The 72089-nt window shown below is 39.9% G+C and overlaps 2 protein-coding genes, 1 long non-coding RNA gene and 1 other non-coding gene across 4 annotated transcripts; 1 reads left to right on the top strand and 3 right to left on the bottom strand.

Moving 5' to 3' along the window:
- Positions 1 to 29161: 29161 nt before the first annotated feature.
- On the bottom strand, positions 29162 to 32207 carry hmx2 (H6 family homeobox 2). Its single transcript, XM_023287674.3, has 2 exons — positions 31702 to 32207; positions 29162 to 31028 (listed from the first exon to the last, which is right to left on the bottom strand). Exons 1-2 carry the CDS (start codon positions 31973 to 31975, stop codon positions 30481 to 30483), a joined length of 822 nt encoding a protein of 273 aa, XP_023143442.2. The 5' UTR covers positions 31976 to 32207; the 3' UTR covers positions 29162 to 30480.
- A 5428-nt stretch (positions 32208 to 37635) lies between these two features.
- Positions 37636 to 40753, bottom strand: hmx3a (H6 family homeobox 3a). The gene is made up of 2 exons (XM_023287675.3): positions 40055 to 40753; positions 37636 to 39284 (listed from the first exon to the last, which is right to left on the bottom strand). Exons 1-2 carry the CDS (start codon positions 40341 to 40343, stop codon positions 38662 to 38664), a joined length of 912 nt encoding a protein of 303 aa, XP_023143443.1. The 5' UTR covers positions 40344 to 40753; the 3' UTR covers positions 37636 to 38661.
- A 20955-nt stretch (positions 40754 to 61708) lies between these two features.
- On the bottom strand, positions 61709 to 61836 carry LOC111580099 (U6atac minor spliceosomal RNA). The gene has a single exon (XR_002747150.2). It is a non-coding gene; the product is annotated as a U6atac minor spliceosomal RNA (small nuclear RNA).
- A 1387-nt stretch (positions 61837 to 63223) lies between these two features.
- LOC129350869 (uncharacterized) lies at positions 63224 to 66631 on the top strand. The gene is made up of 3 exons (XR_008604430.1): positions 63224 to 63551; positions 65038 to 65186; positions 66133 to 66631. It is a non-coding gene; the product is annotated as an uncharacterized LOC129350869 (long non-coding RNA).
- The last annotated feature ends 5458 nt before the right edge of the window (positions 66632 to 72089 follow it).

The following is a 72089-nucleotide window of genomic DNA, read 5'->3' as shown; positions in this document are numbered from 1 at the left end:
ATATTTCCAGCTTTATCCCCTAATTAGTTAGTTTGACACAGTATTTATTCAACCATTATTAAAGCAACAAGGGAGCTTGTCCGCATTAAAACATCGGTTTTGTAGCGAGAGACAATTCAGCAGGATGGACAAAGAAAAGCAGCAGAGTCATAAAGGATAACAAAATGTGACACATCTATGCAGGAAAGCTACAGGATGCCAAAAAATTACCAAAGAAAAAGTCCTATCATGGGGCAAAGTCTTTTAACAGACCAAAACGGAGGAAACTTGACTCCACATTGTGCATACATCTGTCTGCGACTAGACCATGGTCTGTGATGAAGAAGCAGATGTTACTCTCTAACTAACGCCTGTGCCATTAGTCGGCCATTGCCACAGAATGTGCTTTTTCACCTTTTACACAATGCAACACAAAAAATCTCGCTCAGGTGGCTCATGCTTCACAAACACCTTATTCAGTAACAGCAGCCTGACCTGTGATTGAAGGCATGGGGAAATCCACAGGTAAGAGTAGTCAGCCATCTAGTTCACGTCCCTTGGAACCAACCCAGACAATGTTTAGGCACACAGTCAACAATTCCTGTCCTTGCTTATCTTAAGAATGTAAACCTCTATAAGCAAGCGCTTCATCTGTAATTCTATTGTGAGTTGGCCGGTTGTCTCAAAGTGTCTGAATAATCTAATGTAATGTAAAACCAGCTTTGTCTGCGACACCAAATACTTGCTTTAGCACAGGCGTCTCCACTGTTGGCCTGTACTGTACGGAATTCACTGGCAGACAGGATGACTAGACCACACCAAAACCTGCCAGTTACATTCTTTGCGTGATTCAGACGTATCTCTTTCCCCCACTGGGACTGAATTGAGAGGTCTGATCAAAAGACCCGTCATCTCGAGGAGCTGGAGATTTGGATGCGAGGTTTTAGAGAAAAGGAGGGTACGGAGAAACTGTTGGTTGTTGTGTTGTTGTGTGTTATTATTTCCATTTGTTGGGGGAAAGAGAGATGAATGGAAGAATAAATGGATGATGGGTGGGTAGGGTGGGGGTCGTGGGGGGAGGAAATTCCCTTGTCTGGATGGAATTGGATGGCGAGCTTGGGGATGGATGGAGGGAGGGATGGGGGGCACCTGATGTAGAGGGTGCTGTCAGACTTGAGACAGCGGGGTCTTTGTCTTCTCAATAATCACTTGCTGTACCTCTTCTTTCCATTCCTTTTCTTCCCCGCTGCCATTCTACCTTTACTTTTCCAATTCTCATTGCAACTTTGGCCCATAGCTCAACTGTCTTCAGTCCACAAAAATGAGGAAGAATTAAAAAGTAAAGCTGGAAATGTCACCTGAAGCCGTGTCTGTAAATCCAAACATGCAAAAAAAAACAAAGAAGCTCCTTGCACTCCTTTAGATTAATCTGATGGCAATTAAACATGCTGCTCTCATGTCTGACCGAACACTTTGGCATAAAAGTCGTGACAGCAGTCTTGCATATCGCTTACAACACAGCACATGTCTGAACTGAAAGCTGTCAGATCAAGAGACGTGCAGAGAGAAACAGATTAAATGTCCCAGTGGTGCCACCTTCTAAGGTCACATGTATTATCGTAGTCTGCAACTCTTCAAAATCTGTTTATTAAACTGGAAAACGAGTCAAATTCATTCATTAGGACGATTCTCACATCAAAACAGGCTACTCTGAGAACAAGCAAGAACTCCTCATCGTAATAAACTCACCAACTGTCTCTCTATATACTTTTAACTTAGATTTTAATAAGTTGTATGGATAAATAAATATATATCCAGGAAAATAATTAGCATTCAGGATATGAGGTTATATGAATTAAGTCATTTGATGCTGGTTCACTGTTAAACTGCTGCTAAATCAAACCTCTCAGTTCAGATATGATTTTAAATCTTTTATTAAAAAAAAGTCCCCTTGGGTGTTTGACGGTAAACACTATACATCCTGTATCAGATTACTGTATCCAGGTGAGGTAGAAGTTACCTTATAGTGAACTTTGCATCCCAGACATGCCCTGTAATATCAGAAACAGCAGAAAACATCCTTTGATTAACCAGTCAGATGTCATGATGCACATATGCCTTTGGTTGTTTGATGCAATTTTAGTTTCTTCTACTCATTCTGACCAAAGAATAAATGGCTTTAAAGGACAATGAATATTATATATCATGTAATGTCACAGCGTTTTTCTAAACTATTCAAGAAAATTGTAGCACATTTCTGGTATGCGAGTTTATCCTCTTCGGGTGAGGTGTTCGCAGTAGTTAAAATAATCAGACTGCCATTATCGCACAACCCACAGGAGCCTAGAGACATAGTTTATAACCCACAAGAGCCGTGCAGATGACAGGTGTGTCTCCTTCATCAGTGCAAATACTTGTATTTAATTGAGGATTTTTGGGGGGTTTTGTTTGCCAAATACCAAGACGTTTATTTCTGAGGCAGCTTTTTCCTCTGTGTAATGACAGTTGTGGTGAGGTGTTCTTGTAAAAGCATTCATATTCATGTTCAGTTAGGTGTTGCAGTCTTTACTTTCAAAGTAATACCTGAGATAATAACATGCATTTTTTCTTTTGTTTATTGTATCCTCGTGCTACAATCACATTTTGTCATCATGATGAAAGTTCTCTCTCTCTCTCTCGCTCTGCCTCTCTCTCGTATGCTTTTGTATATTCTACTTCTTTCTAAAAGCTGCTTCCAGGACCAGGGCCAATTCACCTGACCCAATCAATTCACCTCAAGCCTCTCTCCGAGTCAATCGTAAATCATGAAAAAAACGGCTGCAAAAATGACAACAGTGACAGTAAATAAATGTTTGTTGTTTCTTTCCCTTCCTTGTTTCCCACCTTCTTTCTTTCTCTACTCTTTGTAATGGATGGGATATTGTTGGTGCTGCCCTCTGGGCAGGGAGAGTTGTTTACTTGGGTGTAAAGTCTCCATCCACCAAGGGTCTCTGTAGGGGATGTTCCTGTAGCAGCCTCCCTCCTAACCTCCCTATAGCTCCAAAAGTTAATAGCATGGAGGAAACGTGATTTATATCAGCCTTGGCACCACCACCAACAGACTGACTTCTTTGTGCTCGTGGCCTGTTCAACCAGCTACGTTCATCAATAAAGATCACATTTAGAATTCACTCCAAACTCGGTAGATGGTGATTTAATTTCTGGAGAGTTTTTCTAAATAAATAGTCGCCCTCATTTTGGAAGTGGCTTTGGGCAGTGTGACAGAATTTTCACTGTTCCTGGTGTAAACTTTTGCAAGAGAGGAGGTATAAAATATCAATATGTTAATATAAAACTCCTTTCTATCTATTCTGGCTTCATGTTTTGGGAAATTCATGCAGGAAATGAGAGCATGATTATATGTTGCATACTTTTAGAGGAAGTTTCTATTTGTTTTGAAGCCCTGTGACCAACAATACAGTGAGCCATTTTCAACTGCCCATTAACACAAAAGGTCATTTTCACGTGGACTTTCACATAATGCCATTCAGCTGAAGTATCGCCTGCCTGTTTCACCTTTAAAAGGCCTCTAATTCAAAGCTTTGTGAATATTTAACTCTTTCAATTCCATTCAGAATACAAATGCAAATTACATATTTTCCGAGAAATTGCTCTTTAACTGAAAACCAAGGACACATTTCTGTAAAAATCTGCAAAATATTATACTCACAACAATCAGAAAGCACGTGTTATTACCTCTGCATTGTAGTGGTAGCATTTTTTTTTACCATATTATTGCATACTGACAGTAATGTTAAGTGTGCGTATGAACAATGACACATTTTTTCATCCGTCATATAAACGTTGCCCCTGAATAAACAAATTAGCACATCATAAGCTGCTCACATAAAGGTGTCATTTGCTTATCTATTATGACTGTACTCCACTTGTTCCAACAGGCCTTTTAACTGGATATCCCGAGTTGAGATTACAAGGTGTCTTGTTTTGGAGTGAAAAATGAGGAGTTCATGCTTCTTGGCAGTAATAGTTTTCATATTAGTTTTTTTTTTTTTTTTTTTTTGGAAAGAAAGATCTCGGCACTGATACTAATCCCTGTTGTGTCAGCCTGTGGTTGCCAAATGATAGTATATCATCTCCTTGTTTGTGTGTGTGTGTGTGTGTGTGTGTGTGCCCATGTGTGAGCGCATTCTTTTCATTTTGGAGTATGCCAGCACATTTTGTCACTGTAACATAAGCTTTACCATAGAGAACCATGGCAGGCCTGCAAGATTCGATTTAACCACAACTGTTTACAGCTGTCAATATAGGGACCAACACCACAATAAATGCATTAAATTGCATCTGGCCTCATGTCACTGAAAATAAGGTGAGTGGACAGGCTGTGTAGGTGATGCCGGCTCTCACTATTATTACACGGCTGTGTCTTAAGGGTTGTCTGGGCTGCTGTCCATTGGATTTAATCAGCCTCTATTACCTGCTACCCTTTTCACAGTTAAAATAATCACCCACAATTACTGACATAAAGGGGAGAGCTGACAGTGGAGTCAGGCAGAGAAATCACACACAAAGTAATTTCTCTCCACCTTGGTTGCTTACGTGGCTTTTGATGTTTCGGGGTGTATAATGAAAGGATTGAGGGGTGTCTGGCACGACTCCCCCCCCACCGCACTCTGTAGTAGCAGATATGGAAATACCCTTTACAACACACACACACACACACACTTAGGCAAGTAAATATACAAGATGCAGAGAGAAAATGCAGTGCGCACTCTCACAAACAAAATCACATATTTACACTATGTACAGTACATTAAGGCACAGAATCACATGTTCAAATACACAAGATGCATGCTGTCACACATACATGCACCACACACACACACACTCACACACACACCGCCACCGCCATTAACTAAAGAGGTCCGTACAATTTATTGTATGTTGCAGATGAAAGAAAAAGTGAAAATAATTTAATAATTGACCACCTCTAAAATGAAGAAAATAGAACCATGAGAAAAGGGGCATTGTGATCTACTGTACTTTAATCCTCAGCACGCCGCTGAAAAATAAGAGACACCATTAAATGTACCTTTGAAATAAATGGACCCAATTACTGAGATGGCTGGGACTCTCTAATGAAGCTTTTGTCAAGGCAGACAAACATGGTGGAGGCACACTCAAAACTGGGCGAGGGAAAAGGAGGTAGAAACACAGGCGACATCATTCAAACATGATCTTTTCCGTGAAAGTTAAATTCACACAAACGTTAATGGCAGTGAAGTTGTGTTGCAGGGTGCAGAGAAAACACAACTGAAATTTGCCTATTGACTAGATAAAGTGTGAATGATAGCAGTCATAGCTGCATAAGAGCAGCGAGTAAAAAAAAAAGACTCACACAATTAAAAAAAAAAAAAAAAAAAAAACATGCTAAATGTAGACAATATGAACATTAGTCGCAATCATTACCAAGAGGGTTGCTCAGTTACATTTAGCTGTTATGTGTTCAGGAAGTAAGTCATGTTAAATGGGTTTAGGAGAGTTGTTTTGATAATGGCGTTTTGTTGAATCTCTCCTTTTTAATTATCAGGTCAGAGGGTAGCAGCTCAAACTCCCTCTCTTTCATCCCTCTTCACAACAGTGAGTGCTGCCGACCCTTCCCACAGCAATACAGAATGCTCTGTACCGCTGGTATAAAACATAGCCTCAATTACTTTCATTGGAGCTCCTTTCTAAGAGCAATTTCAACAAAGAAATGCGGCGATTGCATGGAAAAAAGCATATAAATCAGGTGCTACTAGTTGTGATTGTCTGTTTCTCAATCAACAGCTTGGCTTTTTTGGAATACAAAAACAAGTATTTATCCGAACGGCAATGAAACAGGAAGATAAGATCTGTGATACCACATATCGTCCGTTGACCTCAATATTCCGATGACCTGGTTCTTTCCTCCGAAAAGTTCATTCTTTGATCGATCCAGGAAAGAACCAGACCTTACACATGGATCTCGTAGATGATTTTGGACACAACAGCTTGTCGAAGGGTAAAGGTTAAGGCCATGAGTGTCTGTTGAGGCCCAGACAGAGGTCAGCAGGTCTCAGTCAGGGTCAGGATCCTAGGTGACCCCAAGTCTGCGCTCAGAGTTGTATGTTGCATTCATGTCTCTTTGTATTATGGACCACTTCACTGCTGCTTCCCTTCTTTGTTGCAACAGGAGGGGAGTAAGTAGGACAACTTTTAGCCATATTAACCCTAATACTGACTTGATGAGAATTACTTATAATTCTGATTTGGAGCTGATGATGTGTTTCTAAAGTCTACCACAGAAAATGATGCGTGGCGCTTTCCTTATTCTATATTAAAGCTTATTTATCTCTTTTGATGTTGACAGCCCCTTTGCAAAGTACTTGCAATGCAAAAGTGAATATTTTTGGATTCCTGTTACAGTTTAAGAAGTGTTTTTTCAACATGGAATTTGACCTCCCTGGGCACTAATTAGCATTAATATCATTGAAGTGAACATAGATTTCTTTGTGAATTAACAGACTACTTTCTGACATTTTTGTTCATACATAACCCAAGTCATAAGTCACACATAACACATTAAATATTAAACACAGAAATATAGTGGAAGGCTACCACTTCACCACTTTTTTTATTAAAATTAATTGGGTTTTAATAAGAAGAAAAGAAAAAATATGTGAAGGAATAACTGCTGATGTAACATTTATAATCATTCTTACAAATAAACAGCGAGGATGTGATGCCAGTGTAGCGCTGGCTGAGATAATTTCATAAAATCACCACATTAGCATGAGAAATGTCTTAAAGAGTATCAAACAGTGAAATGTAACTTGAACGCATCATCTGCAAAGCAGCCATTTCAGCCTCAGCTGGTGCGTTAAACATAACAGAGTGTAACGTGTACTGCCACCCTACTGTACTATTCATTTCTTCATTACTATTTTATATATGCGTATGATTAACACTCATTGCATGGCTCAGCTCCCAATCTCTTTGTCGGAGGCCTCCACTAAAGACAGCTCAAGCTTGAGAGATTTTTTTTTCAGTCATTTAAATTTTTACACTTCCATTTACCCGCCTTTTAATTTAGCGTATAATGATGCCATTAGAACAAAATCCATCTGGAAGTTCTGTTGGGAGCGGTTAATGTTCCATGGCTTTTTGCTGCTAATGCCATTGCGCCTGCATTGGCAACAGATGCTGTGAAAGCAACAGATACATTCTCTCCCAACATCATTACAATCATGCCCATGTCCAGGATAAATGTTGCTGCTTGTTCAGGACTATCATACCGGCAATGGGACTGTAAAACACAAAGGATATACAGCAGGCAGTATCGCTGCCAATGGATTCCAATTTTTCAAGCCGTTTATTCAGAAGCTCGGGGTGTAAAAGCGTATCTCTTGTCCCACACAGAGGTGGGAGGCAGTGAAACCAAGGGAAACAAATGAGAAAAGTAGGTCTGCACGTAATTAAAACTTGCAAGTGTTTAACTTTAACAGCACACATACAGTGTTCTGACAGCAAAATCTGAATCTGATCCTTTTGCTTCCATCACAGCAATTTAAGTGACCTCTCTCCCACCCACCAACAAACACTCTTGGACAGTTCATCTTCTGTGATATGAAAGCTGGAGAAAAAGGCAAAAAAATTGTTTTCAGTTGTAATTTAGGTGATTAAGTACAGTGGATAATTAATTGGAATAACAAACAATTTCCTCCACGGAGGATTACTGATTAGTCGTGCTCCCCTACGACGCCATGGCCTTTTTATCCTCTCTGCTTCAATTATGTTAATGCTAACTTTCTCTCCCAGAAATTATTGTGATTAATTTTGTCTTGTTTTGAATTACAATTGCAGTGGCTGCTAGCACTTTAAAGCATTCATTAATTCCCAATTAGATTGGTGGGCTCATTTGCTCCAGTGCTGCTCGGTTCTGTAGCGCTTTGTGTTTAATGTGCTAATTGGGTGAGATTAAAAACAACTAACCTCTTATGAGAGGAGAAAAGTTATTCACGGTTACATTAGCATAATTTATCCCGGGATGTTTAATTAGACATTGCCACAATAATCATGACAGACGACTAACAACTGTTGTCAGCAGGTGGATACTAAAACTGAAGTAAGTTCAGGGTCCAGTTTAATGGATGCAGCGCATGTTGGCTTTCTCCAGTTCTGAGCGTCTTGCTAATGTGTTGTCTGTGCTTATCTCCAATCATCCAACATGTCTAAGAAAGTACGGTGTTTTTTCGATTTCTGCATTTTATGTCTCTTTAGTGCTTTGTTACAACCACTCGAGCAGCATTAACAGCTCACTACTCCATTTACCCAAGACTTGGATTGTCTCTAACTCATTTACCACCATCAGAGCATCAACGCTTCAGGCAAACATGAGTGGGGTTGGATATAAGGAAAAAAGAATGCTTTCATGTGCCGATGTGATCTCTTCAAATGGGACCTGGAACCTGGGAGTGAAATATTGTTTAGCTGTGTGTACCGCACAAGCTTTTTCATCATAAGATGAGAGATACTGGCGTGTGTCAGCCCAGAAACTGGTCTTGAGAGGTTTGGTAAAGAACCGGGGTTGTGCAGATCAAAGGAATATAAACCTTGATCACTGCATCTAACTGAACTCTGTATAGGTTTCTGAAGTCTGAACTTTTTTTTCAGATTTCACCAATACTGCAGTCTGTCATTTCATTGGGACTGAGCGATTTCATCTTAAAAATTTACCCCAAAATTTTAAGTTAAGTGCTTGCCTCCCTGCATATTTCCAACCTTATCCCTCACTCATGGCTTCGTGCCCTCACTTTACCCAGGTTATTTTGGGACCTCATCTTATCCAAGCTTCTAACATGTAATTTTTCTCACAAGTGTGCCATTATACTTAATTTAACCACACGTTTTGGTGCCTAAACTTAACCAAAAAGCAAGTGAAAATCAAAAGTAAACAACGACAAAACTTAATCCTGAGACACATGGTTTGTTGTTCATCACAGGACGCGAACCCTGGGCTTCTGGATGATGGTACAGTTGCTCTTTTATGCCACCATCCACCCATCCTGCCTTCTAACTTAGACTTTGTCACAAATGAAAAAAAATTAAACATGTTTGACATATAGTACAGTTGAATAATACTGTAATTTTGTGGAGACAGGGTTGTATGCATTGCTGTAATTTTAAGGTTTAGTCAATTTTAGGCACATTTACCACCTAGTTGGGTTGGAGAAAGACTACAGTTTAGATTTTAATTACTTGAAATGTTAAAATCAAGGCATCATTGTACTGTTTGATCGGACAAACAACTAGGATTCTGGTCCAACATTTTGTGGACCCCTTCACCTACGTACCTCGACCTCCTCCAGCTGGGGATTGTGAAGCTCTAAAGCAACTGCTACTGCTGCCTCATTTTGGGGTGATTGGCTTAAATTACTTTTCTTTTCTTTCTTGGGGGGACAGCTTCAGTTTGGCAGAGAAATGTACACTAAATAATTTATTTAAAATCCAAGTTTAGAGTTGCTGCATGTGCATCACAGTAGATGGAATTTTTGATGAAATATTGTTTTTTTTTTGCAGTTTCCATCTCTATAAAATGTCATCTTCAGTCTTACAGATGTTTGATTGCTCAGTGGGTATAAGCAATCCATGTATGCTCCATACAGACTCCATTCTAGCTCGCACAAATGTCCCCACGATGCCCAAAAGGAACTAGACACCGTCACAAGTGTGGATAAGTGAGTATAATGACATCTGGTGTAAATAAGAATGGAGAGGGGTACTATCTTCTCGGTTCTCATGTTGCTTTAACCTCTTTCATGTCTCAAGTGCTCGGACACAGGCAAAATCTATTAGTACCCTTTTAGAATTACAATGCAGTGAATATCATCCTATCTAGTGTTTTGTTCAGGTAATTCATGGAGCACTTTGAACAATACTGAAGCATCAAGATGAAAACCATTGTGCCTTGTGTACAAATGGACACTTGCTTATTTCATTGCACACATTTCATCTATATGGAAATGAAATGATGCGCTCTCAAGCCTTGTTTGCTTGTTTGTGTTGTCCAGCAGGGACAATGAAAGGAAAATAAGAATTGCCTGTGTGCTGGGAACTTTTGTAGAGGAAGCTCTCATGGCATTATTTCAGGGCAAGAGGGAAAAGAGGGTTCTACAATAGAGATGTCCAGTGTCACGGGCAGCACAAATTCTTATTTTGGAGAATAGCACACAGTTTTTGAGAGCATGATTGCACTGTTCAGACTCATTTGTACATGCTGCCTTAAAGATAAAATAATAATTAGGCTGTATAACCTTTCTCAGTTGTGGATTTTGCTTGGTATAACTCTCTTTTTGATTTCGTAGGTTTAAAGGAATAGGGGAAGTTAACAGGGCAAATTGTGTATTTTTGCAAAGTAGTAGAATATTTTAAAATTATGTTTGTGTTGTCTTTTTAAAAATGAATATATCTTAACATGTACCAGACAAAAGACCTGCTGTATAAACCAGAATTATATCCCAAACACCATGGCATTATGATTTCAGTACCAAATAGGCCAAAATCAAAACTCACATGTGCTTGCGTGTGGTTGTCTGCACTTATGGGGTGTAGCATAGCACAGTGATGAAACAACCCAAGAAAATGGCAAGAAGGGACACAGAACTTCAAACAAACAGGAAGAGTGGATGGAAATATGGGGACATTATGAAGACATTGCTCATTTCAACAAATGGGGCAATGAATAAGCAATAAAGGAACATCAGAGGGATGTCTTGATTAAAAAAGCAACATATCTCCTGAGATAATTTCAGTTTAATACCTGTTTCATTGAAAATTAGATGCTGTAGATTCCCAGGAGGCTTGTAGAACTTCAATCACAGATGAGTCACATCAATGTGACTTTGGGAAACTGAAGGTGAGCATCTACAAGGGCACGCCTTCATTTACATTTCACGTTATTTTTCATTCTAAAAGTGCATGTTGGTAGCAGACGAAGAGACGCATCTTCAGATCTTTCAGCCGCATCTCTTCCATTCCCAGCTCCATCTCTTCCATTTCCTACCTCAAACAGGGGACAAAGGGACCTTTGTCTGCTGGTTGTGCCCACTGCCATTGGGAAGTTAAGGCGGAGAGAATTACGTAGGGGCAGGAACAGGGCTCCCAACTACAAGGTAACAAGGGAAAACCAATCCCACCTGGAATTATCCTGATACTGGAGACACAGGGTTCACCAGACAGTGGATCAATGGGTCTCTCTGGGAGAAGAAGGAAGGAGGAGGGGTCCAGAGCAGGATATAGCCCAAAAGAAAGTGTGCCACGCTGTGTCCAAATTACCCCCAAAGTTGTTGAGGGATCCAGTTACCTGTTCAGCTGTTTTAGTTTGAATGTTCACTTGTCTGTTTTGGCTTTTTGCCCATGTTACACCTACCAAGGATCTGGCTTTGGGACTAGTATTACAGGTTACAATGACACAGAATTGTCTAACAAGCTTTATTCTGTTGAGGTCTATCACACAACATAAAGTACAAGCAAAGCTGGCATGGGAAAAGCTCCTCTTGACTTAATTTGGTTGTAGTTTGGAGGGGATCTTGCAGCGTAGTTGCAGTTTCTTAAACAGTAAATATTTCGAACACCAAAACCAAATACAGCCATGTAATTGTGCAGGCAAGTTTTAATTTTGGTAAACACTTTTATGAAACAGGTATATTGTGATTAGGGTGAATAAGCAATTAAACATTTATAGATTGGGTTTAGTGGTTTGAAACAATAGTTTGCACAAGGTCTGTAACAGTGTTGATCATTGCTAGTACCTTGAGACATGCCACAAAAAAGGCATGTGATCACATAGACAGAAGACAAAAAACTGTCTGCGCTTATGTCAAGGACTCTATTATGACTGGCAGTGTTTTAAAATGTGTGCAACTAATAGTCTTACACCAAAATGTGCATTTGCTCCATTTCACAATATGTGTTATTTTCACAAAAAAAGGCTGTTAACTTGTGAGATGCTGATGTTTCTTAGGGCAAATTCTTGCGGTAGGACTCTGCAACTTAGCAATCTAGAAAACAAAGAGGGGGCCTTATATTTAGCATTTTGCATGAGTTTGTTTTAAATTAAATCCCAATTTTTTCCAAAATCTAGCCAAGTAGTTTTGAAGGGTGAACCAACCAAACGGCGACTGAAAATGCAGCAAATTTAACCATGATTAATGCCATTACCACCCTCTATTCTCCAAATGAGGATCTGAAAGCATTTATGCATCACATGACATGAAATTTACAAGTTATGTGACATAGATCCAGGCCATCGGAGAAAAAAAAGGCCCAAAACAAAATGCCGGAACGTCACAACTTTACAGGCTTTATTTTTCAAATCATTGCACATAATGTTGTGTCTCAAGTGATGTCTCATTCACTGATGTCACCTAATAGCAGCATTGTGAACAGTTATGCACTAATATTGAGATATTCAGACCGAAACCAAAACAGAATTTGTAACTGGAAAACACAAGTCCGACTATTTACCTCAATCATTGAGATGGAGGATAAAATAATTGTCACTTTGATAAAATACAATCGTAGATCTATAAACCAGTGTATGTTTTGGTACTCATGGAAAACCAGCTTAACTCATCATTTGCTTGATACATGCTGTTGTCTGTCTGCCCAGTAAGAGACATCCTCTGGGATCCATCACTGGTCCCAGTTAACAAGTTTTACTTTCATAAAGCATTTAGGAACCTGCTGCACCTCATAAAAAATAATTATTGTGCTCGGAATCCTCACTAACAAGTTTTCTACAACAGTTTCTCCACCACTTTCCTGTCTGGAGACTACCTGTTTACCTTCCAATACAACCAGCTTCATTAAGACAGAGTCTCTCTTGTTTTCCTTCACCCACCAGCACATATTGCTCTTCCCCTCGCCTGTTGTCTGCCTTTATGAAAGCATTAGGTATCCTCTTTGAGCCAACACGCACTGGAAATGAAAGAGCAGAACACTCTTGGTCCTCACCCTCCCAGTCGCCACTGCAGCCCTACAATGCACTCTTGTGTAGTACCATGTTTCGAGCGAATGTCATCATCCAACATCTATGAATGAGTAGAGCCCGCCGCGTCATATATTGATCCACTCCCTTTTGTGAGGCCTTCCAAGCTTGTGATAATTAGCATCGTCCATTAGCGACTTTGCCGAGCTAACATGCCCATTAAGAGTCAAAGCTTCTGTTCTTCTCTGTGAACATTCATTTGGCATGGATTTTCTTCTTTAAAGAGCATAATAAGGGAATGGTAAAATACGTTGTGGACGGATGAAAAGTGGAAAATATAAAGTGGGTGTTTAAATGCATTAAAAGGCATCTAGATTTAATTAACACCCTGGATAGCTGGCAGCTTTGTTCGTGTGCTGTAAATGATCATCTTAGCAAAGAAGAGAGCTATAATTTTGAGTATGTTTTTAAAAAGTGCTTTGCAAGGGCCTCCTTTTCAAAGCCCAAATGCGTAACTTCTCTTTGCCCACTCTAATGCCAAAAGTAACCTGTTAGAGTCCAACGCAATATGGCACGTCTTTACTCAGCCCCTGTGTTTTTGTAATTTGCCTTTATTAGATGAAGAATATGAGTGAGGGATTGGTTAGCGATGAGTATTCAACTTCCTGGCTCAAGCTGGAGATATTCATTTCATGAAAGTGCACAACAATAAATAAAACGGGAGGCAGGCCGGTTTTCCTGATGGTGCTGTGATACTTTGGCAAGAATAAGGTGTTTGGAGATCCATCTATGCGGAAAATAAAAAGTGTTTTCAAACAGAACATGTTGACACTTCATGGAATTGTTCCTTTGGTGGTCTACATCAGAGTATTGATTGCAGCACAAGAGGTTCACATCTACCTGTTTACTTTCTCTGTTTACTGTTTGCATTCCTCTGGCAGGCAAAGATATTATTTCTCTGTTGAGGACCCTAGAAAAGCGGCCACCCTGCGCTCAGTGTTCGACCCGAGCACCCACTGTAGCACTACTGATATAATGAGAGATTGTGGAGAGAAACTAGCAGTGCCAGTTAGAGGCTCTCGGCTGAGGCATCCAAACAGCAGCTTCTCGCTCTTGCCTGTATGGATGGCATTCGGGGATGCATGCATGTCATGTTGACCTCGCCGGCCGTCAGCTGGCTAACAGGGGAAATGAGCGCAGGGTATGAGAAAGAGGGAGTACCGAAGTAAAGTGCTCACCCTGAGCCATTATGATTAACCATCAGCAGTTTTTGTGTAATCATCGGCAATGTGCACACTGCAGAATCCTGTATGGAAAGAGCTGCAGAGAAAAATCAATCACATTATATTACTGTGGACATGCTTTATTGACCTCTGTTGGTGTTCACACATTTCATACTTGATTTGTATCTACTAGCGGGCATTTAGAACAATGTGGGCAATTTGGGCAATGAGGGAAAACAGGGCAGCATTTTGAAGCCCGGAGCCCATGCTTATAGATTTAGTGGTACTTCACGAAAAAGAGCAACCTATTTAGGTGCACTTTCTGCATACATTTCATAAAATAGCCAGAAGCGTTGGATGGAACTGTGCCCTCATTCAGGCCTACTGGAGAATATCTGAAGTTTGGAATCATATATATATATATATATATATATAGGTATATAGCTGCATAGGGGCCACACACACACAGTACAACGTGTGAAATCTTTTGCTCAGGCAGACAACAGTAAATAAGAGTTGGATGTCCCATTATCTGAACACCAAGCTGTGACAGCTGCATTCATCCAAAATGCATTGTATCTAAAGGTTAAGAGTAGTTATGAGAAAAGTAATGTATTATTAAAATACCTTTCGGAGTGAAGTACCTACTGATATATTTTCCTTGGTAATGAAAGTAGGATTCGGTGGAAATGTAGTAATTTGGAGGCCCATTTCTTTAAGCCTTTATTCCCCCTCTCCAAATTCAACAATTTATCTGGGGAGAGTGAAGAGCTCACAGCTAGCGAACAGACAGTAAACATTTTGTTATAGTCAGAACCATCTCTTATTACTGGTTTTTCATTAAAAAAGAAAGCCTTTCGAAGCATTCAAAGCATTTCGGCGGATGAAGATGCTTCACAATTTTCTCCCTCTCACCCTCTTTCTCTCCTCACTATACCTGAATCCTTTCTCTTTTTGATGCTGTTAAGGGAGTAATTGAGTGCAGAAAATGGCTTGGCTTATTTGGACTGAGCCTGATCCAGAAATGATTAAAGCTAAAGGGGTTTGAGGTATTCAAAGAGAGAGAATGACAGAAAGAATATGGTTAATGCTTTTTTCTTTTTCCATTTTGTGAGGAGAAGGAGACGGGAGGGGTGGTCAGGCTGAGCAGCCAGACAGGTTGGTGTTCGAAGGGAGGGGAGGGGGGGGAGGCACAGAATAGCCCCTACTCATACCCCTATTAAAAGCATCAGGGTTGTCAGAGACGGTAAAAAGACAGGAAATCACTGTAAGAAATGAAGCTTCTTTTACCAATTACTGAATACCGAGTGCACACCTTGGAGCTCTTTGTCCTCTGTAGCACCAGTTCCCTGTCTCTCAACCCCTTTCTCTCTCTTTTTCTTTCTTTTTTCCCCCCTCCCCTTTCTTCCCGCCTTTCTCTCGCTCTCGCTGGCTTACAGCCTTTGAGTCAGATGCATTAGCACCGAGGCCCGAAGAAGAGGCAGCGTTTTCAAAGCCCAGTTGGACTCACTTCTAGCCTGTCGTTGTGGCTCCTTTTCAGGCTTTTATTCACAGACAGCAGGGGCAGGTCTGAAAGAGACGCCCTCAACCTCTCCACTCAAACATTTATCTCTCCCTTTTTCCCTTGCTGCAGCAGAGATGATTAGCAAAGGGAGCCATTTACTGATTCGCAGCGCCTTTCCATACAGCGTGTTAAAAAATAAAAAGGGGAGCGCGTTCGGCGTGTCTGATTAACACACACCCACACAGTTGTGCGCATTCAGACGGCATACTCTCGTACAAACATGCGGCATGCACGGGCGCAGTTAGACACACAAACGGAAACAAATCTGAATCATTCAAATTCTGCAGCTTGGTTTTGGGTGACAGTAGCAGTAGTTTAGAAAAAAAATCTCTTTTATATTATCAATAATTGATATGAGTGTGAGCCTTTAGTGGAGAATCTGTCAGGTCATTGAGTTTGGATAGATGGGCTCCTTCGTGCCCTCTCACCTCAGCCACGACTCCTGGGACCTATAAACACCTCACAGACTGGCTCTCCATCCCACCTATTGACCAAGTCAGTTAATTACTTCCCAGTTAAAACAATACCAGATACCTAATTCAGTCTGTGGAGACCATTTAATGCCTTTGGTTGTGTGGCTTTTGTTGCCTGTCCATGTGTGTAACGGCACAGCGGCACTCCGATCCGAGTCCACGGCGGCAATCTTAATGCGGCTTCACATCGCAGATTTTTGCGAGGATTGTTGCTGTGGATGCGGTTATGGTGATAGCCACCGGTAATGGTGTCGTTAAAGAAGATATAGCTTCCAAATTAGAGGTTCACAGAGCATATTTGCCGTGGATATAGCTGCCTTCAGGATCCATAACGTTGTTAGTGAGTTTTCATAGACCGCGCTGACGGATGCTGTCGGCTTGTTCAGGGTTTGCTCTTATCAAGACACATGAGGATATTATTATGTAAGATTACTCATTTTGAAGGGATTTAACTCAGGGTTTGCTCCCTCGCAGCCACTCCAAACACCCCAACCCCACCCCCTTTGCTCAACACCAATCCCTTTACATCGTCCTCGTCTCATCTGTCATCCCCGCCAGCAGACAGCAAGAGACACTTTCCAAATCACCCGGTGTTTTTTTGCCATGAGCACTGTTGTGATGCTAATACAATTTCCATTCATTTGGAAATGTATGACTTCATTTTAGCTCCCTGCATGAGTACAGGTATTTTTAATGGTTTGAGATTTTTGGCTTTGGTGTTCATGTCAACCATCAGGAAGTTGCCAGAGTTGACAGCAGGAGTGTGTGTGTGTGTGCGGCGTGAGGCATTGCCGCTCGCTGGCAGCCATTTGCAAGGTTAATGTTGTAGAAAACAACATCCATCTCTCTGCTCTCCCCCCCCGTCTCAAAACAGTTTCATTAGTCCTCATGCTCTGACCCCTCTTCTTATAGCGTTGTCAAATGTGACGTGCATCATATTATCAGCGAGTGAAGCAATCAATAAAATTTCAATGTCCGTGCCGCTGCCAAGTTGCCCGGTCAGTGTGCATATTTTAAAAGGCAGGGTCAAATTGGCATCGTATATGCTGCCTCTGCCGTCTCACATTCATCCCCAGTTGGCTAATAAATAAGACATGCTGCAGGCACCGACTATCCATAATAATAACAGAGTGAGTTTAGTTTGAGACCTTATGATGAACGAAGCCTGCATGCCTTTGTACAGCTTTGTTTGGTGCTGACACATTGGCGTTTTGAGCGAGTAAGTCTCAGACAAACACTTTGATTCAGGGAATTACATTAGTTATACAAATATCCAACTGAATCAGCCATTGTTCTCTCTCCCCCTCTCTTTGTCCATCTGTGCTGTTCGATTAAACCTATTTGAAATGAAATGATGTATTGCTGTCTTCAGCCAACCTTTGCAGGGAAAATTATCTTCTTGGGTGTAATTAGAAAATGGTGAAGTAATAACACGATGTAACAATTTTTAATTCATTCTTATTATCACAAAAAACTTTAAATATTATAATAAAGTAATAACTTGGAAAGCTTGAAGCAGTAACAACTTGAAAATCATATTGTTTTAATGAGATAAAGATCCAATTAAGTCTAAAATAATGTGGCCTGGCAGTGGCTAGCATCAGTTTACTGAGTAGAGTTAGTGTCAGAGTAGATGTTATAGTCTTCAGTATGCTCATACTAAGATAAATTTTGAAATGCATAGGGCCATAGCAAATAAACAATCTGATGTCTTAGAGGTTACAACATTTCTTACTGGTCAGCTGAGGAAAAACAAAAGCCTCCAGTAATTCAAATGAGTTTCTTTAGTTTTAGGGCCTGAACTAGGCTACATCTGTGTCTTTGGTTTTATTGAGCACAGAAATGTATACACTCTCTATATAGCAAACTATAACATCATACCATAAATTAATTTACAGCAGCTCATGGAAATGCATAACAATTGATTTAACAAGAAAAACTGATTTAAAAAAATGTCAACTTTGTATCAGCTACAAACTCACAGATTTTTTTTTCAGTGGTCATATGGCTAAATGTCTTTTGTTAAACTGACTGGATGATTTTATCATTATACTAATAAGGTGTTGTAATTTCTATTTGTATTATGCAAGCAGCATTTGTATTAGTTAATGAGGAAAAATAATCAATATAATGCAATAGCAAATAAAAGTGTGGATTTTATTTGCTAACAATGCACTTATATAAATATATAGCATAAAACACCATAGAGCACAGCTGCAGCAAACTTTGAATTAAATATTACTATCAGAAGTGATGCTTGGTAAATAAAACCAATGAGAATATTAACAAATTATACATATGCACAAAGGCGTGAATAGATGTGCTGCAACAAGTCTAACAGATTTTGAAATGTGTTGCTGACGGCTGCTGGGCTTCAGTGCACTGTGGTGCATGAACATTGTTATTTCCAGCATAGAAGCTGCCAAAACACTGATGCTGATGTTTTCTGTGCGTGTGTCAAATGTGCCCTTTTAAAATGGACAAAACAAAGGAGTGAAGGTCTCATGTTCAAACAAAGTTAGAGGCTGACACATTTATAAAATGACCTGCGGGTAATCAGTAAGTAAAATATTCTTAAGCCCGAGCCAACAGAAATGGACAAAAAAGCACTGATAAATTGCTGTGCTCATTGTGAATTCCATACTCAATTGTGGCATTTTCCAGGGTAAATGGAATTGTGCATTAAAGTCTGAATATGCCTGACTTTGGGGGAGTGATACATTTTATTCTCCCTCGTTTTTCCCACAGATGTGGCCTGTGGAAGCCACAGTATTGCAGTGATTTCAGTGAAAAGGCCATCTTTAGGACCTCTTGATCAATCTGTGACCTTTAAGTACATAGCCATCTCGTAAATAGGAGGGTGCGCTTACAGAGACTTCAAAAGCAAGGGGACCCGATAATTTCAAAATGGAGCGGTGTGGAGTGGCGCTGGTGGGGAGTCCATAAAAGCCTGCCTTGTTCTCCACACACCTCCTCTTTGCTCCACAACAGCCAGTTAGGGTAATAGCTCAAGGGAGAAAAAGGGGAAGAGAGAGGGAGAGGAGGGGGGAGGAGGGATGGAGAGAGGAAAAAAACAGGTAATTACTTGTAATCATTGGTTGAGGAAGAGCTGATGATCCCTACAGTATAACAGATTGTACTGTTCCCTGTTGAAAAACACTGAAGGAGACCGGATGTGGCGCTGTCGGCAGGTAACGACTAGGAAATTAGTCGGTAACCTTAAACCCCCCTCGCAATCATGGAGAAATACTCTTTCTCTCCTTTTCTCCCTCATTGAGAGGAGTTATATAAATCTCAATGTTCCACTCAATAAGTACTGTATAAGTAGGGACTATGGGTCCTTTATTATATTACAATCTTTTTTATTTAGATTGGACATCAAGTAGAGGGAAGTAGCTGCAGTTCAACAAGGAGACTCGATGATACAAACAGAAATATCAGAGTGAGAGACGGAGGCACTTGGGAGTCGCACCTCAGTCTTTAAATATATTCATGAAATATTCCTGTCTAATAGTCAAAACTGTCTGTTTAGATAATTCCGTCAGGCTTCGATTTAAACTAAAGCACCGAGTCAAATTTGAACTGTGTCCACTAGGCAATAGGCAATAAAAGTAAAATGTGATTTTTTTTTCCTTCTTTTTTTTAATCCGTATGCTGCAGCAAGATTCTCCTGTAATTCCCCTCCAAATAGCTTCAGTTTTCTGAACATGGCTGTACAGCAACATTAGCAATTTTCAGCTAAAACCGTGTTCGTCAAACACAGGCTACAACATTAATTACATGAAACTGCCTCTAACCATTTGGTAGAATGTTCCATAACCTTTTCCAGAAATTATCATCCATTGATTGCAACCTATTACTTTTTTTTTTTTTTTTTAACCCAAACGGCAAATTTTAGTCCCATGTGATAATAGATGGGAGAATTGCAATGAGGCAATGTAGGTAAACCAAACCAGAGATATATTTATGAGGAAAAAGTGTTTGGTCACAGAAAAATAAAAGGACTGAAAAATCCAGTATGAATCCTGATCACTTCCACTGGGTGTACTCAAGTTCTATTTGCAGCAGTTGTTAGTTTTAAATTCCATGAAATCAAGTTATGCAATTAATACCACCAGCATGGCGCAAAGTATCACTTGTGTATGAAAGATTTCTTCCACTGCATCTCACGTTTGCAGCGATTGGCCACTAGAGGTGTGGACTTAAGCAGAGACAGTGACACAGGAAGACTTATTGATTTTGAGCAGTGTCTCTTCTTGGGCTCTGTGCGACTAGACAGTGGCCTCATCACAGTGGGAGTCTTTAGCAGATCAATTGGGAGCACTTGTGCCGCTTGTACCTGTTTGTAACTGATAAGACAGCACTTCAGAGAACTGATAATGATTAGCTGAGGATAAACACAGCGAATCAACATACAGGGGGAGGAGAAAATGAAGAAAAATATGAAGGACAATTAGCAGGCAGCATTGATTGCTTGTTGTTTTAGCAACACAAATTTATCTGTAGCACTGCTTTGTTTTCACTGTTTTTGCTTCACACAGATACAATTATTAATCTGACTAGTAATGGGAATTTTTAACTGCAGATGGTGAATTGCAATCCCCAACAAGAAAATGATTTCTGGAAATGAAAATTACATGGCGACGTTTTCTTGGAAGTGCGTGACAAGGTCTGCTAAGTGGCCATTTTGTTGTGTCACTTAAGACTCATGAGATCATTGCAGTTTCATCCACATCCCATAATGGTGACACAGAGAGCCCATATCCTGATCCTGTCCCTGTTGAAAGAGTCATGAGATCATTCCATCTTGACCTACATGCTAAAGAGCAAACCGGAGATGACCCTGCTACACACAAAAGTTATTTTTAAACTGAAGACACAGAATATTTGAATGAAGCTGATAGTTTATTGGTTGAAATAGTTTAAAAAAAAAGATGTTTGTGAAAGACAGGAGCCATAAAATATGAATGAAGTCAGCGAGGGAGTGACGTTTGAGGGCAGATGCCTCTTGTGTTGACATGTGACAGCACTAACTGTTGTCATGGGAAGCCCATCACTTAAAACAGGTCAGATCAAAATGTGCCGCTGGGAGTTGTGCCTTCCGCCAGCGCTGCCAAACAATGCCGCAGCAGCACAGGAGTAATTCTCACTCTCAGTTTGTTTTCACATTTACAGTATCACTAGCACATGATCCACACCCATGCAGTATCCTGTGTTTTTTGAAGTCCGCCTTAGCCAGTGCATGTTTTTTGTCATGGCCATTCAAAAGGAATTACCAATAACACAGCTAATAATAAAAGGCTTGTAATGGATACATGGGGGGGGGGTTTGTCGTCTCGCTACAGTTTAATCTGGCCTGCAGGTACTCCGGCAGTGGAGGACAGGTAACGTGAGACTCAAAGATTCGCTGCATTAGTTCTGCTTAGCTAACCGTGAATGCTAATTGCAGGAAGAACAAACTGCTACTCTCCCCTCCTTTTCCTCTTTCCTCCCCCTTTGGCCAACAGTAGCGCCTGCTGGGAAGCACAGAGAGTGTCATACAACTTTAGCTGGAGAGGGAACAAAGAGGGTTCTTCTGCAAGCGAGATTCAATATGTAGAGGGAACACACAGTTGAGCATGCACTGTTTTCCTCTCATAGCCATCGTGCTGTCTTTTTGTAAGCACTATGAGCATATGCTTAGTGAAAGATCACTGTTTGGTTAAATCTTTGGAAATCTTCTGGAATCACTTTTAACTTTAACATGTCAAGTTAGATACATTTTCCAAAAAAATGAAAAAAAGTTTATTCAGGTTACTTCTTGAATGTATTAAAACTATTACATTATGAGCAAAGACATTAGAGTGCAACATTAAATCAATGACAAAAATCCTGAGAGCATGACTAAAGTCACCGTTCATAGAGTGACGAACCCAAGAGTGACATGCCCTCATGAGAAAACAAAACAATAAAAGGAAGAGGACTAAGAATGGGAGAGTTAAATCCAGTACCAGTACTGATACTGATACTAATCTGTGGGCAAGGTCAAAGACCCAGTTACACACCAGAGGCAATAAAGGCTCAGAGGTGCTGGTCAGGCCTGAGCCGCCAAACCTGTGATCACCCTCTGAGGTTCTGACCTGGGCAAATGAGAGGCCACTACCCTCGTGGCAACCACTGTCTCCTATCAGTCTTCTATCCAGACATCTATAGACTATCTGCAGGCCCTCGGGGAAGAGCTATCATATAGCCACTGTACCAAGCACTCCTGTCTTTACCTTGCAGTGGAGATTTATTGTAATTAGAAGATTCCTTTACAAAAGCTTGGGATCAGCGTTTCTCCAAGGAACTCTGTGCAGCCCCAAGGGGGACAGCCTTTGATCCCGACCTTCGAACCCTTAGGGTTAAGCCTTCCTTTTGCAAATGAGTTTGACATGATGGACCACTTCCTAATTGGCCAATTGCTCAGTGCCATTTTCTGGGTCCTGCTGGTTTAACAAGTGCATGTTTTCCTTCACACTCTCCATTGGCTAACCACATCAGTGTAGACGGCTTTGAAGTGAGTCTTTTTGACACACTATATAGGTTCATATGCTTTGCTGAAGAAGTCTAAAGGTCATCGTGAATGGAAAAGGTCCACTTAAAAGTGATATAAGATACAAATACTTTGGGGTTCTCTTATACCCCTATATAAGATGACAGAAAAGGTCATTAAATGTGTATAATCTTACAACCCAATTTCATAACTAAATATAGTGAATTCATTGTTGTTTGTTTATGCCACTAGAAGTACACGTCTTGTATCTCTCTTACTATAACTCCTCCTGTGTGTTCCCCTGATCATGCTGAAGGCTATAGTAGATCCTTAACCATCAGAGACATTGGAAAAGAGCTGGTGTCAAGTCCCACCCCGCAGCATGTGGTTTGTAAGATTCTGCCCCTCCCCGCCTCCATGTTTTTTTCCCAATCAGATTAGTTTGTCTAATAGTGAGACGAAAGGTTGTTGCCAGTGGGCCCTGCAGGCCTCAGAAGAACAGGTGGCCAAGTGCTGAAATGGTTTCTCTGCATTGATCTGAAAAATGATGTTGATGGAAGCCTGCATCCATGATTGGATTTTTAGATCACCAACAAATGAAAGATTGTGTTATTACATAAGGTCACAGCATCCATTAACTGTAGAGTAGGGTACATGCAGAGAAACTTTTTAAGGGAAATTCTTAATTAAATCTGTCATCAAAGTGAATTACAACAACTGGTAGCATACATTGCAACGACAAACAGTTAAACCATACATTTCCTTTGCAATCTCTTTTTGCATCTCAGTCCCTATAACTGTACCTGAAACATCTTTGAAATCTACCTGCAGACCGTTATTCAGATGGAGTGCCCGGTAACCTTTCCCGATGACCTCGGTAAGGATTGTCCACCTGCAGGACCATGGGAATCTCCCCTGCGAAAATGCCCCCTCCCTGGAACACCGAGAACGTGCCTCACTAGCCGCCTAGCGCCGAGACAGATTGTTTAGGGGTGCAGAATTAGTCGGGTCAGGGAATCCTTGGCCTCAGGCCTGGCTAATTCCTTTCTAATGTGACGACGATTCTTTTGAAGAACTGTTTTCTCGCTGACCAAATCTCTTTAAAAGCATCTTGGGGGAGCAAAAGGGGCCGAGAGGGAGTGCGCTGTGGCAGGCCACACCAGGGCCAGAGGGGGGGCTCAGGTTACACCCTGCCTGCCGTGATGCATTGTTGGTGGGACGCCTAGGCTCCAGTGCTTCCCCTCCTCCTCCCCAACCACCACCACCACCTCCATCCTCCTCCTCTCAGCACTGTCCCTCCAAGAGAGGCTGCCGCAGAGCCTCACAGAAACTCTGACACCAGTCCAGAGGATGCACTCTGCACATGAAACCTTACACTCAACTAATGGTTACAAATGTGTTTTCAAAGAAATCCCAGGCCTCCCATATAAACCATAGACTCACACTCCTGGATGTGCATATGTACACACACACTCACTGCCGCAAATATGGGCACACGGGCAGACAAAATTGGGGACAACTAGTGTTGCTGAGCTGAGCGATTTTAAAGGACTGTATTAATGTTGAATTGTGATGTTCTTATTGTGGTTCACTCCTGTTGGAGATGAGACAGAAAAACTGTTTATTTTTACCTTTTATCACTGCAATGATATATCACTAACAAGAACTACAAGAAAAATGACCAAAACATCCGCAAGTCCACTCTTCAAGGAGTTGCCTTCAGAAATTGCAGGTGGCTTGCGACTTTGACTGACACTTCACACAGATTTCAGTGACCTCTTGCTTTCTTTCTCTCATTCCCTCAAAGACAATGTATTCCCTTCCAGGGGAGTGATCCCTAATTAGCTGTCAGGTGATAGTGCGCTGCTTTCATTGTGCTCCCCGCTGCTGAGCTGCAGGCTATGTGGTCAGCAGTCAGTCTCAGTCTGAAGTGACAGATCATCTCTCCATACAGCAGACCCCTGCAGCTCAAAGAGACCACTTGGTCCTTACAAAGAGATCCCAACTCTCAGCATTAGAAAAACTTCAATATCAGGTCTCATAACAAACAGAACAGTGACCCAGCAAAGACAAAAGGATCACTTGAGAATCTGCCTGTGCTCTCACTAATAAAAACAATAACCTGCGATATGTTTATCTCCCACCAATAGATAACTGATGACTGGATTAGGATCTGAATTATTTAGTGGTCTTTGTGTTTGTCAGTTTGTTCAGTGTAGGTGATTTTAATGGAGAGATACTTGTCATATCATGTTCCAACATTCAGTGAATCTGACAAAAGCTTTTGGAAAATCACAATCACATTTTGCCAGATAAGTGCAAAAAATAACTATCCTTTCCTGTATTTCCCAATAAAAGCCATATCTTCTCACTTCCCAGGATATGGCAGGTCATTCCTGATATAAAAGATATGATTTCTTCCTGTCTGTCTGTGAGGTCCACTGCAGGTCTCCTCCAGACAGTTCCAGTATCCACCCAGGCAGCACAGGGACCTTGTTTGAAGGTCATGTCAGCACCAGGGCGTAAACGTTAGACCTTTTTGTGGTCAGGGTAAATGTACAAGGCCGCCCTGCGGGAGCACTCCTTCCCTCTCTTTAATCGGCGTGTAACAGGCCCTTGTAGAGCCAAACTGTCTGCGACACATCAGCACTTAGAAATAAAAACCCCTCAGCCAACCCTGCAACGGCTGCGGTTGGAGTACAGCAGCTGGATCATTTCAGAGGGACAACACAGACAGGTCTGTTCACTGAGGGGAAACAGAAAAGGGAAAGTCCATATTAAGAGTAAGTTGTGCATTTCTGTAGCGTCTAATTTGCACTTTGAAAATAAAATGATCGTTTATTATCCCTAAGACATAAAAAAAGACTTGCACATCTCCCTTTATGATATTATCAAGAGGAAAATTATGGAACTGCTTCACCGACTTTGTTGACACTGTGGCAGTGGATGTGTATTTATGGCACCATTGTTGTCTATTAGTGTTACAATAGATGAAGGTAATTTGTAATATATGATCCCTGTGTTCACTTCATTGCAAAACAATTCACTAAATGATATTAGAAACAGTTTTAGCACTGTAGCTTTAAATTTTTGCTTTAAAATTAAACAAGAATAGATTTTAAGATAAAGGAATTTATGAATTTGTTAATGTTTTGCTGCTCTGTGATCTGGATTGCATGTGCAAATAATTTTAAAACTGTCCTCTTGGTAAATTTCTTTTAATGCTCCAGTACTCGGCTCCCTCTAAAAGTAAAAAGTTAATGAGACAAAACGCAGAATATACAACCATTTCTCTGTCAGTAAAGCCAATCATTTGAAGGAGACGAGAAAGCAAACTTAACAGTTCTAATGCTCCAGCCGAGAAACTTAATTTACCAATTTGCAGGAAGACAAGATGGCAGGAAACAAGCCAATTTGCCACGTGTGCAGCACACAACAAACCCCAGCCTTGCTCCCCGGCCTCATGAGAGGTAATTATCCCTAAAAAAGAATGCCATGCTGTATTAAGATGTAGCCGCATCAAAACGAGGGAGACAGCCTCATTACAAGTAATTATGAGGGAATTAGAAACATCATTTAACTAAACGAGCAAATAATGTCCAGGATATTGAAGAAGCTGCCTGCACTTCTGCCGACCACTGCAAGTCCCATTACAAAAATTGTAGGTCTTTAATAGAATAATGACATGCTTTATCTTCCCTGAGAGGGTCTTGGAGCAGAGGGAAGGGCTGAGGGGAGCGAGGGGAGGATGTGAAAACAACTGTTGCAGAGCTCTCTGTCTCTGTGGTCTCACGCTTGAGTGTGTAGCATAAGGCCTTCAAGATAATCCCCCTATTATCCTTACAAATACAAAATGGAGAGCAGAAAATTGTATCTCACATCCATTATTGTGTCAAAGGTAATGCTAATGGACTTATCTGGAGTAATAGCTGAATTCTCCACACGTAGCATAGTCTATAATAGTTTGATGCATATTGGATGGCGAATGGCACTTCAGAACAGGCAGTTCAAGAAATGGTTGGTAATTTAACAATGAAACATAATGCATTTGCCATTAAAAGCCCAGATCCACAGTTTTTGGTTAAATATTGTTCTTGGGTAGCTTAGCTTGTAGATGGAAGGCTTTCATTGTGGTTCAAATAAGTGAGCTGCTTGTATTTGACCTTGAGTTATCAGCGTCTCCAAACATGTCATATTGATACCGTCAGCCACAGTGTCATGAGCCTGATTTTGGCACTAAAACATGTTTTTTGGTTTCAGTTTAACCACGTGACAGACTTAAAACTTTATTCAAAACCTTTCTCATTAATCTCGTCCATTAGGAAATCTTCCTGCATCTTTAAAGTGCACCAAACAATTTCCAAATCTGTCATTTTTACCATATTTTGATTTGATACACTTAGTCCACGCTGCATTTACCATGCAACTTTCCCTGGTAGCGTATTCCTCTTGTGTTAAAGGTGACGGGGTGGGGGCTGTGAATGGGGGGGGGGGACAAACACAATTTCCCTTCAGCTCCTTCATTTCCAGTTGATATAAAACAGAATCATGAAAAATCACTTCTGCTCCAAGCTCTCCTTTTTAACCATTAACCCATAAATACAGAAGCTGGTTAAAGCCAGCGGATGACAGGGCCTGCCTCAGAAACCTTGTTACATTCCCCTCAAATTCATTTAGGGAGCAAACAGGTCTTGAGAGTTGTCTGGCTTAATGCATTGCGATCGCTTTTAAAACTCTTGTCTTGAGGCAGACCCGAGGCTCTGCATCTGCTCGTGGTGTTATAGCTACTTCATAACCTTCCACTCTAATATGAAGCCACACATACCCTCTTTAAATCAAATGGCTGTAAATATGGTGGGGAGGCAGTCGAAAAGCCCTCATCCAAATAACTGATGAAAGGATGGAATATGTAAAAAATCTTCAGATGTTAGTAGAGAACATTATGAATGGAAAAAAAAGAAGTAAAGTGATGGATAATGTTGTTGCAGCCTGTTTAAATTTAATGGGATCTCAATTAAGTTAGTTTTGATCTTCATCATTTTATCTCGAGATGTAAAAGAGGCGATATCTGGAGGTTTCAGTATAATGCATTATGATCTTGTAAATATGCTCTAAAAACTATCCTGAGAATCAATTTGCCCAGTGCACTCTGTCTTTGCCTCTCCCTCTCCACACTGTGTGTAGCCCACAGTTTCCATTACTCCCATCATAAATTATACCACAGAGTGAATTACACTTGCTTTTCACCTTAGCAGGCAGGTTTGATGAATCCTAAGGCACAACATATCATCTCAACAAATCTTCATCACCATGCCAGTCGCTGTCTCTTTGCAGTTTAAACCACTTCAAATCATTTTCATTGCCCTGCTATTAAAATTTGTAATTCACGCCTGCCATTGCAGTGATACATAGTTACATAGAACACCCCCCCACCCTTCCTCTATCTGCCTCCCACCTATTCCTCTTTCACTTTCTCTCTCTCTTATTCTCTCCTTTTGCTCCTCACAGCATCTCCTCACATCTCTCTCTCTCTCCCCCCGTCTTGTAAATCAAACAACCTCAGGTGACAGGTCATGCAGATTTCCCACAAGTCAGTGGGGTGCAAACATCCATCCAAAAGAGCGGCACATTGCCGTCACACCTGATGACATAATGACCACTTGGAAACTAATAAACAGCTTCATTCAACCAAAGCTATTGCTCCTTTTCATAAGCGTTACTGTCCCCCATTCCTCTCTCTCTCTCCTATCTGTCACAAATTCATCCTCCTGCACCTCACCTCTCCGCCGGTGCTGGAGTTACCCATAAATCACCGCTGTTGTCTAACGCTATCCATTTTCCCAGAAACACAGGGCGGCTGTTGCAGAAATTGGGTCAGGCATAATCTGCAGGGCAGCAGAGCCTGGCTAGTCATGATTCTGCTAGGTAATGTAGCCATTAGCACACAGTGAGAGATTGGTGGGATGGGTAAAGGGGGGTGCTGGGTGGATGGAGGTGGGGGGGGGGCTCCCTTGTACATGATGTGACACCCAAGAAAAGCTCGCAAATGACACAATTTTATCGCTCCCCATCAACCATGGGACATTTATGTGTGTGTGTGTGTGTGTGTGTGTGTGTGTGTGTGTGTGTGTGTGTGCTTGAGAGTGGCAAAGTGTGTGTGATTATGCTGGGTTTTGTTTTTATTATTTGCGTCTATTAAACTATTATGAAATAGTAAAGCCAGCTCTGACAGCTGATTTATTGTCCTCTTGAAAATCTAAACTAGCCTCTGAAATAACCAGCCATGCTGTATACGGTGTTGCTGATACAGTAATCCGTTACACAGACAGAGAAAAGGAGTACAGCTTAATGACAGCCAGAGTCTTGAACTTTGACAATATGCCTCTTTATTAGGTTTCCCCTTACAAGGCCCTGATGCTTGAGAGCCATCGGAGGCAGACTTCAAATGAGAGAAGATCCCGCCCAGAGGCATGATTGGCTAGTGATAGTGTGCATCTCTTTTTCCAGCCTGAAATGTGCTTTATCTGCTTCTTCCAAGGCAGCTTGCATGTGGTCGTCCACCTCTTCATTTACAGCAGACTACTGTGGTCACTAGCTGTGTTTCTAAAAGCGAAATTACCAAGAAAATATGTGTAGTTTTAGACAGTGCTTGATTTAGTTTTTTTTTAATTTGGAGGCTGGCGTGAGTAGGAATCAAAGTAGGTACAAAATATAAGCCTTGCAAAGGAATTACTACACTACATTCCACACTGCATCCTTGTAAAATGCATTTTCCTTCCACAGATTTAAGTTGGTATTAAAATGCACCTGTCAAAAAGCGTAAAACCAAATATTTAATTAATAACGGGATCTAAATTGTAAAATATGTGAGCCGAAAGTATGCAGAAATACAATTACACTACGCTGCCTGGCTCATAGTTTAATTGTTTTTAGCTTAAAATGTCTTAAATAAAACAGTTCAAGAGAATTACGGCAGCTCTGCAGCAAAAATTCACACAAAGTCATTTGTGTCACATAATGATGTTCACACTGGATTAGTGCACTAGAGTGCCTTGTGATAAAATTATAACACTATTGTTTGTGTGTCCTTCAAGAATCTAACATGAGCCTTATTTACATTTCCTTGAAAAATGAACTATACTGGTAGTTAGCTTGCAAATGCAAAAAAGGGGGAATAAAATAAAACCAAGCGAGCCCAATTTTCACTGAAATAGAAAATTTATTGAATGAGAAGGTTATTATTGAAGGTCTAAATTACAATAGAAACAATGATATTTTTCCTTAAATGGAAGAATTGTGTTTTTCCTGTCAGTGTTGGATTCATGTCAGCTGAAATAAAATGACTGATGCTTTGTAATATGTTTAACAAACCAATTAGGCTGTGAATACAAAGGGTGTAAAAGTCTTTTTGGGATCAGTTGTTTCCTCAAATGTGATATGAAGGTTCAGCTCCAATATTTTATCAATCAAAGGAAAATAAAATAAAAGTACAAAATTGTTATAATTAATTATACACATGGTGTATTTTATACATATAGCTTGATTGCTTTCTTGTGACACATACAGTTGCTGCATAATAAGAATTTTCTCAACAAATAAAGTGATACAGTTAATATACAGGGGTTATGTGGAGACACTTATAAGAATGTGGTATTGTTTTGTAATGCGTTTTTTTTTTTCTTTTTACGTGGACTGCAGTGGTGAACATACAGCAGAGTCAATCAATACTCAATTTTGTTATACAGGTTGTATAAAGGTAACGCTGGCAGGTTGCTCCCCGGGTAATAGAGGGGCGTTGGGAAGGCGATAGACCGGGGAACCGGGACGCGCAGTAAGGAGTTATCTCTGAAAACCAGCGGCATCCCCACTAGTGTCTGTGCGGAGGCGTGGGCCATGTTGGCCGCCTCCAGTTCAGCGGAAAGCTGCCGTTTCCATTTGTTCCTCCTGTTCTGAAACCACGTCTTCACCTGAGTCTCCGTCAGCTGCAGGCTGGAGGCTAAGCAGGCCCGCTCCGAGCTGCTCAGGTAGCGCTTCATGTCGAAGGTGGACTCCAGCTGGTACACCTGACTCCGGGAGAAAACCGTGCGCGTCTTCTTCTTGGCCGAGTTGCTCTGCTTGTCCGCACCGTCCGTCTGTCTCTCCTCCGACAGAGGTGACATCTGATGGCACGGTCTCTCCTGCTCCTCCTTATAATCCTGCAGCAGAGGCTGGGACAAGTGCGGCCGCCGTGCCAGCCCGTCGCTCCCAGACAAGAGTCCTTTAGCGGGACCTGAACGCAGCAGGAGAAGGAGGTGGTGAGCACCAAAACAAATACCTTTTACGCGTGATTTTACGCACCATATATTTTTTACATACACTTCTCAGTCTGATTCAAGTGTCAACTCTGACTTTATGGCCAAGCTGAAAGCAGCCCAGCCCAGCACAAGCCTGTGACTTCTTAAATAAACAATCCAGTATGAGTATGCTCGGTGTAGCTACAGTAAGCTATTAATTAAATCCCGCTCTATTTAACGCTCAATTGACAGCGTGTAGTGCAGCCATTTTGGAAGCATGTTTCATCAATTAGCAGGCTCAATTAAATTTGAAATGAGAGGAAAGACAGAGGGCTAATTATTCGACCTTCCACTCTCCTGCTGCCGCTGCGATGATAGTCTGCACACAACAAACAAGTGGAAGTGGATGGGCTGATACGTCAGTATCACAAACACAAGGTAACGAAACGTGAAAGTGAAGAGCAAACAAAAGCATGAAACAGTGGGCCTGGGTATTTTTCCTTTAAAAACGAACTAATTATATAGTAGGAAATAGAATATAAATAGTGTAACCAGGTTTTGAAAGTTATTATTTTGTACCTTTTCGCAGCTATTTTCGTTCCAATAATAATGTCAATAATAATACTGATAATAAAAGTAATACTAATAAAAGCAATAGGTTTTCCTCACCTAAACAAAAGTTGTGCGGTTGGTGCTGGGTGCACGGCTCGCTGTGACCCGTATCGGAGCAGAAGCAGTCAGCTGAGTCCTCCCCGCCGCTGCACTCCTCCTCGGAGGACACCGACAGCGAGCGCCTCCGCGGCGTTGGCGGCAGCGGCCCCTTGGAGAGCTCCTTGTTCCCGGAGCGTGGCTCATCGGACGGCGTGCCTAAAATCGACTGGATGGTAAAGCTGGAAATCGGGCCCGACGAGCACTTGCTCCCGCTGTCTTCTGCGCTACTCATTCTCGCTTCATAACAGTATTGAAGTATTGACTGAATCGGTCTGTCCCCCTTGTATTCCGTTATTGCTTTTTCTACACGATTGGTGCGTAAAAATTGCGTCTTTTGTCCGCTTTCCCCCCCCTTTCTTTCTTTCTCTCTCCTCTCTCTCCCCCCTCAACCTGTTTTAATTGTGGGGTTTTAACATTGAAGGAGTTGGAGGTGTTTTTTCTGGAGCTCGGGGAACATGAGTGTATTCCTGGTCCTCCTCCTCACGCTCTGGATCAGAGGCAGCAAGGTTGCGTTGCTTCATTTGCATGTAGGTAAGCTCCTTCACGGGCCAATCGCAGCCTCCGAACCAAGCCCGGAAATTTCAAACTCCTGTCAGGGTTTTTTGGCGACGAGATGAGGAGAGCGAGAGAGCCGAAGAAGAGCATTAAAGTGTGCATCATTTCTGCGTCCTGCTTGCTGCACGGCTGCAGGATTTGGAAAACTGTTCGGTGCAAATTTTTATTTTTTTAAATTATATTTTTGCTGCTCGGAATCCTGACCACCAATGATACATATGTTGTCTAAAGTAGATCAAATGGAAAGATAAATGGTGTGTGTGTGCAGCTCTGATCCAGCTCCATCACAGGGTAATATTGTTTAAAGTAAATTCAAATTTGGTTGCGAATTTTGCCACTAAATTGTGTCATATCTGGATGAAATACGCACAGGCTGCTACTATTTTTAAAGAAATCTGCATTTTTTTTCCTGTTATATATGAATTTCAGAATATGGTAGCATGTGGATTCATCCCTTTAAAAAAAAAAATCATCCCATCCAACCTGCGCATCCAGGAAAAGTGACTTGAGGATGACTTTATTGCAATAACTGTCATGTCTTCTTTTCTATTACTCCCATGCATAATAAATTGGGTGGCGTGACGGCTGCGCGCACGCAGCCTTGGAACTAAGACGAAAGGCCCAACTCATTTTTCCTGAAAATAATAAACTCATTCCGCGTCCATTATCTCCGATTAAGAATTAATTTGATCATTACTGAGCTAATCTGCCTCGTGATGACCGCGCGTGGAGTGGAGGCCGGCTAATTGATTGACTAATTGATTGGAGGTGGTGGGGGCCTTGCGTGTGTGTGCGTGTGTGTGTGTGTGTGTGTTTTTGTGTGTGTGTGTGTGGTGCACGAGGAGGGAGGCGCGCTTCTCCCCACCACCGTCCTCCTCCCACCTCCCACTCTCTCTCTCTCTCTCTGTCTGTCTGCTTGTGGTGTTTTGTTGTGTTGTGTTACGTTGTGTGTGTCTCTGGTTGTGTCTGGCTGCGGGGCTTGAGCTGGAGGTTCGGGCACATTATCCCTCCTTTTTTACTGCTTTGTAAGGAAGCCCCAGACACATTACAAATGGTCAGCTTTAATCATGGTGTCAGTGCCCTTCCCGGTAGCAACACAACCGGCATTCGGTGTTGGAGGGAGAAGATTATGGACGTGATGCTGCTGCTGCTGCCGCTCATGATGATGATGATGACGACGATGATGCTGACAGCAGATTCTGTCGTCATCATCATCACAGAAGTCAGATAGATGCATCTGGATCCGCGCGTAAATATCCTCAACTGGCAGCGGGGCCAGCAGCTGCTAAACGATCTTCCTAAAACGCTTACGCAGGGGAGGCTTTACTGAAGGGGGGGCAAATATATGAGGGCAGTTGGGGGCGGATGCTGGATTTATGATGGTTACACATAAGGCGTGAAATCTGCAATGACAGTTAAATGGGTTTATTTTATATGCCGCTCTTTTCAAACAAAGACCTTTGTCAGTGCGGCCGCGCCTTCATCACTTTCAGACGACTTTTGCAAAGTGAGATTAGTTCATCACGGAGATAGTGGACAGAACAGGCTGCTATCGTGCCAAAGAGGATAAATTACGCACGGTGTTTTTTTATGTCAGCGTTTATAGGGCCAGTGGTACAGGCTTCTTCTATTAGTATGGAAATGTTCGTCCCTTCTGCCCATGTTTCTGCGCTTCTCGAGGCCCTGGCGAGGCCAAAAATACACAGCAAGGAGCGGCCCTAAGTTCGTGCTCTATCACCATGATAGGTTGGTTGCGCGGCCGCCCTACCGCAATAACAGAACAAGATCTTTAGCAGCAGAGAAAGGTCTGAGAAAGACAGATGAAGTTATGAGGCGCTTTGATCTGGGAATCAAGCTTCGATAAATATTAAACAAAGACCCTTTTACACGTGTGTATTATGATATATGGCGTGTCCAAGTCTAGAATAAGGAAATTACCAGAGAAAATGATATCAATAAATTTTCTAAGTATAAACGTTGATTATGTTTCGATTTTCATTCAAGAAAGCGGGGCCTGCTCTTTTTTCAGGAGGCGTTTGTGCGTGCGTCCGTGCGCGTAAAGCTTGTGTGTGCGTGTGTGTGTGTGTGTGTGTGTGTGTGTGTGTGTGTGTGTGTGTGTGTGTGTGTGTGTGTGTGTGTGTGTGAGGGTGGGAGAGAGAGAGAGAGAGAGTTGTAAACGCAAGCAGCAGAGCACCCGAGCCCTGGAGGTGTACAATTTATGTAATCTGAGTGTGGAAATGAACTGGGTAATTTATTGGAAAACACAAAGTCAGGAAGATTGGATCAGTACAGCCTATCCAAGGGCTCCTATCCATCAAGTTCCAATTAACAACCTAACCATTGAGTTTTAATGGCTTTCCAATCTACTGCCCTGATAGACTCATCAATTCCTCGGGGAGAAATTAAGAAAATCGACCGCCCCTCGGCGTTTCGGTGTCATTCTTCACAGCAACTATATGTCAAATTAAAAACACAATTAAAATTTAAACTGTTCCAATCAGACGGTGCCCCGCAACCTATGTTTCACTTAATAGAACTTTGATGAAAATCTGATGTTCGCATTCAATCAGGAAAGCAAATGGGATGGGTATAAAACAAGATTTCCTCCTCGAGATGTGTCAAAAGATTTGTTCACGGTCCTCGACGCGAGGTGTTGGCATCACTTGGGTCTGGCCTGTGATTAGGGAAATCTCCCAGTAGCTTGTGCCTGTAACTGTTGAGGAACTGAACCGGCATGAAAGGTGATTTTCCTGAACGTTTCTATCCACACACAGTCTCCCATATTTGTGCCAGAGGGATCCATCAAAGAGGATGTTTGGTATTTGATATAATTTGTCAAAGATATGGGAAACTTTAAAGCTGTAGGTGTAAAAAAAAGACAACCATCAAATCACCTACATCCCATATCACTCAGTGTGTTCATGTGATTTCCGTCTTTGCGAGGAACTTGCAAACCCCTCAGAGAACCTTATTTCTTGAGAGAAATGGTTCAAAATCTACTTAATTTCTCGAGATAAATGTTTTAATCTCCAATAGCAAACTTCAACAATCCAACCACACGTGTGAGGAGATGCCAGTGCCAGCAGAGAAGAGCCCAGCATTATGCAAGGTGGTCGGGGCCACTTGTGTGTTTCCAAACTGGCACTAAAACCTCTGATAAGGACTTAAAATTACCCATTCAGCTCTCCATTTTAATGTAATACACTGAGCACGGTCCCCGGTCACGTCCGTTTGTCCCCGTTCCTGCAAATGTACTTTATCTGATTTTGCCCCCCCTTCCCCCTTCCCCCTTCACTCCTTCACATAAAGATGTCGCACAAATGGAAATTATCGAGTGGTAATTTTTTCAATTTATGCGCGCAAATCAAGGTCATAAGCTGAGCCGAAGCTGCGTGTGAACGTTGCTCTTACTTGACGCAGTGTGCCGCAGACGTGCACGGATCGATACGTGCCAGGAGAATAATGCCATACCAATCTATTAATTTGCAGTAATGGGGCCGTGTTGAGCGTGCGCGGTAGGTACACGTCAATACTTGGATGATCCGACGATATTTGAATGAACCCTTTGTCTCTTGATGAGGTCATCATATAGAGTATATAGCTGACTGATTCATTTCCAATAACTGTATTAGCCTGCAGATGAAAGCAGAGAATGGCCTTTGAAGCAAAGGTTGTTCTGATCGAGGAACACACGTGCCTCACTGTTGGCTTTTACGCATAATCTCATCTATTCGGTTTTTTGAAGGGGTGGGAATTTTCTTGAGTGTTATAGCTCCAAAGTTTTGGCGATGCATATGCAACAAAAAAAAAGGCATTTTATTGGGTATTTTTATGCTGCAAGTTGAACCTACAGATGCTTCTAAAACTGCCCACTACAAGGAGAGAATCGACCATTTGAGTTGGTTTCTAACCTGCAATCTGGACACTGTCACCTGCTGGACGCTGTTAAAAAGCTCCAAAATGTAATCAAATCTTTACTGAAATAAACACCGCATCCTGATTATTATTACTGGTAAAAACGTTATTTAATTTTGTTATAAATTATTGCTATTTATGTTGAGATTTGCCCCTATAGCTACATTAAGCTTGGAGCTTCTTCCCTCTTCGCACCATCCTCTTGGATTTGCATTACTCCCCTATAAATTTAACAGGATGCATTCTGGTGTGTAAAAATCTTAAAATACATTAAAATAAATATATATAAATATATATATGCATATATGCATTAACGGTGCATGCACTAAATGCAATAATTTCAGGATCTTGACAATGTGATCTAATTTTAATTTGGCGAAAAAAATCCTCCATGAAAATATGATTCATTGCATTTTGTTCAGTTCTAATTTCAATGGATTTCCTCATAATCGAGCTGGAAGGCCAAAGGTGTGCTAAAACGTTAAAGAAAAATCGATTATTTTGCATGAAAACAAGCAGGATTTTTAAAAAAAAGAAGCTTTTTATAGCTTGAATTGTACTATTTAATTACCTTGCAGGCCAATCTATGGATGTCTTCGCTGAGATGGTAGCATCCAGTATCCAGTGACACCTGTAGGATCCTATGTGTTACAAAGTACCAGTTTACTAATTCAGCTCTAATTTGAAATTTACAAATTAAAAGATGAGCCTGCAGCTTAAGGCTGCTGCTGCGTAATAGCAGCTTTAACTGTGGAGACACTGTGAAATTCTATTTACAGATTTTTAAAAATAAAAAATAAAACTAACAGCATTTAAGAGGTGTTTTCATATATCCTAAAACTGTTAGCACAATTATCTTACTTAAATAAAAGTGGCATGAAAAGTAGTCCACGTAAAGAAAGACTTTTCTTGATAAAATAGTAAAAAATAAAACGATCTTCATAAATTCGAAAAAGTGCATAAAATACAAAAACTGATCAGGTGGAGATGCTTGCCATAGATCCTGACATCCCAAACACACACAGTTACACACCCACACACCAACACACCGCCATGAGAGAGAGAGGAGAGAAAAAATGTTAAAAGACAGCAGCTCATACTTAGGGAGTAATTTCCTCTTCTGAATACATTATCCATAATTTTGGCAAGATGGTGCCAATTACGCATCTAATTGACCGAGCCACTTTTTATGTAAAATAACGTGTTAAAGTGCATAACGCTAAGATGATTACAGAAACCCACCTGCCAATGCTTCAAATGTGTGTGTGCGGGTGCGTGTGCGCGCCCATGGATGAGTAAACATCATCACCTGTTGTTTTAATGTTCAAAATATAAATTAGAAACAGCCCCTATTTAACCTCCTGGTCGTTTAAAAAATATATATTTCCTGGAAAATAAGTCATACAAAAATGTCCTAAAATGTTAAGGAATAATCTCCATTTATTTCACAACATGGTTCAGCAATACAATATCAAAACATTGTTTTTTTTTCTGTACAAAGGAGGAGCCGTATGAGGAATCCCCCTCTCCCCGTGCCTCATTAAATATATACATTTACATATTTTGTACACCAGTGTAGTCGGTATTTTTGCCGCCCCTGTTCAAAAAAACCACAAAGCTCAGGAGACGCTGGACCTCACACTTGTGCTTGAAAGACGTGTCCATGTCAGAGGGAACAAGAGTAGGAACTACTAAAACTAAACATAAAGCTACATGGGTATTTTACAGCTCAGAGTGTCTTGATTGTCCCCCGTCAAGGGCTTTAAAAAGCAAAAAAAATAAAAATAAAAATAAAAATTACAGCAAAGCCTCCAGCATGAATAGATGACAAAACATGTATGTTTTGGTGGATTCATTCATTCACAGCACACCGTCAGTGTATTGCACGTCATTTTGTGATCAATTCTGGAAATGGAAATTAAATCAAATGTGCTGGATGAAAAGTAGGCCGCATTTAAACCGACAGTTTTTGTAAACAAAGTAATCTCTTTTTTCTTTCTTTCTTTTCTCGTACATCACAGAGTTGACCTGTCCAGCAACAGGCAGGATGTAAAAAGTAGGAAAGAAAAAACAGGAAAAAGACACTCATCAGGCAGTGTAAGCAGGTGAACTCCTGAGGTGATGCTCAATAATAATAATAATAATAATAATAATAATAATAATAATAATAATAATAATAATAATAATAATAATAATGGGATTTAAATTGTCGGATCACGTGTAAACGGCACCCTTATGGAAAATGACACAAAATATTTGCCAAAATAGGTCCATGTAGGCCTGACAGTGACAGTCTCTTGCTATTTTTTTCTTTCTTCATTCACTCAGAAGTATAAAAATATTCTGTCTTTTTTTTTTGTAACTTTTTTTGTTGTTGTTTTTGACTTTTTTGTGATGAGTTAATTTCGGAAATGGACACCAACTCGTGCCACAAAACTCGTCTTATTTTCAAACCGGTCTGAGCAGCGGCACTGATGTGACGATGGGATGGGAGTAGTACACCCCGGGGTGCGGGAAGGTGAGCAGCGGTTGGCTCACGGGCACGTTGGCAGCGGCGCCTCCGCTCTCCGAGGCCGAGTTCTCGTGGTAGAGGATGGGCACCCGGACTATCCTCTGCGCCGCGGCGTGGCTCAGGTTGGCGGCCTCCAGCTCCGCGGCCAGCTGCCTTTTCCACTTGTTCCTCCGGTTCTGAAACCAGATCTTCACCTGGGTCTCCGTCAGGTGGAGCGACGCGGCCAGGCCGGCCCGCTCCGAGCTGCTCAGGTAGCGCTTCATGTCGAAGGTGGACTCCAGCTGGAACACCTGGCTCCTAGAGAAAACCGTGCGCGTCTTCTTCTTGCGGCACGGCTTCTTGTCGTCGTCTCGCTTCTTCCACTCCTCCAGCTCGTCTTTTTTGGCTTCCTCCGTGTCGCTCTCCTCCAGGATGATCTCGTCGCTGCTCTTGTTGTTGTTGTGCTCATCGTCCTCGTCGTCGTCTTTGGTGTCTGGTTCGGATTTGAGGACCAGGTCCGGAGAGTCTCTGTCTGTGCCCGAGGTTGGAGAGGAGTCTCTGGCTCCTGGTTTCTCGGTGACTGGAATGCGGACACATGGAGGGAGACGAAGTCATAAACACTTGTGTTTTATTACAGCCTGTTGAGTCAGTGGGCTTTGGGAAATCTAAAATGATAAGCTAATAAATAGTGCCAGGAAAATGGCTTGTCACCGTGTCCAAATACATCCAAACTGCCATTTTTCTCCTATTAAAACAGAGCACTTTTTAATAGGAGAGTAAAATATTTCAAATACGCAGGCGTGTTTTATTCCTTATATTTGTTTAAATAAATCAGGTTTCCACAGTTATTGTCCTCACTAAACAAGCTTTAAAAAATACTCCATTTTCTACCATGTGTTTTAAATCCCTTATGAATAAATGGCAGGTAAAAAAAAGAAAAAAAAAAGGCTGTCAGCGGCCAAGCCTCAGGGGTGAGATGTGCACGGTGAGCGCCAATAGACAAATCAAAAGCACGCTGCGCATCGTCACCCTCATGCAATGATTTGATGGTGTCTACTTCATTTTATGCACAGTGTTACTTTATTGATCTATTATCCCGCGTTGTGGCATAACAAAATAGGCCTTCGTAGGGGATAAGGTGCTAAATCACTACACTCTGAGAGGAGACTGTGCCTGTAATATTCTAACCAAAAATATCCACTTTGATGGAGTAAATCTCTGAGGAGGAGGTTCAGTGACAAGATGTTAAAGAAAGATCCTATGGTGTTTTTTTTATATTGTGTTTATTTTGCTGATTAGAGGCATTAAAATGGAGCTTAAAGGCTTAAAGTGTCTCGGTTTGGTGCTTACCTTCGGCTCTGTGTAGGTGTGCGGCTGAGCTCAGGGTGTAGGGGTACCACCACGCCGACGTGCGCTCCAAGTAGTGAGCCGGTAGACTGAACCTCTGAGCGGGCAGGTCAAAGCGTGGAAAGTTGAAGTCCCCGACCTGGGAAAGGGAAAATCCTCCCTCAAGGGCCGCCTTAGTGGCAGCCAGTACGGGTTTGGGCTTGGACGGTTTGCTATCACAGTTCAGCAGGTTCTTAATAAAGAAAGGAGAGTCCTTGGCCGAAGCGCACGTCTCTTGCGTTGTCTCTGGCATCGCTGTGGTTTGTGGTCTGAACGCAGAGGGACCACGAAAGTAGGAATTAAAAAAAAAACCGAGGGAGGGAAGAAAAGCAACTTACAGACTGTCGGTATCCCGGTCTATACGAGGAGTTCCTGCTTTTATTATTCTTCGGAAACTGGATTTCACACCCGGAGAGCGCGTCAAAACGCACGTCCTCCTAGGCTCGAAAAATCATAAAATCAGGTGTTGGAAAGGTAGGAAAAAAACTGCACAAACATGGAGATGGTCTCATCCCGGGCTCTTTTCGTCAAAACGCAAACTGTGTCCACCGTGTCAGTCAGTCTGGCGTCTGATGCTAATGATGAAATAAAAATGTCATCCAAGTTAAATGCGGAAAGTATAGGCGATTGGGCATGTACAATGGCAAATGGGATTAAGGGAGAGACGGCGAGGAGAGAGAGAGAGAGAGAGGGAGAGGGAGGGAGGTAGAGAGAGAGAGACCATCCTCCCCTCTCGGTGCGCTCTGGCTGCAGGCTGTGTGCGCTCGCCTGTTATTGGTCTCATATAGTCCAATTAGCGACAAATGAACACAGGACTGTTACCGCCAAAAAGGAAGGTTTGGACCGTCAGAACAAACGAATCATCACACAACTAACACCACAGTCAGACACAGATCGACGGCGTGAGGCTACTCACAATCCATTGTTGGTTTGTTTTTTAGATTTGATGATACATTTGGAACCACCAAAAAAAAAAAAAAAAAAAAAAAAAACTGGGCGCATTAATCGATTTTTGGAGGTGTTTGACTACATTTAAACTCTAGCACCACCACTGAAAATCTATGTATTAAAAAAGAAAAATTGTAATTTATACATATAGGCCTCTATTATTGGAGCCCTAATTGTGAAGCTTTTTTTCTTTTTAAAAATTCTTTCATCTATAATCATCTAAAGACATTTTTCTTTATGCGTAATTCTTATGGCAAATCCTATCCAACTGTGCGTAAAACCTCCACTGTCATGCAAACTTGAAATAAGTCAATTTAAACCTGCAAAACTCTTGAAATCCTTTGATTTTTTTTTTAATCGACAAAAGTCTCCCTATACCTGTGCACAATATTTTCATCCTGAGAAGACAAATTCAAATAAAATACCACTAACTAATACATGCTCACCATTCCAGCACTAATTGTTCAATAGTCCCCAGTTTCTGCTTCCCAAACTCTAAAACACAACATGGGAGGAAAAAAAGGTTTGAAATCAGGCTGCAGCTACTCAACGTGTCACCAATGGGCGATTAGATTCATATTTCTAATTCATTGATTTGCAGTGAGGGCCACTTCCACAATGTCTGCGCGTCGCACGCTCATTTTTCCCCAACCCTCCCTAATCGATTTCGTTAATTCATCCCTCAGATTGCACTCTTTGTAAATGTGCTATGTATATTCACTCATTGATATTAATTGACTTGTTAAAAAGCAGTCCATTGGTTGGGGAGCTGGTGTAGAAGAAGAAGAAAAGGAGGGAAAAACGGGGAGGCAGCGTCCTCTGTGGGCCACCAGGTGGAAATGCAGAGAAATGTCTGTGCTTTAATTGATCACTTTGTGAGGGTGTTGTTGCATTATCACTATATGGGAGATCACCTCCAATTTGGCAACACAATTTGCTTCCTGCAAGACAAATAATTAAATTTTTTGGCAAAGAATATGGTTTTATTTGAGGTCAGGCCTGTAGTGAATCTGGTTAAATTTAAGATAAATACAACGCACTAATGTAACTCATGGCATCATCTTCCAAAGTTTGTGTGAGACCAAGACAGATAAGCTGTATTCTTCTAAGTGCAGCATATCAGGGTGACCTAACTGAGAGGTTCTCACTCCAGCTATGACTCATCATCATCATCATCATCATCATCATCATCATCATCATCATCATCATCATCATCATCATCATCATCATCATCATCATCATCATCATCATCATCATCATCATCATCATCGTCATCATGTGTTCCCTGAAGATATTCATTAGCCGTCTGATTTGCAGTCATGAGGAGTCAGGTGCTGTGAGTGATAAAGTAAAGGTTGCACTGGTTACTACAGTTCTTTTTGTCAAAATTTCCATCAGCGGTAGAGTTTGCTGGCATGTCCGTGTCATTAACACATGTAATTCATTTAGTGAGCTGCTCAAGTGGAGATATCCTGTTACTGTGATGTAATTATGGCGTTTCTTTACTCGGCCATAATTGCGGGTGTTTGACGGCTCTCTCAGACTGAGGTGCAAGATGTCTAAACTTCAAATCCATTCCAGTGCTCCTGTTAGTATTTGTGAATGTGGGCTGTTTTTTTAGAGCATGTGTGAGAAAGTCTGATGTTTTGATTTGGTGCACAGACTGCACATCTTTATTTATTTGAACCGTTACATTCAGATCATACTGTAACTCTATTTTTTTAATCATTTTTTTTAAATTGACAATAGGTCAAGTGTGAGCACTTCCCTAAAGATGATTTACCATTGAAGCTTTGCTCACAATAGAGTGGCATTGAAGGAACAAACTGCTTTTTGGCAAGTGAATACAGCTTGGAAGCTCTTACTTACTTTTTGCATAATTTATGTCATTTATATGCCTCACAAAACTACTGAACACAGAGAAGAAGCTGCAGATAATGATTTTGGTTCATCTGCAGTGGATCAAATATCTTAAAAGTATTCACTTGTAATAGTCTGACTTCCTGAACTTGTCTTCAGGAAGTCTGGATTAGTTCACATCCTCATTCCTACATATCAGATTTTTTCACAAGTGGCCACTAAAGCACAGAGAATGATAATCCCAAATGAAGCTCTACAGGAACTGTTGTGTTTTTGATGCAGACAGTAAAAAATGCACACATTTATACATGATGTAATAGCTTTAAAAAGAAATCCTTGTGCAAAATGATAACTGAGTATTTTCTTCACAATGTAAATATTGTTCAGTCAAAGCACAGATGATCAGCAGGAGGATACAGAAGAAGCTAAAGCCTGATGAGCATCTGTGTAGCAAACTGTGCAATTTGGTAGCTTTTCAGTGCGCAGATATCTTTTCTCTCCAGTCTGCGGTATTATTTTAACATTACTTCCTGTAGACATTCATCATAACTGGCTTGCATAGAGACCATTGCATTTCCCAGTAATATTTAGAGCAGAAATACTGCTCTGCTGTAAAATCACTCCACCATGGTGCAGGCAACACAACAGATGCTAACCTTGAAAAGAAGTGGTACAAACTAAAATCCTGCACTCTGTGCTCTAAAAAATACAATTCATATTATGCATTGATTAGAAACGTGCAGCAGACACTGCCCTGAGGCCATATAGGCCTTCTGAATGCTCCATAAGTCTATTTTTGTTGCTCCTCGGGTAGGTTACTATGACTTTTATATTATTTATTTCAAAGCGCCCAGATATTGATTATTTCACAAGGAAAAATGACAAATGGCAGGAGGGAATGACACGGTCAGCAGGTTCTATTAGAGAAATGATAGTGTTGCTCGTGGTTTGTTAAAAGGTCCAGTTTAGATACTTTATAGGTTTACATCCATCATCGTCTAATGACCTATTTGATGAAAAACACGCGCTCTGGTGACAACAGCCCTGTGCAGCCAACTTTGCTTTGTAATTGCTCTCATATTAAATATAGATTTTTGTTTTGATATCTTGTGAGAATTCCTTTCTGTGGGTCAAAATTGTGATAAAAGACATGGATGCGGTGGCAAAAGCTCAGAGGGAGAAAACTGGAAAGAGAATGGGGGGTGAAATGGGTGGGTAAGAGATGTTGACAGTGGAACTGTAAGTTTGTTATTTTGAGTTCTGAGCAGTAGTGGAGGAAGTATTTAGATCCTTTACCTGACTAAAAGTAGCAATAGTGCAATATAAAAATACGCAATATTGCAAGTCCTGCTCTGTAAATGTCACTTGAGGACAAGCGCAAATAAGCATATTTTAAATTTGCAAAAGGATACCCATAATGACAAAAATACTCCTGTGACTGTCCTATACTATTATTATTATTATTATTATTATTATTATTATTATTATTATTATTATTATTATTATTATTATTATTATTATTATTATTATTATTATTCTAATATGCCATTTTTCCATTGTAGTCTTTTGAGTTAAAGTTATGTACCTGTATTTTGCACAGCTTTGTAGTTTCATCTGCAGTAATGCACCATATTTTCTAAACTGGTACTGCTTTTTATTTATAGTCACAATATACATGAAGTAACTAGCACCTACAACTGTCAGAAAAATGTAGTCAGTGACGGAGGAAATATTCAGATTCTTTACTTAAGTAAAAGAACTAATACCAGATGGTAAAAAGAATGTTTTGCAAGTAGAAACATTGAATATGTTAGTAAATTATGTAAAAATATATATTAAAAAAGTAAACATTTAACTAATATAGATTGTTTTTACTCTGCCAAGGAGACGCAGTAAAAATGACGAGTTATGTGATGATCTGTGTACGTTTGTCTGTCTGTTAGCAACATAACTTAAAACTGGATTAATTGATTTGGATGAAATTTTCAGGGAAGGTCAGAAATGACACAAGGAACAACTGATTAGATTTTGGCAGTGATGCGGTTTATAATCTGGATCCACGGATTTTTTAAAGATTTCTCCCGTCGGAAATGATACAATGACTGAGCAGCCTTGGCGGAGTGCTGCACTCTCTCAGTGCTTTTCTAGTATTTACTGGTAGCAGTGGTTTTATGTATATAAATTTACCATATTATATGAAAAATATAATAGTTTGTATGTAAAATAATCTCTAAAGTAACTGGAAAAGTTGCCAAATAAATATAGAGAGTGAAAAGTACAACTTTGTCTCAAAAATAAGGCTGAATAGAAGGAAAAAAATGGGACAAAAAAATGAATATTCAATATATTGGTACCTCAAAAGGAACTTTCCACTATCATCTCTGAGGTTGTGACTTGTGTTCTTGTTAAGGGATGAGTGATACTAAATACAACAAAACAGTATTATCAGTTTGAATAATATGAATGGCATTCTGCTGTGTTTCCAGCCTCTGTTATGACAAACTAAACACAGTGCAATAGCACGAAATGACTCTTAGGTAAACACGGATGTCGGCTGATGAAACATTATCCACGCATGTAAACTGTATGAGAATGTTGTTTTCACTCGGTATGAGGAAGCAAAAAAAAAAACGAGCGCACAAAATCCTGTTAAGCAACAAGACCTCGGTGTCACACTGAGTGGCATTTATCAGTGAACCCATCCACCTTGTGTCCTTCTTGCACTTTTAACTGTATACACTCCAGTTGGAACGAGCCATTAAACCAATGAAGGCCACGCTGAGATTGCTGAGATTTAAGTATTGCATTTAACTTGTAAAGGAATTGGTGGCCGTCCACTGACCCGGCAAGCTTTAATTGGGATTGTGCAGGTATTGATTGTAAGTGGCCGAGCGAATCTTGAATTACAGCCTGATTAGCTTTTACTCGGCCTTTTGCACCGGCCAGTCGAAGGGAAGGAGCTCAGTGTCATTCAGCCACCACTTGACTGGCGAGACTCTTGTTACTTCCCATGTAAACAGGAAACGACATGTATTCCGGATGACAGCTCTCCTGGCAAATGTACTGGCTGTTATATATATTCAACATCCACCTGACATGTTGTTTGACATGCACCTTATGAGGAGATGTGGGCACATGGAAGATGTATCCTCCTTTTTTTTTTATCTCCCCTGCTCTCATTTTATCTACATTTTATCACCCCTTCTCTTCTTTTATTGTTTCTCAGCAGGGACGATGACCTCTGTATGGTTTGGATGGAATCAGTCACAGGAGTGATGTAGCCCTTTTTCTCCATTATGAGCGGCTTCATCTGAGCCCTGCAGGCACCCAGGCTCAATGTCCATCCTCTGTACCTCCAAAAAACTCTGCCCCTGGATTGTCAGCTTTTACCTAGCCCTGCCTGTATGTGTCATTACAACTCGGTAATCTGGAGAGGGTAGCAGAAAAGTTCTCATCAGTGTCAGGCTGAGATATAGATATGGGCTGGGTAACAAATGGCCAAATGCGCAGGCAGCAGAGCAGACCATCAATAAAGCAATTTCTTGTGTCATAACAGCCACGCTTTTCCTAAAGCCAACCTTTCAAAACTTTTCCCTCTGCAAATCGCTGCAGCCCCACCATTAGAGTCCTGCCTTGTGAATTTAATGGATTCCGTACAAATAATATTCCACCATAATGGAAAAGGTTGAAGTCACTGAAGACAGATGAAGTCATAAACACGTATAATTGAGAATCAAAGACCGATAAATTTTAAACTGCTATCCATTTTCTCTTTTTAGATGATGATCTATGTCAGTGCGGCTGCAGGAAAATGGAAGAGATTATGGGGGAAAATTATAACAATAAATTTTCTAAACATACACCTTGATTATGCTTCGATTTTTTGGAAGGGTAGAGGGTGAGGGAGGGGGGTTAGAAAGAAAGCTGGGATTGCTGAAAGCTTGCCGGCTAAATGGCACCATAAAATAGGTTCCCTGCTCTTTTGCCTGCAGAGCGTAGGCATGCCTGGAGGTGTGATTTTCCCCCCTCTAAATGGGGGAAATGAATTGTGTAATTTATTGCAAACGTGCACACAGTGAGATTAGATCAGCATATCCCATCAAAGGAACAACAATCAATCAGCCTCTAGTTAACAGCTTGAAACACATAAACCAGGGCACCTAATGGCTTTCCAATTTAACAGATTGATAGACTTATCCGGTCCTAAGGGATGAATTAAGAAAACCGGGTACTTTCACACAGGCGCTGGCACTTTTGACAAGACCTTTCCCCCCCCCTAGCTTACTTACCATCTTTACTTCTGAATGCAGAGATAAGGTTAAGCAGGAAATAAAGAGAAAGTCGGTTTTCCATCTTTTTTCACCCTTTTTTTTCAGTTTCTGTTTGAGAAAGCACACTGGAGCTGATTTGTTATTCAGATGAGGCGGGAGTGGAAGTGTGTCAGATGTGGAGAATGGGCTCATTTTAATGACCTGATTATCGCGGGTCATTTGGAACTGTGAAATCAAGGGAGCTATTCAAAGCCACTTAACAATATCTAAATGTGACCCTGGCGACCCATTCAACCAAGAATGTAGTTTAAAAAAAAGGGAACTTGTTTGTTTCATATCTTATTAATCACATAATTGACAGATGCAAACTCATTAGTAAATATATTTAAGGATTAGTTTGACATTTTGGGAAATATGTGTGGTGAGAGTTAAATGAGAAGGTTTATAGCATTTATGTGTATGTCTGCAAGTAGACGGCTAACTTAGCATGAAGGCTGGAAACAGGAGCAAACGGCTAATCTGGTACAGACCAAAGGTGAAAAAAGCACCTTTATAGGTCACAAAAAATATTAAAACTGTTTACAGAAATGATCTCAAGTTTAAAAATGTCAATTAACTATTCTGTGGGGCTCATAATCCGGTATGAATTATTTTTATGCTACCAGTTTAGACTGCAAGAAATGACTGCACTGTAAAAAATGAAATTTTTTAACAGTAATTTTTGTTATTTTACACATTTCCCTATATATATATATATATATATATATATCTCCTGGGAAATAATTTATATATCAATCTCAAATTTCACAGATGCTATTCTAAGTAGCCAAGGTCCAGCAGAAGGCCAATGATAATCTGAGGTGGAATAACCCATGACTGAACTGAAACAATCAGAAGCAATGATTCATTTTCCTACTGTTAGCATGCGTACCACAGTGCATCTGAACAACGACATCATCACATAACTCACATAAAAAGTGAACAAACTGACTACAAATCTTGGAACTGAACTATTTAACTGAACTATTTAAAACAGCAACCAAATTGAAAATGTCTTCCTCGACACTGACACATTCAAATAAGGTTAACTGCTGCACTGTCTTCTAAAGAGCTTGGCTCTGAACCCAGAGCCTTGACCCAGAGAACTTGTGTAATGCACACTCAGTGTCACTATATTATCTTGTCCCCCTTCATGGAGACAGCTGATCTCTCCGTGTCACTGCATAATTGAGGAGCTGTTGGTATCAAGGATGTGATCCTGAGAGGGATGAGAAAGTGTTACCCTAGACCCCCACTAGCAGCCCGGAGGAACTGACTTGAGTGAGGCCAGAACCACAGACAGGGTGCATCCACAGGCAGGAGGAGGCTGACAGACGGTCCCATGAAGCCGGTGGCCCAGAACATATACAGCACATGTAACTGATGTGTCCGCTCCAGTGTAATGTGACAGAAGTCCACATTAAAGAGTCACCAGATCTTCTCGTTAGAATTACATATGTGCAGGGCTTGGGTCCATTTCGTCTTGTCCCGGACACATCCGAAAATAGATTGAGATTCAGCTCATGGGTTAAGAATGAGCCGAAATTGATTACTGATGGATCAATAAATTGGGTAATGAATAAGAGCCCATTACTAACCAATCAAAACTAATAGCACTTTAACTGCCTCTTTGTTGCTGTTTTTCCATCAGCTATCTGACACATAAGGGGGATGGATGCTCCAGAACCGAAGAGGATAACAGAGGAAATGAGCAAACAGATGATTAAACTCAACAAGAATCTCCAGGTCAAAGAATGAAAACCACCTCTTCCTACTTGACACTAACATTCACGTCCACCCTGTAGACACAACTTTGCTGACCCTCTTGTTTGGTCTGTGAGTGTATCAAGGAGCTCACAACCGCAAAGAGCAGCCAAACATGATTGCCTGCCACCCTTTTCTTCATGACAGACAGTAATTGGTGTTTGTTTGCTCTCTTCTCTCCTTCTCTTGTGTCATGGGGTGGTAAAGAGCGCTATTACTGTCAGCTGATTAGTATGGCTCCTCTGCCTCCTCCAGCAGCTTTCAGGACTGGCTAATAAGAGGAAATTTGAGCAGAGGACTGCACACAGACACGGATACACTTATCAACCACAACATTAAAACCACCTACATGTTGTTTACATTGTCCTTGTACTGCCAAAACAGCTCTGAAGGTGTCCGGTAATGTCAAGTTCCAAGATTTTAGCAGCAAATCCTTAAAGTTGGAGTGATGTCTGAGGAATTTGGAGTCCAAGTCATGTTTGTCAAACCATTCCAGTACTATCTTTGCACTTTTTGTAGGTTGCATTATTCTGCTGAAAGAGGATATCACTACTAGGGAATACCATTACCATTTAATGGTGTATGGAGTCGACAACAATGCTTAAGTTTAGGTACACGTCAAAGTAACATCCACATGAAGGTTTTGCCCAGAGTCACAGAAGCTTTGCCAGCTTAGTTCATCCTGCTACATTCCTTCTTGCACCCGGCCGTCCTCATGATGTCAAAGAACACAGGATTCATCAGACCAGGCCACCTCTTCTGGTGCTCCATGGTCTGATTCTGACACTTACATGTCCATTGTAGGTGTTTGTAGCATTGGTCAGGGGTCAATACACACCAGTCTGAGACTATGCAGCCCTTTACAAAGCAAGCTGCAATGCAATATGTGCTCCCCACACATCAGTTAGCTTTGGATGCCCATTACCTGACTACCAACTCAATGATTGTCCTTCCTCAGACCACTGTTTGTAGGTTTAAACCACTGAATACCAGAAACACCTCATAAGATCAGCTGTTTTTGGAGAATATCTGACACAGTTACCCAACCAGCACAATTTATCCCCTTTCAGTGTTGTATACTCGCATATATTTGCCATTTTTCCTGTTTTCAACACATAGAATTCAAGCACTGACTATTGACTTGCTGCCTAATACATTCCACCTCTTGAAAAGTATCATCATAATGAGATAATTGAGTTTTTTCTCCTCATCTGCTGGTGGTTTAATGTGGTTTCTTATCGTTGTATATACATGTATTCAAACTGAATATGTGCTTTAAATGTAAGGGTTTTTTTTATATTGCCACGTATTTAGTTGAATAAGTAAAGATAAAAGTACATGGATGCCATCATCTTTTGATACAATACCAACTTTGCTGCAGCAGTTTGATGAAAATCCTTCCGTGTCTGAACATGACAGTGCCTCCTGACCGCAACCCTACTCAACAACATCGGGATGAGCTGGATCACGGACTATGAGTCAGTCCTTGTCACCCACCGCTCTTGTGGGTGAATGAGAACAAACTCGTGCAGCCAGTTTCAAAAATGTTGTAGAAAGCTTTTCCAGAAGAGTGGAAGTTGTTATAGCGACGCATTTATACCCCTTTGTTTGGAATGAAATGTTCAGCATCACGCACAATATGGATGTAGCGTTCAAGGCATGTAATGTATTGTATGAGACACCTTAGTGGTAAAAATGTTCCTTCCCGGGTATGATTGATTTATCATGGTACGTACTAGTACTTACAGTGAGTTGAAAAAGGAACATTTGAGATAATCAGAGCAGGAATAGACTGATCCTGAATCTGTCTCATTGTCCATTCTGCCTTTTAGCTCAATGATTCTGCAAAAAATATATGCAAAATCATCAAACACTCGACAAACATAAAATTAAACAAAAATCATCTGAGTCACATCATCATTTTTCCTCTCATTAAGTAAAAATGGGACCCATGAAGGACCAGCACAAATCCCTAATGGGTCTCTCAAAATCGCTCTCTTAATGCATCAAACATTCACACTAACCCTTGACAACTCTATCTTCCTCACATCTAAACGCACCCCAAAGTCCTCGGGGCACCCAGGAAAATTAACCATTTAATAGCAATAAATAACAGAGTCTGACTCAGGGGGACTTCAGATCACTCACACACACACACACACACACACCCACACACACACAAAGACACGCAAACAAAGAGTAGCCTCAAATAGCTGATTAATAAATACAGTCCAATCAAATGCTTTGTGGCTGAGATATCATATTGTTTTTTCATTCATGACTGCTTTACAGAAGTTCAGTTTAAGTTTGGAAGTCATGCACACTTATTCAGAGGGAAGAACAAGCATTTACATGAAACTAATTCAAATTTCGATCAAATTCTTTGGTAGAAATCACACATTTCTACAGCAGCATTAGCTACTACACTACAAATTGAGATTTTACATTAAAAATACGATTCTATGAAATATGCTGCTTTGTTGTAAATTAAAATATCTGAACAAAATATTCTGCACCTTGATCAAACACATAATATGTCAGTGAATGCATCATAGACCACCAACAGTAACCACACACTAGAAATGTTTTTTGCATAATATCTTCTTTGTAGATTTGCTAATAATTCTGACCTGCATTTTCATAATTTACATACGGAATATTTTTTTGGTAACGCAGTATTTTTATATTGTAGTATTTCTGTTTTTACATAAAGACCTGAAGCTTCCTCCATCACTTTTTACCTCAAGGGATTTGTATAACCATGAAGCTGATTCTGGGCTATTTTCGGCTTTTGTCCAGGCGTCCTGACGTTTATCTTTCCTGTCAGTGACATTTCCATTAATACCTTTTGCTTTCTTCCTTTGTTTTTATCTCTCTACAATGTATACAGTCACTGGGCTTTGTATTAGTCAACATGTAACATTGATTATTTGTAAAAACATAAGTGCAAATCAAATCAACATTGCGTCAGGACAAATGAGAGCTGCCTACCTGTGCACACGCAGAAAAAGAGGGCAGTTATTGACCAATTGATTTGATGTGAAGGAGGGGCATTATTTTTCCCCACAGTGGAAAGACCTTGACTGTAAGGCTAGCAATCACGCCGCCACCTCACCTCCAACTACAACTACCTCTAATACCCAACTGTGTCCTCAATCTCCACTCCAACGGGCCCAAGTATGCAACTTTTCCGTCAGCACCGTTATGTATTTGGCTTTCTATTTCACTTTAATAGGGGAGAAATTGGCAACATATTCTTTTACAGCCCCATGGCACCATTAGAAAGCCTGCTGTCATTTGGATTATTTATGAAAAACTATTTCATGCTTACTTACATTTGCCGCTTATTTTCCCCCAGTGTGACCTGCAGCAGATTTAGTTCCATTTTGAAAGCCTTAAAGCCAATTCTTTATGTCTGCAGGTCAGCCTTCTCGATTGAGTCGAGATTGAAATACCAGCGTGTAGTGGGAAAGGTATGGCAAGAGGAAACCAATAGTCTTTTAGTGTGCGGGGGGCTATAGTAAAGAGAAAAGGGAAAGAGGGGGATACTGAAAGAGGTGAAGCGATAGAGGGGTGAGAGAAGGGGGAGGAAGGGGGTGGTTTTAGGTGGATATAGAACTAAAGACACCTGCAGAAATAAGGGGCAATGCAAAGGCGGCAACAAAGTTGAGGAATGAATGGTGCAAAAAACATCCAGCTGCTCGCAAGCTGCAAAGACAGCAAAGACCAGAGAAGTACTGAGTCAGCAAATTGGCTTTGAAAGTAAAAGCAGAAAAGACATAAAAAGAAAGTGGCCTTAAATCTGCAAGATTTTATATTTGGTCCAACAACATGTCAAATGTGGCTCCTTGCACAGTGTTTTACAAGGACTACAATGATAAACTTTGCTGGGGTGTTTTGTTTGTGTTTTCCCCCCCTGTGTTCCTGGAATCTATACTCATATTCTTGTCTGTACAAGAAAATTGGTAATCTTTGTCTTTCAACATATCAAATAAATCAAAATAAACCTCTCCGCTAAGGAGCTCGACGGGCGAGGACAAAGCAGTCACACTCCCCTCGCAGCATGCATCTATACTCATAATCCCATACTGTATGAGATGGGGTCTTTCACTCCTCATTGAACACACACACACACACACACACACACACACACACACACACACACACACACACACACACACTTTTTGATCTGGCTTTGGCCTGGGCTTTATACAGTGACCTTAATAAACTGCGGCGTGGCCGGGCAGGTTTGTCACTGTCACAGGTAAATGATGTAATTAATGAGTGTGTAGTGGAGTGGATGGGAGCTGGGATGTTAGTTTTTAAACACCTCTGCAGCTGACTGGATTTGGGGAGGCCCAGCTGGACACAGTTGGTGGATCAATACGGGGTCAGGGGTCAGTCAGCCCTCCCATTACGGCTGAGGTAGCTCCCATCATCGTGTGGCTAACGATGCCTGCAGGAGGCCAGGCCAGCCATGGAGCACGGCAGGGTGCAGCTTCTGGAGCTTTGAACTGAGGCTGCTGTGACTTCTGGAGTTGAAGCTTAAAAATCCTCACTATAATATTTTACACTGTTGATATGCATATCTGTACCAGTGAGTGATGTAATATCCAAATGGCTCTTCATAATCTGTGAATGATAAATGTTAGTCAGCTTCCTTGGTGGTTTAAAATCCACACTTTTAACTGGAAGTGTGTATTCTGACACACTGAAAAAAGCTCAGCACTATTGTTAGAAACGAATAATTCTTGTTTGTCCAAGTGCATTTTCCTTCATGTTAGAAATACGGCACATATTAACAATGTGGTATATTCTGTCTTGCAACAAATTTCTTCATAAGTGCCACAAAAAGACGTTTGGAGGAAATAGATGAAATGATGTCACCACTGTGGTTGACAGTTTAATTTAAATTCAGAAAATTGAATTTCAGAGCAACAGAAAAAAACTAGGGTAAAGATTTCTTGCAGTGCAGCTAAATGCACTCACAGATCAGAGCTGGATACCAATGCATAATGCACAACACCACAACACGCTGGCATCGATGCTGTCCATTATCAAACTAAAATAACCCTAACCCTCTACATAACAACCCAACTGTATCTGCAGTGATGGCCTCTGGCTAATGTCAGTACTGTTAGCGACAGAAAAGAACAAAGAGAACAGCAGGGGAGCGTTGGTTTAATCAATAATTGTAAACCTATTGATAGAGCTCATTATGTTACACTTTTTGTAATGCTGAACGCTATCAGATGTAATGGCCCTAAGGTCATTTTTACTCCCTTGAAATAACAGGAAGTGAATAAAAACGGTGCCTACCCTCTTACACAGAGTTCTTTACTGATTACCCAACTGTAAATTACAACTACAGCAGAATTACCCTGAAATTGGCTAATTTTCCTCAAGTAAATGTTTATGCCACCACTACTTTTTTGTAAGATGTTCTGTTGATCTGTTACGGTTTTTGTCGATGTCATTAGGCTGTAAACCCAAAACAAATTGATTTTTCTAATGGATGTGAGAATATTGCATAATTGTGTCATTGTATCTTTTTTCTTTAAGTAATATTTAAGTAAGAAACATGTATTCTTTTAATCAAAACACTATAAGCATCGTTTGCAGAAAATAACAAAATACAGTTGTCAGTATTGTTAAAGTAAACTGTTGCTTCATGAGGTTTTAATTCTGTTTGCTGTTTCAGTTTATTTAGATTTAAACGTTTGACGATTTGATCATGCATGAGTTGGTTATTCTGTACAAAATGTAATATTACTTTATCAATCCTGATTTCAATTTGCTGTAGGCAATTACACTTTTCTAACAGTAGGCTGTGATAATAATAAACAATCTAGCATTTGTTTTTATTCTTGACTGTAAAAATGCATTGTAAAAAAGTCCCATGCAACAAAATTAGTAAAACTTTAAAGAATATTCAGAGTTTCCCTTCAGAAGGACCAAAGCCTCGTTAATCTAAACCGTCCCTCACATTAGTACTGTCCTTTTCAGATCACTCCACCACGCAGACTCAATAGCCACTACAGCGGATCCATACAGAGATAGAAACCCAGCAGATCATTTAAAGCCTCCCTTACATTTCTTGGAGCTTTGAGGTTTTTTATCCTGTAGGTGCCAAAAGGAATACTCCAACCAGTTTTGTTCATGATGTTGATACATTACTAATATTACAGCAGGGGAGCATGGGAAATCGTTCCTGGCCAGATTGCATTTGATCAATATCCTCAAAGGGCAGAAGCCTCATTAATCTAAAACTTCCCTCACATTAGCACGACTGTCCAATTCAGACCACTCTTTACTCAGACTCAATAGCCACTGCAAGTGATCAGATTAAGGAAAACTGCAGTCTCTTTTCTTAATGATGTTGATGCATTAGAATTTTAATAAAGGTCCTAATTGGTAAATAAAGAAAAGCTTCATAAAACATCCCTATATGAACATGTCTTACTTCTGTCCAATAAAATATTCTGAGTTTATCTAGAACTTTTCGAAAGGTTTTCATGAATACAAATGAAAGGGGAACACTTTATTACCTTTGGAGGTCTGCTGCTCTACACTAAAAGCAATTCAAGGAATCTATTCTCAACACTTAATTAAATACATTGTTGCAATTTTTATTTTTTAAATCTAATTAACTGATTTAGATAAACCTTTAAAGTTGCAATCAACATTTTTACGGGATGAACTGACATAATAATGTTGCATCAACTTAATAATGTATGTAATTAAAACAGAAATTTCTGTGTTAACTGATAGAAAATAAAATTGAATCTGTGGTAAATTGATTAAATTGACCTAATAATATTTCTCCACCTTGAGTTTAGGATTTTAAGCCATTAAAAGCTTAAAAACATATGTTTATGCCACAATTATTAGGTAAATGGTCATTTAAAATAATTAAACTATAGGAAGAACTAGTTCTGCTAATTCACCAAAGTTTGTTGGTTAAACATAATTACATTAGAAGCTATAAAGCTGGAAAACACTGATACAAACTGCTGTGATAATTTGTTGTTGTTACTGATCTTATCATTTGTTTTTAAAGTGTACAGTTCAGAATCATGAAAATACCTTTTTTTTTAGCAAGATGGGGATTAAACTATCGTAATTATAGCAAGGTAAGGGAAGTTTATTCAGATTCTACAGCACATTTCAACAATAAAACAATTTAAACTACTTCAAATGAGACATAAAGCATTATTAAAACACAACAAATCCAAGAAAAAAATGGGACGTCAACCATATTTTAAATTATGTCATACCTCAAGAATGTATTTTACATTGACATTATAAATAGCTGGTCCTGCTGCACTAAACTGAACTGAAAAGGCAGATCTGAAATGATTGGTCAATTAACTGATCAGTCAAGTGAGAGAAAATTAATCAGATGATATTTTGATAATCATTTGAAGTAAAACTGGCAAACATGCAGGATTTTCTGCATGTCTGTGATGGTACATTAAATATCTTGCACAGCTAGGCAGCTTAAAGAAGCAATGTGAAACTCTTACCCTGAGATATGTGAAATGTTAGAGTGCATTTGAAACAATTTTTGGACATTTATACACCAGTTGCTTAATTTATACCCCAATATTGCTTATTTCTCTGTTTTGTTTGAGTTGGAGATAAGACGATGATTACTAAGATCACTGCTAAATGTGAGCAGGCAGCCGTTCTGTGAGTTGATGCTCTACGTGTTATCCGTTGGTGTTTAAGGATGTGCCGGTGGATGCACTATATTATCGTCCTGTGGACAGGCCAATCCATTACCAGCCTTCTTGCAGCACGAGTAAAATGCTCATATTAGAGCAACTGTGCGTTCAGAGGCATCATTCAGGACAATGAGCTATAGCCAGAGAGTGACAGGCTAGAAAAATGTCCCCACTTTTCAGGCTGTACAAATGACGTTTGGCCACGATAACTCACAACTGGACACTTCATTTCAAGTTGGAAGCTAGCTGACCAGTCAAAAGCTATTATACCATCTTCTTTATTTGTGGCCCATGGTTTTGGTAGTGGGACCATCAAATAAATACTGCTAAAATGCCACTTCAGTCAAAAATATTGGCCAATTCCTCCTCTGTCGTGACGGGGTCCGGATGGCAACCTGTTTCTGATGGTATAAACCTTTAAGAGTCAGGTGGGCGAGCAGCTGGCATCCATCAGACCCAACAACACCATGAGTTAGTGTTGATATATATGCAAGTGGATGAGAGTGACCAGTGCTGCTGAGCCCTTGCAGCCATTCTCAAAGCATAATAGTCAAATGAATTGATTACCAATTTATCACTGGGGAATTGCTTGCTTAGAGGAATAATCAGTCACCGATAAAGAAGAAATGGCTATGAATACATTTCAGGGATGACAATCTTTGAGAAGTAATAGTATAATTTGTCACTTGTGACAGTCTATTTGATTGTTCTCGATATTTCAGCCTGCTGGAATATTGGACAGGATCACGGAGGGTTGGCTGAGGTGTGTGTGAATTCGCAGACCGGTGCTTTAAAACGGTAATAAGGCAGTAAGAAGAACACACTTAGACTTCCTGAGGTGACAGCAGCTTTATCGCGCATCGCCTCATAAAGTCCCATCATATCTGTTGGCCACTATTATCAAATGGGTGTTTAGCGTGCCTCTGTGTGTCCCTGTGTGGGTGTGAAAGAGAGAGAAAGAATGAGCGAACATGACCCAACTCGTGTGTGTGTGATGACGTTAAAGCACAAAAAGATCAACGTGAAAAGTGAGTTGATCCTCGCTGAGGGTGAAAATATTGCAGGACCACAAAGATTTTGAGTTTGTAAGAAAAATAAGCCCATCCTCCCACGCTGAAGTGAAACATTTCTCTTTTTGTTCCCATTCCCTGCTGAAGCCCAGGCAGCTGTGGTCAAACTTAGGTCAATAAAATGTCTATCTGTCCATTGAGTTGCCACATCTATCAAAAGATGAAAGTTTGTCTTTAAAGGAGAGATAGAATTCAGTGCGCAGAGAGTAGGACCTTTCTGTGAGGCATGCAGGAAATTAATCAAGGAAATGGGGTTTTTGGTGTGCCTATATCACATCTAATCTATCCTTTGTTCACATGTAGCCGCCTCCGAGCCTCACCAATCAAGAGCGACACGCTGGTTTTATGAAAAGCCACTTGTTCCCTGCATAATTGGGGGGTCTCACTGCCGAGTTAAATGGGAGGTGGACGTAGAGGGAGGGGCAGTCTTGTTTGCCCATGTAAAGTGTGATCCAGATAATAGCATTCTCATCAAAGGCGGCAATTACATTCATTACAACGGTGCAAGGCACGCCTGCAAGGAAATTAAGTGGTGAGAGGAAAGAAAAGCTTAATATATACCTCCTTTATCCTATCCCCCACCTCTCAGTTCTTTTTCAAATGCTCCACGTGGAGCAGCAGACCTCAAGAAAGAAACAGTCTCAGTCGAAGAAGAATAAATCTCGTCAAAGTCCCCCTTCACCTTTCTGCCTCCAAGAGGCTCCTGTCTACCGTTACTATGGCTGCACTTGTCTGGGATTAAAAAGCTTTTCCAGAAGGGTGATCTCTAATGCAGCTTTTACACAAACCCAACAAATGACACCAAGTCTTAAAAAACTGCTTAAGACCTTCACTAAATTAAATTCCAATTTCTTTCAGGGAGGGAAGAGCAAATTAATTGTCTTGTGTGGCGTTAAACCGCAAACAGCCTGTAAATCAAGCGGTTAAGAGGAGAAGGGAACCTTTTCATTCAGGGCTTTTAAATCTGAATCAGAGCAAGTGGATAACACTGCAACCTTCTCAAAGGCAGGTGTTGTCCCGGAGCCCATTCTGCATGTGGCAGTGAGTACATTCAAACTCACTCATATAATTTAGATAAGTCTTGTAAAGGTTTGGAGTTCAAGTCAGGCCTTTAGAAAATGTGAAGTATATGAGTAATTGTGTCAAAATAGAAATGCTGGAGTGGCACGTTTGATTCGGAATCCGTTAAATATCATGTATTTATATTACACCTGACAATAACAGCTTTCTACATGACAAAACCGAATTATCCTTTTAAAAAAGCCAGAAATAAGCCCTTTAACAAAACAGCTTAACGTAACAAGAAGTGAACATGCAAAATGAAGTGTTACTCAGCATAGTATTTTAATTAAAATGCCACATTGCTTCTAACTTCAGGAAATGCTTTGTAAGAAAATACAACATCAGATCATTGTTTCCATAATTCATATGACAGGAATTAAAAACAAAACTACTGAAACAAATGAGAGCACCGAGAAGTGCACGCTTTGTCTTTTCGTGCCGACAAATCATTGTGGCCGTGTGTAAATTATTCAACAGGATCAGGCCCTGGTGGAAACCTGAGCATAATTAAATTGCAATAAAATAACATTAGTGTGGACAGGCTGTTAGAAGGTGATGTAATTGGCTGCTCCGGTGGTCATGGTTCAACTGAGGAGGTCGACTGTCATGTCTTCTGCTGATCCTGGGACTGGAAGCTGACACAGACAGGCTGGACAATGAGCTGTACACAATTACAGACATGTTTTGTGTAATCTTAATGAGGAAAATGAAAGAAATCTGAACTTATGAGCAACACTAGTCTGTATCTAGGTTTAAGTCTTGTGTCAGATGGAGCACTTGTTTCTCCAAAGAGCATAAAGGAGAATGAGAAAGGATTGTTTCACCATTGAGGCATTTGCACCATCTAGTGTCCAAACTGTGCTCACATATGCAGGACATAGCAGGTGCACATTGTAACGTGTGGTAGAATGAGCTGAGGAGTAGTCAGCCATGGACTTGTGCTAGTGGATAGCAAAAAGAGCGAAGACCTGTAGATTTCCACAGGTTTCCATTTATTTTAGAAATAAAAATATAAAAGTCAGCTCTACCACATATTATTTTAGTGAGCACAGAGGTCCGCGTACACACGGCCGAGTCCATGACACAAGCAACAGGAAACTAGGAACCATGAAAAAAGGGAAGAAGAGTGACCTATTAACCATACCAAATTAGCAAGGCGCCACCGTGTGGCGAGATAGCGGAATACCATAGTAATGACAATAGTAATGACTGTTACATGCTCTGTTGAAATATGTCACAATAACATGTTAAAATCTTATTAATTCTCAAAAAAACCACATCATGCACAAGCCTAGTTCCTATACAGAATATAGCATAGATAGGTAGATAAACCACCAACACTAAATGATCGTCTCGTGTTACAAAGTGAAGAGTTCACCAGCAGGAGGTTTACATTACTGCTCTAACACTGTTGCTCTGACAGTAGCAGTTGTAATTTGGTAAAAGGATACAGAGGTCTCACTGCGCTCTGCCGTTTATCATCTTCTCCTCACTGGTTTTCCTACAACTTTGACACAAATGAGGCAACGCGATCTTTGCCAAGTGCCTACTGGTAAATTATTGATCATGATAAAACATGAATTAGTCAGTAGCTTTTGAATGTATTGCAGTTGTTGTGCCTCATTTGCCACTTGAGCATAATTGCGAGCTGTACATCTGAAAGTGTGTCATGTCACGTCATGTAAATGGAGATAGCCTTATTAGCTCGTGGCAGGAGATGGGTGTCTCAAATCCATTTGAGATCTATTGACATAATCTCTATGTATTTATTGGTTTCATGCAATGCAACACTACAGTGGCAAGTTGCAATATCTGAACAATTCAGCCGTACATGTTCGAATTAGAAACAAATTCTGAGAAAGAATAATGATACAAAAGCCACATCCTGCAACTTGACAGGACTGATTCCTTATGATGGTTATGTGTGAAACCTTGACAGACTGAGTCCATATTTTTGAGGCTATTGTTGGCAGCCTACGCCATAGTTTCAAGGTGGAAATGCTTGGCCATGTTTACTGTTTATTTTGCTCATGATATGTCTTTTAGCGTATTTTTAAAAACACCATATATGTTACCAAGATAGCAAAACCTAGATTTTCATTTTATGTTAAGTTTCCAGGAATTTTATGCAATTTTCTGGGGATTTTGTGGCAATTTTCTGTGAATTTCATGGTGATTTTATTGCAATTTTCTGGGAATTTTTGGTCAATTTTATGGGAATTTTTGGGCAATTTTATGGGAATTTCCCAGTAATTTTTCTGGAATTTTATGGGAATTTTCTTAATCTTTTATGGAAATTTTCCAGGAATTTCATGGGAACTTAACCAGAATTTGATTGCCAATTTTACATGAATTTTACGTGAATTTTCTTTATTGGCAATTTTCCTAGAATTTTATTGCAATTTTCCGGGAAATTTCTAGGAATTCTCCTAGAATTATATGGAAATTTCCCTAAAATTGTATGGAATTTTCCCAGGAATTTAATGCCAATTTTTCAAGAATTTTTTGTAAAATTTCCAGAAAATCTACGGAATTTTTCTAAGTTTCTTTAGGAATTTGCCCGGAATTCTATGGGAATTTTATGAACATTTTCCTGAAATTTGATGGATAATTTCGTGGAATTTTATGGACATTTTCCAGCAACTTTATGGGAATTACTATTATTATTATTATTATTATTATTATTATTATTATTATTATTATTATTATTATTATTATTATTATTATTATTACAACAACACATGAAGAGCTATAAGAGAACAGTGTTGCATTTTGTTGACTGATCAGGAAGAGCTGTAAAGCTGCACGGTGAAAACATGATACACTATTTGAGATATGTAGACATGCAGTGAACTAAATTGAGTTAAGTTAAATAAACGAAAAGCGTGATTAGAGATGCTACGAAGTAGGTGTCAATGCTTTAACCGTATGCGCGTTGCAGGCCACAAGGGCCAATTCCATTCTTGTCAAGGGGAGTGCTAACCTTCTCTCCTTTCATACAGCACGTCTTTTACCCCCTGCTGACGTCACTTTATAAACACTGAAATGAAGGACGAGTTTTACTTATGGTGTAACTGTGTCCACATAATTTTATATGTTAATAGTCGAACTACTTTATCTTTCCATTACACTTACTGGTTTGAATGAAACTATTACTACAAGTTTTAATTCGACGTTTGTATATGTTTGTTTGGATACTTCCACCCACAATGCACTGCCTGGTGGATTTCGATCTCATTGGTCGAGATAATCACGGATTGTAAAGCTCATTTTAAACTCCACTAAATGTACTTCCTTGGTACGTGCTCGATGTTATTTCTGGGAGAAGGATAAATAGAGCCATTTTTATTGTTTAAATGCGAGCAGCAGAATTTGTGGAATGTTTTATGAGACTGAAATATGTTTAGTGATGTTGTTCTTGTTTTGGCCGCAAGATGGCGGCCATGGTTCAGGTCAGACTGACATCATTCAAGTAACTGTTCAAGTATGCCTGATATCAACATAAAAAATGCATCAAGCGGTGAAATAATCCAACAAACAAAAACTACATCAAGCTGTAGTGATTAATTAGGGAATCTTCTTAGGAATATCCTCAGCCAAGAATTTTATTTATGTTATTTAATGTTTAGGATGTGTCAATTTGTCATCACCATAATTTGTTTGTAAAAAACTACTTTGCACGACCTTAGTGGAAGCTTGTAGAGACAATAATTCATTTAATGTTATTGTATACGTTTTTAACCTCAGGTGTATTCATCCCTTTAAATTAGTTAAACAGACGTGTTAGAAAATATGAACAAATTGCCAAATGAAGCTTTGGAAATAATAATTATTAGACCACCCATTGTTTAGTTTTAGAAGTCTATATCAAGAATTCAACACTGACCTTTAGTTTAAATCGTATCATAATGGTATAAATAATATACCATTTGCATCTTCTTAAAGATATGGAAAGTTCTTGTAATAACTCTGTACATATAATAAATTATGTTTGATGTATGTAAAAAAAAATGTAAACATTTTTAAGTTGGCAAAAGCATTTTATATGTCTCCGGTCCGTGTATTTATCTGGCAATTGGATTTTCCATTCTGAAACAGGTATTGAAAAACAAAAAACGAGTGGTTATTTGATTTTCGTTTTAAAATACAAAAAATTAAAATTGAAATACAAGGCGTTTTTCCTTTTCATGATCAAAAAGGGATATATGAAATTTTAAAAATGCTTTGACTTTCATTATATATTTAGAATAACAAAAAAGTAAAATGAGTAAGAGACAGAAACGGAAAAAAGTCCGTTTTTTCATTTTCTGAGACCGGAAGTGGTCATCAGCAAGTGTGGAGCCAAACAGAGTACGGTGCATAGACTGTATATAATTTTTTTTCGTTCGTTTTCATGGTCAAAATGACAGATCAGGTGGCCGATCTTAAAATAAATCAATGTTGATTTTTTAATAGAGTGTTAAAGTTTTGCGAAGCCAGGGGGCGGGGCTACTTGATTGACAGTCTGGTCTGGAATGAATGACAGGTCCTATGGAGGAGGAAGCAGAGATTCTGTTCTCCTTGTTTGGATTAATTCTGATATAATAACTGTTGGTTTATTTATTGGTAGAGCAGCAGAACCTTTTCCACAGACAGTTTTCCTCCCCGTTGGCTTGTTTTAACCAGTTTTCTGCCTTCGGCTGATTCTAACAGCAGACACTGAAAGGACACTGTTAGTTTGGTAAGTGTTTATCTTCCTAACGGTTCCGCTTTTACTGCACTTTATATGCAGCTTTAGTGTCAGATATAATGTGTGCCATGCACTCCAGATGTTGGAGGAGTTTATTTCTGTGTGTGTTGACCAGAGAAGAAAGTTAGCATAGTAAATATTAGCTTTAATGTTAGCGATGCTAACCGAGCTAGCTGTTCAGTCGTAGTATGATTAAAGCTAACGTAGCATTAAGCTAACGTAGCATTAAGCTAACGATGTTTGTGTTGAGTTTCATGTAAACTGCTGAGTGTGTTGTGTTACTGTAATGTGGTACATTTAGTGAATAAAACTGTCAGTGGAGACGCTGGTTCACATTAATGTAACGTTTAGAAAACCTAAATGTGATTAAAACAGTAGGGTTAAGGTGTTGTCAGTATTCCTGAATATCTGCTGAGTCTCTGAAGTTAAACTGGAGAAAACAGTAAATCTACTCTCTAATGGTTAACGTTGTTTAATGACTGATTCACATGTTAATAATAGAGTTAGCATCCAGTGAATATTAGCTTTAATGGATTTAGCGATGCTAACCGAGCTAGCTGACCAGTCCTGATTAGCAGCTAAATGTAGCGTCAAGCTGACGATGTTTGTGTCGTTTCTTGTCAACAGCTGTTGTGTTCCTGTAATATGGTTCATAAAACTGTGGCTGGTTGACATTAATGTAATGTTCAGGAAACTTAAATGTGATTAAAACAGTAACGTTAATGTTCTAGTTGTCAGTAATCAGCTTTAATTTGACGCTTAAACAAACTCTGATAGTTTTAAATGACATGTTTTATTAATTTGTTGAAATTGTCTCATTTGTTGTTGTGATGTTGCTGCTGATTCATTAAGACCAGATGATCCATGTTGAAGACACGTTTAGTTCTAGTATCAGAAGTACAAGAAGGAAAATGGAAGTTTAGTTCTGCTACGTCAAAGATTTCAGGAATAAAATAAATAAATGAGTCTTTATGCCTCAAACTTTATTTTACAATAATGAAATAATCACAGATAATAACATTATAAATAGCAGAGAAAACCTGAGAGAATAATTTCCTGAGAAGTCTGTGAAAAGCAGCTTTTTCTCCTGAAAGATCAGAATCAGTTCCAACATCTGCATCTGACAGCATCTAGTCAACCAGAAAGAAAAGAAAAAAGAAAATGACTTCTTCTGATCACATCTGTTCCGCTGCTCACAGGCTGCTGCTGCTCACATTCTTCACATTTATTGTCCACTTTTAAAAGTTCAGCAGACAGGTGCTCTGCTCTGGAGTGTGATGATGTCGTCGGTGATGTGGAGAGTGAAGTTTCCGTTTCACCCACAGCGTTCTTTAGGGCAGCCGGGTCAGACGCGATGTTTGAAATACTGACCGACAGCTCAGATTTAACTGTCTGTAGTTCCGTTTTGATGGATGTTAAATTTTCACTCAAAGCCGCCAGGAGCTGGGTCTTTAAAATAACCGCCGTCTCGTTACAGAGTGAAAGTAGCAGTTCCTCCTGAAGGTCAGAGATTGAAGCATCTGAGGGCCTCTTCAAAAGAAGACGTAGTTGATGAAGGCGTTCTGGAGCAGGACCAGAAAGACCACGACCAAACAGCCTTGAGATCTTAGGCAGCGTCTTCCTCAGGTGGGTATCAACGGTGTTCATGGTCAGGTCTGTGGTAATCCTGTCAAAAAACAAAACAGAAAAAAATGTAGATTATAAATCAACATTTAACCAAAGCACTCTGTGTATAACGCCATAGTATAGGATGTAGTTCAGTAAATGTCATAGTATACTTTTCAAGAATAACAGTATAGCCTGTAGTTCACAGTACAGCATGTCAGCAAAGAAAAACCCCATAGATTATTATGTGGTTCAAAAAGCGCAAAATGATAGGAAGTTGCCTAAAATTGTCATGTATAATATGTGGTTCAAAAAATGTCATAGTGCAGTATATTGTCAAAATAGTATGTTATTCAAGAAAACATCAGAGTATAATATGTCATCTAAAAAATGCCATAGAATAATAATTTCATTGCACAAGTGAAAGTATAGTCATTTTTAAAACTGTTCAAATTCTTCTATGTTGCTAAAAAAAAACAACAAAAACTAAAACAAAACAAAGACAAGCCATAGTAATATGTCAATTAAAAAAGCCTATAGTGTGTCGCCCAACAAACATCATAGTATAGCATGTCGCTCTAAAAAACGTCATAGTATAGCCTTTAGTCCACAAAACGTTGTTATGTCTCGGCTGTCTGAAGTAGGTGAGGAGCCACACAAAAACAGTCCAAACGCTGGTTTCCAGAGGATGAGACGAGTATTTATTTGAAAGAGTAAGTTTACAACAACACAACATGTGAGGTGGTTAAAAGCAAATGGGTGTTAGTAAAATAAAAATAAATAAACAGAACTAAAAGTGAACTTCATGTTGACATTGATGGGCATTCCAACCAGGAACAAAGTGACAGATAATCAATATGAAAAAAAACTTCCTGTTCACCTCTTAAAACCCCCAAACACACCGCAGTAGCACCCTAAACTAAAACTACCAATGGGGTCCCTGTTTTCCTTTCTGAACAATTCAAAGGTCCCTCTCTATCTCCCCACACATCCACCAACCACTGGAACACATCTCCAAAGTTCTGCCGGGCCAGCTCAGCTTCCCCTCAGAAGAAGTGGCGCCACCTGCCAGATGAAGGAGCCTGTTGAGAGGCAGCTGGCATCGTGATTGGACTGTACTTTGGTCTGTTCCAGTCCAGCTTCAGCTCCAGAGACGGCAGGTGGGACGAGTCAACGGAGGCCGGGTGGACGAAGACATGCAGCTGAGTACAATCCAGAAAACAACAGAGGAGGAGTGCAGCAGCCCAGAGCCAGAACAAACAGAGTAGCATCTTATGTCTCTTAGAAAACATCATAGTATAGCCTTTAGTATGAAAAAACGCCATAATATACATCGTATATTGTATAAATAACAAGTCAAAGGAAAGAGACATACATTGTAGAATTGTAGTAATTGTGGGCTAACTGATTTACTGATTACCAGTATTTTATTTTTTACTGATTTACGGTAATAAATAAATTTAAAAATGGCACTACTTTGGCTCTGGGCCTTTATCTACCTGTGGTCGCTCTGTCTTCTGGAGTGATTTGATTGATTGTACATCACAAATAAAACTCCTTTAACTTAACATCTGTAAACAAAACAAAAACGTTTCAACAAAGTTTTCTGTTAGAGTTTGTGTTCTTCTAAGTTTAACTTCAAGATTTTAAATACTTTCATTTACTGCAAATGAATATCCAAATGAATATACTCCAAATGTCTCACTAATAATCATTATCAGCCTTAAAAACCCACAAAACACCCCTCTATACTCGACCACACTTAGTACAGTCCGGTTCCCCCTTCTATTAATCTGCTTGGAATCTTCCACTTCCTGTTTGTCAAAGTGGCCTTCTACCTGGACAGGTTTTGTTGGAGCTCATGCAACAAACATTTTGGGTAACTGCACTTTAATATGGATGGATGACACTGAATTAGAGTCTGTTTTAATGAGACTGAGATAAGATGTGTAGCTCTGTCATTAAATAGGAAATTATTTCTCAGAATTCACAGAGAAAAGTCTGAAATGTTTGCTAGGTTAGCATCCCACATGTTCTTTGGCTCAGCTAAAGCTAACTCTCTCCAACTTCTGGATCTCTTGAGTTGCTTGTTGTTAAAATATCTTGCTAGAGGTGCTGAAGCTCAAAGTCTGAGATGTTTGTTCAAAATAAGCTCATTCTCAAGTCTTATCTGAACTGTCCTCTTTTGTTTTAACTTTCCCTAAACTTAGGAGTTAATGAAAGAGCAGCACATCCAGACTCAGTCTCATTTATGTAGAGATTAAACTTCCGTGTCATTCATTGATGTTAAAGTGCAGTTTTTCAAATGTTTGTTGCATATGCTCCCGACCAAACCAGTCCAGGTGGAAGACGATGTGAAGAGAAAGTTCCAGAGGATGAATATCACACATTTACGTTGGAAATAAATGTCCTTTAATTAGACGTCATGCAAAAGTTGGATTTCCCTTTAATGATGTTCAAATCTTTGTGGAGTGTTTTGCTGATGTTGGTTTCTAAATGTTTTTTGACACTCGGCCCCAAAGTTTAAAACCTTTTACGGCTCACAAGCTGCAACAATTCACACATTATCAACTATCTTTCTGACTAAACTAAGATAAAAAGTGAAAAACTGTCTGATTCCTGCACCATAAATGTAAATGTTTTTGGTTTTTATGACAGTAAACTGAATATATTTGGGTTTGACATTTTATAAACCAAAACAAGAAAGGAATTACTGGAGAAAACAATCAACAGATTAATGGACAAAGAAAATGTGTTTTCCAACATATATGGCTGAATTACTCCAACATTACAAGATACATACAATTTTAATTCAATTTTATTTATATAACACCAATTACAGGTCAAATTGTCTCAAGATGCTTTATTTTTATATTTTTTGTCATATTTAAAATATGACAAAGTAAGAAATTTAAACCTTGACTAATCCAATTAATTATTTGGTTTTTAAGAGACTAATCGATAATTAAAATAACTTTCTCCACTAAAACTAATAAACATGAGGTCAAATAGAAGGAACAGTTTTAAATACTGCAGTCCCATGACGACAAGAATAAAGTTTCTCAACAAAAACTAAATCTGCTGGTGGATTCCATTAAAATCCGAATAAAGGATAATAAAGTGTGATACTAAAGGTTTGTGGTGCTAAAAATCTCAAAGTAAAGATATGAAGTTGAACATCTGCATGGAGGTTGATAAAAGTTGACCTCCCTTCATTTCTCTGGAGCGACTCCATGGATTTTATGGATGGTGGTTAAAGACCTGCTCTTCTAGTCGTCTTCCTTCTAGTCGCTGTAAAAAGTCAGTTCATCCTGGCTGACTTCAACACCTCTTCATGACAACTTGTTCTGCCTCGGACCTGGTGGAAACTCCAGAAACTGGGGAAAACCTGTGGAGACTCGAAGAACTCGTGGAGACTCGAAGAACTCGTCGGGCGGGGGAAGGTGTGGTGGGAGGTGGGGGAGTAGAGGGGGGAGGCCGCCACCCACCTCCCCGCCTACTCTCCGCCCTGACTCCACCCAGACTCCGCCTTGGCTCCACCCATGTGGTCACTTCAGGAACTACGATGCCAAAGGGACGACGAAATTATTTCTTTGTATCTGATCTGTAGCTCAGTGAGTTAAGGATTTGCCTATGGAGCTGCAGGTCGCCGGTTCAAGACCAGACACTTCTTAAGTTTTCTCAAAATTCTGACAAAGACAAAGAAAGAAAAAGGCCGGTGGTGGGTCTTGAACCGGCGACCTTCCAGTTGGTAGTCACTCTTCTTTTCCCCTGAGCTATTCGCTCAGATACTAAATCTTCTTTTTTTTGCGCATTTATCATCTATTTTTTGTCATTTTCGAGTTTTTTTTTTAACTCGAGTCTCGTCTCGACCGTTTTTCTCAGGAGGTTGGACTTCAGCCTTTGTGCTGGAGGGTGGAACCCTCAGTTCCAAGACTTTCCAAGCCTCCACACCTCCCGAGTCCTCAGGACCTGAGCTTTCACACAGTCTGAGGGCTGAAATTTTCTAAGTCCCACAGTAGTTCTCTGTTGGATTGAACTTTCAGACAGTCCAAGGACTGATATCTTCTAAGTTCCTGAGTAGTTCTCTGTTAGTTTGAACCTTCAGACAGTCTGATGGCTGAAGTTTAAACGTTTCCCAGTACTTCTCTGTTAATTTGAACCTTCAGACAGTCTGAGGACTGAAAATCTAAAAGTTCTTGAGTAGTTCTCTGTTAGTTTGAACCTTTAGACACTCTGAGGACTGAAGTTTTAAAAGTTTCTCAGTACTTCTCTCTTAGTTTGAACTTTCTGGTTAACAGAAGCCTTAAAACTTGTGACCATGAGTCTTGATTTCACATTTAGATCATCCATCTGAGTTCTTCTCAGACCTTCACCTGTGGGTTTTTTAGAAATCCTCAACAAACTTTGATTCTCTTCACTGAACAGTAAAGTTTGTGGAGATCAGAAGGTAAAATTAGTTTGATCAATGCCTTCAACTACTAGTAGACTTTATCTGGAAAGCAGTTTTCTGAAATGAGCTCTTACTGAATCTGTCCACAATTAAACAAAGAACATAGAAAGAGGAAATGTTTGAAGAAACAACTTGATGTTTTCATTTCAGACTAGAAAACGCTCTATGACTTTATCTGTTTTTGATCTTTTTGATCGTTTTATTGTCTCTTCTGTTTAATTTGATCTTCTAAAGTTTAACTGGTGTCTTTTCAAATGTTTTTTCTTTAGTTTGATTCTTCTTAAATGTTTAGTTTTGCTCTTTTCTCACCTTTTATTCTTTTCTAATATCTGATTTGATTTTGAAATGTTTTGTCATTTTAATGTTTAATTGTTTTTTCGTGTTTTATCGGCTTGTTTGAAAAATTTCCTTTTCTTTCCCCGTGTTTAATTTTTTGATTAAATCTTTAAGGTTTTTCTTTTTAAATGTTTTACCACCTTTTAATGTTTAATTTTCTTTTTAAATGCTTCATTGTATTTTCTGTTTAATTCCTATTTAAAGTTTTATTCTCTTTAAGATTTAATTTTCTAATTAAATGTTAAATTTTTTAATTAAATGTTTTGTCTTTTTAAAGGTTTAATAATCTCATTAAATGTTTTGTATTTTTTTAAATGTTTAATATTCTTGTTTAATTGTATTTTTTAAATGTTTAATAATTTAAAATATTCCATCTTTAATGTTTAATATTTTTGTTTAAATTTTTTTGTTTCATTTCATAATTACATGTTTTGTATCTTCTGTTTAATTATCTAATTAAATATTTTGTCTGTTTAATATAATTTAATTGTATTTAATGTTTAATTCTCTTTTTAAAAGTTTTATTGTATTAAATGTTTTCTCCTTCAATTTAATTGCTTTTTTAATGTAGTTTATTTCTTTAATCTTTTTTTTCTGTCAAGATTTTAACCCCAACCTTAAAAATGAAACAAACCCTTAAATCACAATAACAATACTTCTGTTGTCACAGTCATGAGTTAGTCAATTATTCAGTTTATCAATTCAACTTTATTTGTTTAGCACCTTTCACACAGATGACAAAACAAGCAAAGAGAAAAAAATATGGTAAAACTATGATTAAAACTCAAAAACATATTTAAAAAAAAAAAAAGATTTAACATTGTAATAAAATATGTTGTGTCCAGGTGATGGAGGGAGTTTATTGAAGTCTTCTTGGGCTCACATGGGAAATCATTTAAAATATAAACTTGATAGTCAGTCTAAGGAAACTGCAGAGCAACAGAAGAAGCAACAATATCTCCAGTTTTCTCCTTTAATGAGTCGACTCTTCTTGTGCTTTCAGACCAAAGAACTACAGACTCTTCACAACCTGCTCAAACTCTTGGTACAGGACCTCACCACACGGGTCAAGAAGGTTTCCGTCTCATTTCTACTCTGAAGCTCACCTTCTCCTGCTCAAACTGCTGACAAATGTTTCTGCTGCTCTAAAGTCTGGTCTCCAGAACTTCCTAAAAACTCTCAAAGGCTCTTCTGCTGCAGGTTGCTTTGTAGAACTGTTCCAGAAAACCTCACTAAACCACATGGAGGAGCCTCAAGATAGTCGTCCAAATGAAACCGAACAAAAACCAAACTAGCACAACCCAAACGCTAAAGTCTCCTGCAGCCTACCAGAGAACCTCTGAGAACAGAGAATCAGGACAGGAACTCTTACCTTCTGGACAACCAACGCTGGTTCACAAACAAGAATACAGAATGTGTCTGACCAAAAACCTCTGAAGACTCACTACAGCCAAGATAAAGACACAGCTGCACCAAATCTACTAATCACTGCACACATTACGACCATGTGCTCACTGTGGCTAAAGAACCTCATTTACCAAGACAACTATCCAGTACAAAGCCCTAAAACACACCAAGAAACACATTAAAGATGATTTTATTCCTGGAAGCTGCAAGCCAGCGCCTAAAGAACAAACTAAAGCAATGGAGCCAAACCTCGGTGGTGAACAGAAACAGAGGAAATGTTTGTCTGCAGCTAAATAAAGCAGGAAGACACTGAGCTGCTCAGGTGTTCCTGATAACACCAAGCAGCCACCTGGACAGCCAATAGGAACACAGCTTACTGGAAGTCCAGAGGGCTGGGTTAGTGAAGGAAATTTAATTTAAAGTTGAAGCAGAAAGTTAACAAAGAAAGTTGAAAACCACCTTCTGATACCTGAAATCTCTGAGTTTTCACACAAAGAACACCTGAACATGTCAAACTGTTTCCATAGTAGAACCATCATTGTAAAAACGTCACAGTATGGTGTGTTGCTCAAAAAACATTACGACCCGGCTGTCTAGGGTCACCGAGGAGCAACACAAAAACAGGACAAACGCTGGTTTCCAGGGGGTTAGGAGGATATTTATTTGAAAGAGTAAGTTTACAACAACACAACATGTGAGCAGAAAAATCACAGTCTGTCTTTAGTTCA

This window comes from Amphiprion ocellaris, chromosome 16, assembly GCF_022539595.1.
Source record: "Amphiprion ocellaris isolate individual 3 ecotype Okinawa chromosome 16, ASM2253959v1, whole genome shotgun sequence".
Lineage (NCBI taxonomy): Eukaryota > Metazoa > Chordata > Actinopteri > Pomacentridae > Amphiprion > Amphiprion ocellaris.
Note: the sequence above shows the minus strand (reverse complement) of the source record. Positions and strands in the feature narration are given on the sequence as shown.

Excerpts from the sequence above, each read along its gene's own strand:
- hmx2 (XM_023287674.3), bottom strand. The coding sequence starts at position 31,975 with ATGAGTAGCGCAGAAGACAGCGGGAGCAAGTGCTCGTCGGGCCCGATT. Across the intron at positions 31,029-31,701 it reads ACCGCACAACTTTTGTTTAG|GTCCCGCTAAAGGACTCTTG; the intron begins GTGAGGAAAACC and ends TGCTGCGTTCAG.
- hmx3a (XM_023287675.3), bottom strand. The coding sequence starts at position 40,343 with ATGCCAGAGACAACGCAAGAGACGTGCGCTTCGGCCAAGGACTCTCCT. Across the intron at positions 39,285-40,054 it reads ACACCTACACAGAGCCGAAG|TCACCGAGAAACCAGGAGCC; the intron begins GTAAGCACCAAA and ends TCCGCATTCCAG.